General features: G+C 46.3%; 1 protein-coding gene and 3 pseudogenes across 1 annotated transcript; 2 read left to right on the top strand and 2 right to left on the bottom strand.

Moving 5' to 3' along the window:
• Nucleotides 1-3,597: 3,597 nt before the first annotated feature.
• Nucleotides 3,598-6,601, top strand: LOC125533637 (annotated as a pseudogene).
• Nucleotides 6,602-8,024: 1,423 nt separating this feature from the next.
• Nucleotides 8,025-42,328, bottom strand: LOC125540784 (vacuolar protein sorting-associated protein 60.1-like). The gene is made up of 7 exons (XM_048704347.1): nt 42,268-42,328; nt 23,849-23,940; nt 23,675-23,746; nt 15,218-15,288; nt 13,931-13,941; nt 8,528-8,697; nt 8,025-8,075 (listed from the first exon to the last, which is right to left on the bottom strand). Exons 1-7 carry the CDS (start codon nt 42,293-42,295, stop codon nt 8,025-8,027), a joined length of 495 nt encoding a protein of 164 aa, XP_048560304.1. The 5' UTR covers nt 42,296-42,328.
• Nucleotides 10,121-13,674, top strand: LOC125532480 (annotated as a pseudogene).
• Nucleotides 42,329-47,277: 4,949 nt separating the features above from the next.
• On the bottom strand, nt 47,278-59,381 carry LOC125540772 (annotated as a pseudogene).
• Between the last annotated feature and the right edge of the window lie 3,385 nt (nt 59,382-62,766).

Below are 62,766 nucleotides of genomic sequence, written 5' to 3'. Positions count from 1 at the left end.
GAATTCAAGGGCAGATATGAGAAGATCAGAGATCACTGGCCCGCATTTGTGGCCCACAAGACATCAGAAAAGAGTAAGAAGATGTCGGCGACAAACAAGCAAAATGCTGCGAAGAAGAAGCTTCACCATCGCACGGGGTCAGGTGGCTACCTCGTAGCCCGGCCTAAGTGGTCCAAGAGTGAGAATGATCTGGTTCATAAAGGGATCGAACCAGAGACAAATAACTGGCCAGACCGTTGCCGGACTTGGTTCTTCGGGGCTGGCGGAACCCTGGACCCTGAAACAGGGAAGTGCATTTGGACGAACGATCAAATGGACATACCAGTCAGTAAGCTTAAGCAGTATATCGAAGCAGCACAGGAAGGGACGTTCTTTCCAGACAGAGAGAACGACGAGCTCACAATGGCCCTCGGGAATCCTGAGCACCCTGGACGGACACGAGGCACGCCAGGCTCCGTTCCGTGGAAGGTTGGGTTTCCGGACGCAGGCGGTTACAAATCGCGTGAGAGGAGGAAAAAAGTGCAGCAGACCCAAATGCAGGCGCTGCAAGCAAGGGTGGACGCGATAGAGGAACGAGAAGCAAATCGCAGCAAACGTACTGCCGAAGCCTCCCCCGAAGCTACCCCGCAATCTCAGCGCAGAAGCAGCGTGGCTTCCACCGAGCTGCTTCAGCCGGAGCATGCCTTGATGGCTCCTGCCAGCTATCCCGTGGATGCTATCACGGAGTCTCAAAATTGCCACCTTATGACGCAATGGATGAATTTGAAGGTCAAGGCGGCTGTTGGCTCTGTTTATCCTACTGAACCCGGTGCAACTTTTCACTGCCGGCCGATTCTAGAAGGATATGCTAGGGTGATGGTGGATGAAATAACGGAGGGATTTGAGGACCTCCAGCTTGACCACCCTACCGGTGAAGGGGAGACTCGGCTGGGGTCTGCTCTGAAGACTCCATGCCTATGGCGGAAGGACCTCATCAACCTTCTGAACTGGACGCCACCGCCTCCTCCTCCTCCTCCGGCGAGTCAGGGCACTCCGCCTCCACCGCCTCCTCCTCCTCCGGCGAGTGACGATCAGGGCCCTCGGCCGGCTCCTTCTCCGGCGCGCGGCGGCACTCCGCCTCCTTCTCCGCCTGCGCCGACGCGCCCGAGCAGCCCGCCTCCTCCTTCTCCTCTTCAGCAAGGGCGGAAGAGACCTGCCGCCACTCCAGCTGCTCCGGCGCGTCGTAGTCCTTCTCCTCCGCCGCTTAAGCAAGTAAAGAAGACAACCACTACGTCTGCTCGGTCGGCGTCTAGCAGTACAACCAGAGGCGGGAGGACATACAGATTCGGTCCTTCTCTGAAGACTCCAGAGAAGTTACCATACGAGAGGACCCAGGAGGAGAACGCCGAGATCGCGCGAGAAGAAGTGAAGAAATTCTTTGAAGGGGTGAAAGCAAAGAAACATCCACCTCCGGAGGAGAAGGTAGATCGGGTGAAAGTGAAGCGCACTCTGGCTGCCCTGACAAAAACACCGAAGTCTGATTCGCCGAAAGGAAACTATGACCGCATTACTGGAAAGGAATTTGCCGAAGCGGAGCGGTCGGGAAGTACTGTCAGTGATCAAAGGCTGAAACAACGACGAGCTGGGAAACAAATTGCCCAGCTCGGCGAACAAGCGAAGCAATCGTGCCCCCCGCTCAAGGTGCCTAGCCACAACGTCGATAATGATCCGAGGATGGTGCCCGGTTATAGCAATCCTGCAGATATGGACGTGCAGATACAAAGATACGAGTACGGGAAGCCTCTCGTCAAAGATGAAAGATCTCTATCAACGATGATGCGAAGATTGCATGATTGGTACTTGAAAATCTGCAGAGACTCTGGGGGGAGGAGTACTTTGTATGCGAGAGTTAAACCGGAGCATGACCTCGTTGGAATTGATATGTTGCCTGTTCCATTTGAGGAGTTCTATCAGTTCTTCAATCAATTGGCCCTCGATAAAGCAACTGTCACCTGCTACTGTCTGTAAGTAGTACTACTTCTGTCATTAAGTTTCTCTATATAGCTTAGCTCTTTCATTGCATGTTTTTATAATCATCCTCACTATATTATGCAGATTGAAGATCATCGAATTGAAGAAAAGACAAGTCGGTGATATTGGGTTCATTAACACAAATCTCATAGATGCAACTCAGGTTAAATTTCATGCCGCAGAAACCGAGGCCAGCATGCTAGAATCGTTGATAATAAATCAAAACAAAAATATAATACTCTTTCCTTACAACTTCAAGTGAGTGTTACTGTCTTGTGCGTATTCGGTTTCCCTTATATATTAGTCAAGGTTATAGTAATGTAATTGATGAGTTATGCATGCGTGTGCAGTTTCCACTATATTCTCCTACATATTAAGCTTGAGCAGGGACTAGTAACCGTCTTAGACTCAAGACGAAAAGATCCCAAGGACTATGCAGACATGACTCAAATACTCGAGAAGTAAGTTAAATCGATCATTATCCATCATATCAGCAACTTTGTTCATTTCCTGATATATCAAGTAATTGTTTTCTTTGTCCGGCAGGGTTTGGAGAAAATTCACCAGAAAAGCTCCGGGACTGCCGAAGGAGCTGCAATTTAGACACCCGAAAGTAAGTACTAGCTATAGTAGCATTTTAAGCGCATCTACTAGTCATTCAAGCGCTAGTTTCATCAATACCATTTGGCATTCTTGCTTATCAGTTTGATTAACCTCTATTTCTTGTAAAGTGGTTGTGGCAGCAACAAGGGAATGATTTCTGTGGTTACTATGTTTGCGAGTCCATCCGCCACACGACCTGTGAGCGGGGCTACACTGACGAACAATATGAAGTACGTAAATAACAACATTCACAATTTTATTTTATTACCATCATTTGTCTTGAGTTTCATTCATTCATATATATATGTATTGACCCCCTTCTTTAAATTAGATGTTTCGGAAGCGGGATGAACTCCTAGCACCAGCTCGCATGCGAGGAATTCAAGAGGAATTGGCGGCATTCTTTCTTGACCACGTGATCCCTGAAGACGGAGAATTCTATGTTAACCCTGAGTCCGTATGATTATATTTGTAAGAGATAATTACTGTATATATGTAGCCGGTAGTGTCAGATAGATATACGAGAACTTGTTGTTCGACCAATCTCTCGGAGAAGGAGAGGTGGTCGATATCACTTCTCTCTATATATATGCATATATGTTCATGACGATCTTCTGTTTCCTTCGTTTGCTTACTAGCTAGCTAGCGTGTCTAGTCCTCTCTATATACGTATGTATAGTACGTAGCGTCGACCAAGCACAGACATAACAGAGGACACTTCTCTCTATTAATTATAACTAGCTAACACAATATATGAAACACCTAAATTAACCCCCTAAAACCCCCAACCCCCCCCCCCCTTTCAAAAAAAAAACAAAAACCCCAGCCACAGAAGTGCTGACGCGTGGATGCCTATTGGTCCCGGTTGGTGCCACCAACCGGGACCAAAGGGTGGAGGTATTAGTACCGACACTTTAGTCCCGGTTCCTGAACCGGGACTAAAGGCCCTTACGAACCGGGACTATAGGCCCTTTTCTACCAGTGATGGTATCAGGTCCCATTCCTGAGGAGATTGGAAGACTTGTTAACCTACAAAATTTACAGCTAAGAAACAGCAACTTAAGCGGCACGATACCAAAAACCCTTGGAAACCTGAGCCAACTAAATAATTTGTACCTGTTTGGTAATCAACTTTTCGGACCTATACCCCAAGAACTAGGCAGGCTAGTGCATTTGCAAAGTCTTGATCTTAGTTTAAATGATTTTTCAGGCCCAATTCCAATCTCCATAACCAATCTCAAAAAGTTGAACACACTTTATCTCTATGGAAATCAAATCACAGGTTCAATACCCTTACAATTGGGCATCTTGTTGAATCTCAAAGATTTAGACTTGTCCACTAACAGAATATCTGGCTTTATTCCCCAAGATATTGGCAATCTGATGAATTTGCAGTTTTTAGACTTGGCCGACAACCAAATATCTGGCTCTATTCCTCGTAGCTTAGGAAATATAACCAAGGTAGTAAAAATAACCCTCTCTGAAAATCAGATAACAGGTTCCATTCCCCACGAGATTGGCAATCTCATGAACCTCGAAGCTTTAGGCTTGTATCAGAACCAAATTTCGGGATCAATACCAAAAACTTTTGGGAAGTTGCAAAGCATCCAACAACTGCAAATCTATGATAACAAATTATCAGGTTCTCTTCCTCGAGAATTTGGAGAGCTCATCAGCCTTGTTACACTTGAGTTGTCTAACAACTCACTTTCAGGACCTTTACCCGCAAATGTATGTTCAGGTGGCAAACTTCAATATATCGATGTCTCTTCTAATATGTTCAATGGCCCCATTCCAAGCAGTTTAAAGACATGTACGAGTTTGATTCGACTTCGCCTTGAGTCGAACCAACTAACAGGAGATATATCTCAGCATTTTGGTGTGTATCCACAACTCACAAAGATGCGCTTGACATCAAATAGACTCTATGGGAAGATCTCACCCAATCTAGGTGCATGTACCCAACTAACAGTACTACATCTAGCACAAAATATGATCACGGGTTCCATACCTCCTATCCTTTCTAGATTGTCCAACCTAGTAGAACTAACACTCAATTCTAATCATCTCAGTGGTGAGGTTCCACCAGAAATCGGTACTTTAACCAATCTATATAGCCTGAACTTATCATCAAACCAGTTATCTGGATCGATACCTACACAGATAGGAAAGCTTAGCAATCTAGCATACCTTGATATTTCTAGGAACATACTGAGCGGATTAATACCTGAGGAACTAGGGGCATGCACGAAACTACAGTCCTTGAAGATCAACAACAACCGCTTTAGTGGGAGTTTGCCAGGTGCGATTGGAAATTTAGCAGACCTGCAGATCATGTTAGATGTGAGCAACAATAACCTCAGTGGTGTGTTGCCACAGCAACTTGGGAAGTTGGAGATGCTAGAATCTCTGAATTTATCACGTAATCAGTTCGGTGGCAGCATTCCATCCTCCTTTGCGAGCATGGTGAGCCTTTCAACACTTGATGTGTCCTACAACGACTTGGAAGGACCAGTCCCAACAACACGGCTACTCCAAAATGCTTCAGCAAGTTGGTTTCTTCCCAATAAAGGTCTGTGTGGTAACTTCTCTGGCCTGCCACCATGTTATTCAACCCCAGCAACTGCTCATAAAAAGGGAAAGATACTTGGTTTTCTTTTGCCAATTGTTCTTGTGATGGTTTTCAGCATTGTTGCTGCAATTGTTGTCATAATAATACTTACTCATAAGAAGAGAAAACCACAAGGAAGTGCTAGCGCTGAAGCAAGGGACCTATTCTCTGTTTGGAATTTTGATGGAAGATTATCATTTGACGATATTGTAAGGGCAACAGAAGACTTTGATGATAAGTCATCATTGGAACAGGAGGATACGGCAAAGTCTACAAGGTACAACTCCAAGACGGGCAGATGGTTGCTGTGAAAAAGCTTCATCAGACCGAAGAAGAGTTGGATGATGAAAGAAGATTTCGTAATGAAATGGAAATTTTAACACAGATCCGACAACGAAGCATTGTCAAAATGTATGGATTCTGCTCCCATCCAACGTATAAATTTCTCGTCTACGACTATATTCAGCAGGGAAGCCTTCACAGGACATTGGAAAATGAGGAGCTAGCAAAGGAATTGGATTGGCACAAGAGAATTGCTCTTGCAAATGATGTGGCTCAAGCAATATCTTATTTGCATCACGAATGCAGTCCACCTATAATCCATCGAGATATCACAAGCAACAACATCTTACTTGATACATCCTTCAAGGGTTTTGTCTCGGATTTCGGCGCGGCAAGGATTCTTAAGCCCGATTCATCAAACTGGAGTGCACTAGCAGGAACGTATGGCTACATCGCTCCTGGTATGTACTAGCATAGCCTTCCTTCTCACGTTAGAAGCATTCGTCTCTATCCATTTATTCCTAATTCTAATATTCTTGATGCTTTTGTGCAGAACTGTCATACACATCTGTTGCGACAGAGAAATGTGATGTTTATAGCTTTGGGGTGGTTGTGTTAGAGCTAGTGATGGGCAAGCATCCAAGGGATTTATTATATGGTACTCTTTTTAACGGCGAACAATCAATGATGGTGAAAGATATTCTGGACCAACGGCCAACAACACCAATATCAACTGAAGAGAATAGCTTAGCTCTGCTCATCAAGCTGGCCTTATCTTGTCTGGAATCTTCTCCCCAAGCAAGGCCAACCATGCAGGAGGCATACCAAACACTCATCCAGCCATCTTCTAGTTCAACTACCATGCCTTTCAGTGCACTTACATTACAGCAAGGGATGCATGTTGACATAAGGTCTGAATCCTAGTGAGAAACCAGGGTCTACCGAAGCAGAGGCCGATTCAGATTTCTGATTTTTTACACAAGTCACTCATACACCACCTATATATACCCCTTGTATGCCATGCCATGCCACACAGGATGAGTTGACGACTCATTGCAAGTTTATGTATTTGTATATTCTCCTGATACAGCAAAAGATCACTGTTGTGTGCCCGTGGTTTTTCCCGCAAGGGTTTTCCACGTAAAAATGTGTGTCCAGTCCTGTGTTCTTGATATTTCTCTGTTTGCTTGCTGATTTCTAACAAATGCATTAATATAATATGGTTTGCAGTTTGCTTATATTTGTTAAAGACCATAGTGTAGACATAGTATCCACATGTGACAATTTCTTTCGGCTGTTGTCTGTAGGGTACTTAAAATGTGTCCTAATATTTGTCTCTTTTTATCTACTATTATTGCTCGTATAACCTAATAAAGATTGAAAAAAATGAAATCCAAAACTGGCACAGTACCATGTTGTCCTGCTTTATTTATTCCATATGGGAATCAAGATCAAATATCTTGGACCAAGCAGGAACAATCACAATGCATAAACGGAACGAAATGAATGTAAGCGCATTGGAGATAGGTTCATAAAAAAAAGAGCAAGTACCACAAGGGTCAAGGAACGACTTCGTGAAGAGGGAATGCTCTGGGCAAAGGCCGGCATGTTCAAAAATGAAAACAGAGGGTTCGAGGAGATAGGTAGCAGGTGAACGGGTCGCAAGTAATCCAATTGTAACGGTGGAGTGGGGTGTGTATATATTGTAAACCAAGTGGATGTTTTGGGAGTCCCCCCCCCCCCCCTTCTATTAATGAATGATACGCACTCTCTCGTGCGTATTCGAGAAAAAGCAATATACTAAGTAAAAGCACTTACAGAGGGTTGTAGGGCAGGAGTATGTAGTCCTTTTTCCTTATTATTGCTCCCATGAACCTGACGGTGAAAAACTGGAATCCAAAACTGACATGTTATCATTTCATCCCACTTTATTGTTCTCTGGGTATCAAAGTAAAATACCTTGGACCAAGCAGGAACGATCACAATGATCAAGTGTTCGAAAGGACCAAATGAATGTGAACACACGGATATAGGTGCATAAAACAACAAAAGTACACCAGTACTAAGTAAAATGGCTTACGGAGGGTTGTACGGCACGCATACGTAGTCCTTGTCCTCGTGATGGAGCATATGTGGTCCTTGTTCTTAGGATGGAGCAATAGATAATTTACTATTGCACTTAATTTCAAGCACTGGCAATGAGAATTTCATGGAACAAAGATACAACCTTCTTTTTCTTGATGCCTAATACAAACTTGACAAAGGATGAGATGGGATGATAGGAAAAGCGTTGACATTCTACTAGCAGAGACATACTAACAACGGGATGTACAACCGTATAGAGAACACTCCTTTTATCACACAATATTATTCCAACACAAAGGGAAAGAGACATTCCATCGTTCAGCGAATTGCAGTGGTATATGAGGCAAGATACAATGAATTTGTCCGTGCATAAACGAAGTGTCGACTATTTATAACGAGATCAAACCTATAACGTATTTTTTGGGGTTACTTTTCAGATACGAATTGATGCGTGCGGCACTGTAGACAATCCCAGTTCATCCTCCTGTGCTAACAGACAAAAGTAATTAGAGCAAATTAGTCTATGGCTGACAAGTGTAGACAATCAGGGGATTAAAGTATGTGCCGTTTGAGATGTTCAACAGAGATTTCAAAGTTCAAGGTCAAATCCATTATACGGCAGATCGTTGGCATGAAAATGATTTTTATATTCCCCCTTCTGCATGTTTCTTTTGCTAGTAAGATCAAAGATAGGATAAGCTCAATTGTTCACACCAACAATACAGGTATTTACCATGAAATTAAGACTGGACTTCATGATTTATGAGTTAAGAAATACCTTTCAATTAGATCACGTGACACGATAAAAGACACGTGTTTATAGCTTCAAGCACTTTGATTGCATGGGGAAATGACACGAGTCATGGATTTCTTCCTTGGGATATCAGCACCATAATCAATGTGAATAGAAACTAGTCAGTCTCGCAATTGACATACCTGCTGCTGGTTTGCCAGGACTGCTGCATGACCACTTGGTGCAGCAGGATAGTTAAGCTCAGAAAAAAGATCAGTCTCCTTGTCTGGTTGGAGGTACCATGGGACTGAGTTTGATTCCAAGTCCATATCAGCTTCCAAAGCATCAAGGAGAGCCTCTTTCGAGAGATTCCCTGGTTTGTGCTTCGTCTGTAAAGCCGAGGGAGAGCCTGTTTCGAGAGATTGGATAATTTGTACGTACACTGAATTTTGGCATGGAGGTACCTAAGTGAAATAGTTCGGTTCTACTGATTATTATTCTCTAAAGTATGCAAGAAATAGTAACAATTTCCACCCTTTTGATTACTCATAAATTACAAAGGGCATACCTGAGAATATTGGTGTGTCGGATGTTACACGGCAACCTACACGTACGTGGGCCGGCAGACCTGCAGAAAGCGCCAGTGACCGACTTGAGCATGGATTTTTGCTTCAGACTGTGTGGTCATGATACTGCTCGGTTGTACCGCCTTTCAATTCAACACCAGTTGCAGCCACAATTCAACAAGACTTGGGGTCCAGGATTTGTGTGAACCACAATTTAACACTGAAACTTTTATTTGACCACCACAGGTGAATAGAATTCCACACCTAATTTGTCGTTGGGCTGCGCAACCAGTCACGAGTCCTTGAGCTAAATATTCTCTTCTTTTTTCGTTGCAATCAGCATACATGGGCCGACAGACGTAGAGAAAGCGCTGGTAACGCACTTGAGCTTAGATTTTTTACTTCAGCTTGTGTGGTGAAGATGCTGCTTGGTTGCACAGGCTTTAAGAACCTACAAGTTACAACCACTAACTCATTTCCCCTCGACACATGACTTCCATCGAGACTTGTGGTCCAGGATTTGTTTTAAACAAAATTCAGCACAGAAGCCTTTATTTTTACCATATCGACAGAATTCCAGCACGGAATTTCCCCTGATGTAATCGTTGTGTTGCGCCACCGGTCACAAGCCCTTGAGCTAAATCTTTTGTTCTATGTACCATCTGAACAACGAAAAGGGAAACATTTTAGAAATTATAACACAGGTTGCTTCAATTTCTTCATAATTAAAGCAGTTACCAAAGAAATACTACCAAACAAATCACAGGAGAAACCACCAAATAAACAAAGAAATACTATCAAAAACACCACAGGAGATACCATCAAATGAAAAAACTACTGCATTACTGTTGTTAACTCAACTCCATTCAGTGCATACGTTGTCGATGGAGGAGAATTGGGAAAGATATGCGTAGGCGTACGCCATAAGTATTGCTTTCTAGGAATAATTCCTGCATGTGTTATACACGGGAATGAGGAAAGAAATTAGAGGAAGAGATGGTGACACTGAAGAAGGAAAATCACAGGAGCTAAGCTGCCAAAGGGGTGTGCTAATTTCCAAACAAGAGCTTGGAACTTCCAGCAGGGAGAGATAGCAACACTGAAGAATAGTCATCAATTGTGTGTGTGTTCACTGAGGACCTTATAACACTATTTAAAAATCAGTAGAGTTGCAATTTTTATTGAATCGCATCACCCAGCCAAACACACCATGCAAACACTAGGCAGCAAGCCATGTTGCTCAACACCTTTGTTCTACCTCTACTGCCTACTGCTAGTGTCATGCCTTCATCTCTTGGAAGAGGCACATGCGGCACGCCATGGAGGGATCTCGCTGAGGTCTCAATGCATGGCCCTCCTCCACTGGAAAGCTACACTAGTGAGTCCACCGCTGCAGATGAGCTCCTGGCAGGAAAACACCAGCCCGTGCAACTGGACGGGCATCATGTGCACGGCCATTCGCCATGGCCACCGCATGCCTTGGGTGGTGACCAACATCTCCCTGCCGGATGCTGACATCGGTGGCCAGCTCGGTGAGCTCAACTTCTCGGCACTTCCATTCCTTACATATATTGGCCTTCGGAACAACAGTCTCCATGGTGTACTACCAGCTAGTATCAGCTCCCTGTCAGCACTTTCAGAACTTTATCTTCAAATCAACCAGCTCACAGGGAAAATTCCTTATGAGATTGGTACCCTGCAAAGTCTCAGGGTGCTTGGTCTCACATATAACAATCTCACAGGGAAAATTCCTTATGAGATTGGTGCCCTGCAAAGTCTCAGATTGCTTGGTCTCGCATATAACAGACTCACGGGACATATTCCTGCATCTCTGGGTAACCTAACAATGTTAACTGCACTTGACATTAGCCAAAACATGGTATCAGGTCCTATTCCACAGGAGATTGGAAGGCTTGTCAACCTACAACTTCTACAGCTAAGCACCAACAAATTAAGAGGCACAATACCAAAAATCCTTGGAAATCTGACCCAACTAAGTATTTTGTTTCTCTATAGTAATCAACTTTCAGGACCTATACGCCAAGAACTAGGCAGGTTAGTCCATTTGCAAAAGCTTGCGCTTTATTTAAATGATTTTTCAGGTCCAATTCCAATCTCCATAAACAATCTCACTAAGATGAACACACTTATTCTATCCGAAAATCAAATCACAGGCCCAATACCCCCAGAACTAGGCAACCTCCATATGTTAAACCAACTTTTGTTGTACCGAAATCAAATCACAGGCTCAATACCCCCAGAACTAGGCAACCTCACTATGCTCAATAACCTTAGTCTCTACGACAATCAAATCACAGGCCCAATACCTTCAGAATTGGGCAACATGCTAAATCTCCAAGTAATAGAATTTTCAGGCAACCAAATATCTGGCTCTATTCCTGCCAGCTTAGGAAATATCACCAAGCTAGTAGCACTATCCCTCTACGCAAATCAGATAACTGGTTCCATCCCCAAAGAGATTGGCAATCTAATGAACCTTGAAACTTTAAGGTTGCATCTGAACCAAATTTCAGGACCAATACCAAAAACTTTTGGGAAGCTGCAAAGCATCCATGATCTGCGAATCTTCAGTAACAAATTATCAGGTTCTCTTCCTCAAGAGTTTGGGAACCTCACAAACCTTGTTAATCTCGTGATAACAAACAACTCACTTCCCAAACAAACCTTGTTTGGGAACCTCACAAACCTTGTTAATCTCGTGATACCTACAAATATTTGTTCAGGTGGAAAACTTCAAGATCTCGGTGTCGCATCAAATATGTTCAATGGCCCCATTCCAAGGAGTTTAAAGACATGCACAAGTTTGGTTATAATTGACATGCAGTCGAACCAACTAACAGGTGATATATCTCAGCATTTTGGTGCATATCCACATCTCACATTGATGAACTTGGTATCCAATAGAATCTCTGGTCACATCTCACCAAATCTAGGTGCATCTACCCAGCTAAAAGCACTAACACTAGCACATAATATGATCACGGGTTCCATACCCCGTACCCTTTCTAAATTGTCAAACCTAGCAGTGCTAAGACTAGATTCTAATCATCTCAGTGGTGAGATTCCACCTGAAATCTTTAGTTTAGCAAATCTATATTACCTAGACTTATCATCGAATCAGTTATCTGGATCCATACCTACACAAATAGGGAAGCTAAGCAATCTAGAAAACCTTGATATATCTGGGAACAGACTGGATGGATTAATACCTGAGAAACTAGGGACATGCACAAAACTACTGTCCTTGAAGATCAACAACAACAAGTTCAGTGGGAGTTTGCCTGGTGCGGTTGGAAATTTAGCGGCCCTACAGATCATGTTAGATGTGAGCAACAATAACCTAAGTGGTGTGTTGCCGCAGCAATTTGGGAAGTTGGAGAAGCTACAATTTCCGAATCTATCACATAATCAGTTCAGTGGCAGCATTCCATACTCCTTGATGTGTCCTACAACAACTTGGAAGGACCAATCCCAACAGCACGGCTACTCCAAAATGCTTCGGCAAGTTGGTTTCTTCCCAATAAAGGTCTGTGTGGTAACCACTCTGGCCTGACACCTTGTTATTCGACTCTACTAGTTGTTCACCCTAAACGGAATACACTTGGTTTGCTTTTGCCAATTGTACTTGTGGTGGGTTTCGCCATTGTTGCTGCAATTGTTGTCTTAATAATTCTTAGTCGTAACAAGAGAAAACCACAAGAAGGTGTCACAGCTGAAGCAAGGGACCTATTTTCTGTTTGGAATTTTGATGGAAGATTGGCATTTGACGATATTGTAAGGGCAACAGAAGACTTCAATGATAAGTACATCATTGGAACAGGAGGATACGGCAAAGTATACAAGGCACAACTTCAAGACGGGCAGCTAGTTGCTGTGAAGAAGCTTCATCAGAACGGAGAAGAGTTGGATGATGAAAGAAGATTTCACAGAGAAATGGAAATCTTATCACAAATCCGACAACGAAGCATTGTCAAAATGTATGGATTCTGCTCCCATCCAGCATATAAATTTCTTGTCTACGACTACATTGAGCAGGGCAGCCTCCACGGGACATTGGAAAATGAGGAGCTAGCAAAGGAATTAGATTGGAAGAAGAGAATTGCTCTTGCAACTGATGTTGCTCAAGCAATATCTTATTTGCACCACGAATGTAGTCCACCTATAATCCATCGAGACATCACAAGCAACAACATCTTACTTGATACAACCTTCAAGGCTTTTGTCTCGGATTTCGGCACAGCAAGGATTCTTAAGCCAGATTCATCAAACTGGAGTGCACTTGCAGGAACATATGGCTACATAGCTCCTGGTATGTACTTGTATAACCTTCCTTCCTACATCATAAGTATTAATCTCTTATCTACTTGTTCCGGATTCTAATGTTTTAATTTGTGCAAAACTCTCATACACATCTGTTGTGATGGAAAAATGTGATGTCTATAGCTTTGGTATGGTTGTACTAGAGCTAGTGATGGGGAAGCATCCAAGGGATCTATTAGACGGTAGTTTGTCGAGTGGGGAACAAGCTATGTTGGTAAAAGATATTCTAGACCAATGGCCGACAACACCAACAGCAACAGAAGAGAATAGCTTAGCTCTGCTCATCAAGCTGGCCTTTTCTTGCTTGGAATCTTCTCCACAAGCAAGGCCAACGATGCGGGAAGCATACCAAACACTCATCCAGCGACCCTCTTCTAGTTCATGCCCCGTGCCTTTTGGCGAACTTACATTACAGGAAGTAAGGGATGCATGTTGATATATGATCCAACTTCTAGTGAGAAGCCAGGGTCTATCATAGCGGGAGCTGATTTAGGTTCCCGTTTTGCCTCGAATCATGTTGAAGTCTGTAATCCAGTCATGTCGTCTCGAAGGTTTTATTTTTAGCAAAAAAACGGTCCATGCAGCGCGAGCCTGTACACGACATGGCCGTATCGGTAGTTGCATGCTGGTACAATCACCTCATGGAATGGCAGGAGTACCGGCCGTAGCGGCTTAGAACTTGAGGCATGGTCAAGGGACGTGGGATGGCACTTCCATGAAGCTTGGTCATAGCGCAAGATTAGGATCTCCCTATTAGCACAGTTGAGTTAATGAGCTGTTTAAATAAAGAGGAGAACAAAGCAGAAAATCTGCAACAATTTACGCAGCAAAATATCCAGATACTAGAGTGTTCACTGATTCTTCTCCCTCCCGTTTCTGCTCCAACAATATATACTTCAGGATGAGTTCATGACAATGTGTCTGTATGGTTGCTTGAAATGTGTGCAAATCTCTATGTTTACATTTGTTTAGATGTTATACCCACATTTGACACTTTCTTTATGTTGTTGTCTGCAAGGGTACTTGGAATGGTGTACTAACAATTCTATATTTATTTACTATTGCTCCCATGAACCTGAGGATGAAAGAATCAGAATCTAAAACTGACATGATATCAGCGGTCACGCTATATTGTGTAAACAGGAACAAAGGAACGTAAGCACATGGAGCTAGGTGCACAAAAAGGAAAATTTATCACAATACAATGTAAAAGGACTAACAGATCGTTGTAGGACAATCAGAGGGAATCAATCAAGAAAATTAAAGTATGTGCCGTTTGAGATGTTCAACAGAGACTTCAAAGTTCAAGATCAAATCCATCATATAACAAATGTTTGGCACGAAAAGTTTTGCATGTTCCCCCTCTGTGTGTTTCTTTTACTACTAAGATCAAGCTAAGATAAGCGAAAATTGTTCACACCAATAACATAGGTATGTATCATGAAATTAAGCTCGAAATACAGGACATGAGTTAAGAAATGCGTTCATAATCATATCAAGTATCTAGCCTGTTAATTAGATCATGTGACAAGATAAAAGAAACCCATTTGCAGGTTCACGCACAGTGATTGGATGGGAAATGACATGAGTCATCAATTTTCATAGAGATATCAACATCATAATCAATGTGAACAGAAACAACCAAGTCTCACAATTGACATACCTGTTGCCGGTTTGCCGGGACGTGCCCACTTGGTCCGGCAGGTAAGTTAAGCTCGGAATGAAGATCTGTCTCCTTGTCTGGTTGGAGGTATGATAGGACTGAATTCGATTCAAAGTCCATATCGGCTCCCAAAGCATCAAGCTCTGCATTATTCAATATACAAAATGAGAACAGAAAACAGAGAACAGCGTTGGAGTATGATACAATGCACGACGCAAAATCAGTTCAGGGATGACAACCGAAGTGCCAAAGAAACGTTTCAGATAAAATCCCAGACGTAAGACTGATATAAGTATGAAGCTGGTAACCACTGCAAGGAAAACTAGCTTATACCAAGAGTTTCCTGTATTTCATTGCTCACATCCATAAGATCCATCATCTCGTCTAGCATGCTCTACGGATTATAAAAAAAGGTATGGATTCAGATGTAGTTCAAACTGTTACATGTGTATAGTCCCTTTTCTGTATATCCCCAGTGTATAAGGGATTTCCTGCACTTTACCACACATGTATATGTATTGGCCTTTGGTCCTCAGTGAAGATCTGTTGCTCATTATCCAATATGGTATCAGATGCTAGGTTAGCCTCTCTCCCGCACGATGCAACTCCGTGCGTGGTCCGTCCTAGCCGCCGCCGTTGCTAGGCTCCGTTTCTAGTCTTCCTCTTCACCGGCTGCTCGTCCTAGTCTTCTTCTTCATCACCGGCTGCTTCCAGCCCAGCTGTGCTCGGCCCCGTCCAGCTCCCGCCGCCTGCCGTGCTTGGCCCCACCCAGATCTGCAGCCCCTGCTGCCGAACTCCGGCTCGTCATCCCGTCCGGCCGCCGCTCCCTCCCCGATGGGCTACCACTGCCCCGTTCCTGCCCAGGTGCTGGCCCCTTCTCCGCCGGTTCCCGTCTGGCTGCGGGCGCCCTGTTCCCGCCCAGCTGTCGGCCCTCCTACCCACCGGCCATGTCGGCCCCGTTCCCGGGCGCCCCTCTCCGCCCAGCCGTCGTTCTGCCCGTGGCTGGTCCAACCCGTGGCTGGCTGGTCCGCCAGTGGTCGATCTGTCTGCTTCTCGCTCGATCTAAATCAAGTTATGTGTCCGTTGACCAAAAAAACAGAAGAGAGCTCCTTATGTCTTCTTCGGGCTATGTTGTTGTTCCTCGGTGCTCTGTGATCTTTGATGGCACCAACTATGCTAAGTTTGTGGGTTTCATGTGTATCCATATGCGTAGTCTTCTTCTGTGGGGTGTTTTCTCTGGCCCGCCATGCGCTGTTGCTCCCGTAGCTCCTACCCCGCCAGTACCGCCGGTCCTTGCTGCTGATGTTTCCCAGGCTGATCGGGATGCAGTCAAGGCTCTCAATGACGCCGCGGTTGATGCTTATGATCAGTAGATGTCAGCTTATTCAGATGCTCTTTCTTCCTACCGAGATGCTCTGTCTGCTTAAACTCAGTGGTGCAATGATGATGCTCGTGCTGCTGATGTTCTTACTGCGAGTGTCCTCCCTCAGTTTGCTTCAGAGTTTATGGGTCTCAGCACCGTTGCAGCAATGTGGTCTTATGTCAGTCAGCGCTATCAGCCCTCTGGTGATGCTCTCTACTTATCTATGGTGCGTCAGGAGCATGCTCTTCAGCAGGGTGACTCTTCTGTTGATGAGTTCTACACACAGACGTCTGCCATCTGGCGCCAGCTTGACTCTCTTCGGTCAGTTGTTTGTGGAGCTTGCCGCTGCTACCAGACTATGCGGTTCGATCGACTTGGAGTTTCAGCGTGTCCATGAGTTCTTATCTTGCCTTCGCTTTGAGTTTGAGCCTCGACGTGCTTACTTGCTTGCTCGTGGTCGTGTTCCTATCTCGGAGGTTCTTGCTGAACTTCGTGCCGAGGAGACCCGCCTTTGTTCTGCTGGGTTGCTCGTGGTTCCTTCAGTGTTGGCTGCCCGCGCTCCTGGGCCGTCTGCTTGTCTCACTGCTCCACCGCTCCTGCCCACACCTTCGGGGGGGGGGGGTCGCCCTCCTTATGTTGAGAAGGGGTGGTCATGCCGTGACACCTTCTATGACTACTACTCCAAGCCAGGTCACCTAGAGTCTGATTGTCGCCAGAAGCAGCGAAATCAGAGGCGCTTCTTTTCCAGTGGGACTCCTGTGTCGTCATCGACTCCATCACTCACTAACCAGGACATTGTGTGGCTCAAGCGCCTTCTAGGTTCCTCCGGTTCTTCATCGACAGGTTCTGCTGCTGCTGTGACTGCTTTCACCACTTCATCACCGCTGGCATCTACACCGTCAGGTACATCTTCGTGGGTTCTGGACTCTAAAGCTTCCTTTCATATGTCCTCTGATTCTTTAGTGTTGTCTTCTCTTCGCCCTCTTGAATCTCCTATTAATGTTCTTACTGCCGATGGCACATCTCTTCTTGTTGCTAGTCATGGTATTCTTTCCACTCCATCCTTTTATGTTCCTAGTGTTTCACATGTTCCTCGCCTTACTATGAATCTTTTTTCCGCTGCCCAACTTACCTATTCTAGTTGTCGTGTCATTCTTGATACCGACTCTTGCTCCATTCAGGATCGTCGCACCAAGGCTTTGGTTGGTGCTGGCCCCCAACGCCGTAAGTCAGAGGGCCTTTGGGAGGTTGAATGGGTTTGTGTTCCTTCCGCTGCCACCACTTCTACTAGCTCTCATGCTCTTGCTGCCTCTTCGTCTGCGTCCTTCCAGCAGTGGCATCATCACCTTGGTCATATCTATGGCTCTCGCTTGCCATCTTTAGTGCGTCAGGGCCTCTTACGGTCTGTATCTGGAGATGTTTGTTTACATAGGAATGGTTGTAGAGTTGGCAAACAGACCCAATTACCTTATCCTACCAATGAGTCACTACTAGGGAAAACCTTATACACAGAATCTTAGCAGTAGCGCGGCACAAAAAGAGGTTGTACTGCTAAGTAGTAGTAGCGCGGGTTGTGAACCCACGCTACTACTAAGTTGATAGTAGTAGCGCGGGTTTTCAACCCACGCTACTACTAAGTGTTCTCCACCGCGCCCGCCCGGACAAGCAGTAGTAGTAGTGCGGGATATAAACCCACGTTACTACTAACTTTGATAACGGTAGCGCGGTTTGTAAACCACGCGCTACTACTATGTGGTCTTCATCGTGCCTCCCGTGACATGCCGTAGTAGCAGCGTGGGGTATAAACCCAGCGCTACTACTATAGAACCACCAACGCATGACGCCAAATTCCCCTCCTGACCACTCCGCCCGCTCTTCCTCTCCTTTTTCCCAGGTCCCTGGCGCCGCCGCCCAACGTCCCCACCAAGCACCACCCGTCCGCCACCGCCACCGCTTCCCTCTCCCTCTCCACCCGCGCGCGCCGCCTCCCCCAGCGCCCCGTCCCCCTCGCCGTCTCCTCCGGCAGACGGGGTCGGCCCCGCGGCGGCGACGCGGGGCGACGTGTACCTGGGGCGGCAGCTCACGGCCGCGGCCGCGACGGGCGCCCACACGCGCACGCCGGAGGAGGACGTCGAGAGGCGCCGCCGCCGCAAGGAGAAGCGGAGGGCCCTGGCCAAGAAGATGACCCCAACACACACTCCCGCTCCCATCCTCTTCTCCCGGGATGCAAGCAGCTGCAAGGAAGGGCGCGGCGGCGGCGGCGGCAGCGTCGGCGTCCTTCCACTCCACTGCCGCGGCGCTCTCAAAATCCACGGTGCGCCCACCCTGACTTTCCCCATCCATCTCTTTCTCCCGCTTTCTTGTTGCCTGATGACGAACCAATTCGATCCACGCATCCAGTTCAGTTCTCGCTCTCCAAATCCCATTAGGATTGCTATACTAGATAGGCTGTAAAAGAGGAATATTTACTGCCCGGGATCATCATCACAGTCAGCTTAGCAGGGTGATTAGTTTGCACGCTTCAGCAATGGAAGCTCTATCGTGCTGTGCATTTTTCAGGTCCACTGCACATTTGAGGTCTACCTCAATTTCATAATGAAATTCAAATTGGGGGTTCCATTAATTTCACCCACAAAAAATTGAGTGCCCGAGGGCTTGCCAAATGCCAAGTACAGTAGCATATGCGTGTATTCAATAAAACTATTTGGGATGTGAGCTTGACCATGGTTCTGTAATTATTTTTGCGCAGCCTCGTATCCAGTTCAACGTCCGTGAAAAGCGCACAGACGCGAAGAATGCCCTTAAGAACATTCTGCTTATCAGAGCATGGACTAACATGACACAGTGTGTTTCCTTTCGCCTGTCGTCGCTGTCGGCAGTGAAAATTCGATGCCAAATCACACCTGATGGCTGATGTAGTGTCTGCACTAGGAAATGAAATTCTAAAGTGACAATTTGTTTATCTTGACTGTATGATTGCTGGACGTGACAACATTGTCTTGTTTGTATCCTGTGTGAGCAGAAGAAGAGGCACAACCAACTGAAGACCGTGCTATGCGGGCGGTGCAAGCTGCTGTCGCACGGAAGGTGTTTGACGAAATGACCAAGGTAAGAGTGGCTTTCATAGTTCTAGTACTACTTGGTGTTTTTGTTTCTCTCTGTAATGTACTAATGTGAGTCTAATGATTAAATGGGAGGCGAGACGACATCGTCGCTTGGACTCAAACGAACCGTTGGCTCGGCCGCTGCCTGCTGCGACGATCAACCTCCGTAGGTCATTTTCTAGGATTTGATAGGGTTAATGTGACACACTCCCCGTAGGTCATTTTCTAGGATTTGATAGGGTTAATGTGCTACTCTTATCAGGCATGTACTTTATTCTAATCAAATTTGATAGGGTTAATGTGACACAATACCCGTAGGTCATTTTCTAGGATTTGAAAATAACTGCTAGTACTTGTGTGCAGGCTGCTAATAGTAGCATACTTTGTTCTAATCAAAATTTCTATTCAATTCAATCCGGAAAGCCACTCTGTTAGTAATACAGAACTAGCATTTATTTAGACTGAAAATATGCACTGTAATTTAATGTGGATTTTTGCCCAGTAATGTGTATTCCTTCTCTTTTTGGTTGCCGGAATTTAAAGTGGTTTTGGACTGTAATTTTCAGAAATGTGTCACCTCTAGTTTACCTGAATATTCTTGTATTCTTATCAGTTTTTGTGCCCCATTCTAAAGAAGTTCAGTAAATGTGTACGTCCCATTCTGTAAATACTCCCTCCGTTCCTAAATATAGGGTGTATAGTTTTTGGCATGGAAATTAAAGAACGCACATGGAGGGAAAATTTCACAAGTTTTGGGCGAGATTGCACCTAAATAATTGACATGAGAAAATAAAGGAGCTTGACCTATATAAGGAAATGTAATCAAATCCCTTAAGAAATTATTCAAACGAGTGGTGAAACGCAATACACCTTATATTTTGGACTTTTTCTCAAAAATCTATACACCTTATATCAAGGAACGGAGGGAGTACAATATTTTACAAACCATTTAGATACAAAAACCTGATCTTTGTTTTCTTTTTCACAAGAAGCTATTTTTGGCTTACATGAAGGGATGCATGCTCTTCATCTTGCAGGTATGACTCATCCTCGCATTCTTACTCCGCCTTTGTTTCCTTCGTCTTCTTGATTCTGAAATTTTAAGATAAATTGTAAGTACTCAGTATCATGTTCTTAAGCAAAGCTACTGTTTTTTTCTTGAATTACAGTGTTTTGTCTGACCTATGTATAGTGTCAATAAAATCTAAATTTCAAGATGGAGATACATTTTTTGGTGGCATCTTACATCACAGTCGTTGGTTGTAGGATTTTAGAAAAAACACTGTATCAGGAATACAAGTGTTTATGAAACTACTGTTGATGGTTTAGCCAAACACCTCACAGTTTCCAAAACTATAGTTTTGTAGAAACCATAGTATTCTGATTGAGCTAACCTGTGGGAGTCAAGGTGCGTACGCTCCTTGTCTTTTTCACTTTTTAGATTAGATTGAATAACAAGAATTGCCAATCAACTGTAAAAAAATTAATTACCAATCTGCATGCACAAGACATATATCTTTCTCATCATTTTAAACAGTAACCATTGATACTCCAAGCATACATTTTCTGAGAATTACTCCATATATGTAGGCTGGCAGCGGTGTTCGCAAATCACCATGGAGAAAGTAAAGACCTCTGGCTATTACTATTGATTCGTGTGCATGTGCTAAAAAGTAAGAAAATACCCTACTAGATTTGGACGCTGACGAGCACTAACAAGTTTTCACTTTCCCGACGTGGCCACAGGGGTGATCGACGCGGACTACCGCTGCCTGGTGGGCGTCGTGCTCTTCAACCACTCGGAGGTGGACTTCGCCGTGAAGCCCGGTGACCGCGTCGCACAGATGATCGTCCAGGTGATCGTGACGCCGTAGGTCGCCGAGGTGGAGGACCTCGATACCATCGTTTGGGGGGAGGGAGGATTGGGGTCCACCAGCATCTGAACTCCGAGCCTTGGTAGATACATCTAGAGAAGTGGTATCTTTAGGCTGCTGGTGGAACACTAGGAAAGGTACCCACCTTTGGTTGTGTGCGTTTACTGTTAAATGGAATCACGTGATCTCTTGCAGTTGAGATGTTCAATGTTGCATCCATGAATGGTGCGAGTGTTAAGATGGTCCTGTGACCTTAATTTATTTTGCACTGGACGTGTCATTGATCTTCATCCATGAATGTTGCATCTAATTTTTTTTAATTCTTAATTTGTTAGTAGTAGCGTGGGGGGAAAATGTGTGCTTCTAGTATTTAAGATACTAGTAGCGTGTGGTGTAATAGATGCGCTACTACTATTCTGTTATTAGTAGCGCGGGCTTCAAATAGTAGTAGCGTGGGTGGCATCCGCGCTACTATTAACTTTTTAGTAGTAGCGCGGGTCGCCGCCCTCGTACTGAGGATGCTTCCCCTGATGTGCCTTCCTCCTCTGGTGCGCCTCCCTTCACGCCCCCCCCCCCCCCCCCCCCCCCCCCCCCCCCCCCCCCCCCCCCCCCCCCCCCCCCCCCCCCGGTTCATAACCTCCATGCTCGGCTTCGCCCCCCGCCTGATCGCTGTTCTCCTTATCGGTACGGTCTCTCTGTTATTGCTGAGCCCACTTCCTATCGGACTGCCATGAGTCAGCCTGAATGGCAGCTTGCGATGGCCGAAGAGCTTGCTGCCCTTGAGCGCTCTGGCACATGGGGTCTGGTTTCCCTTCCTTCCGGTGTTCGTCCCATCACCTGCAAGTGGGTCTACAATATTAAGACTCGCTCCGATGGTTCTCTTAAGCGCTACAAAGCTCGGCTTGTGGCTCATGGCTTTCAGCAGGAGAAGGGACAAGATTATGATGAGACATTCGCTCATGTGGCCCACATGACCACTGTCCACACTCTTCTTAGTGTGGCTTCTGTTCGTCATTGGTCTATCTCTCAACTTGATGTCCAGAACGCTTTTCTCAATGGTGAGTTGAGTGAGGAGGTTTATATGCGGCCACCACCGGGGTACTATGCTCCTGATGGCATGGTTTGTCGACTTCGCCGCTCTCTCTATGGTCTTAAACAGGCCCCTCGCGCCTGGTTTGAGCGTTTTGCCTACGTGGTGACTACCGCTGGCTTCTTGCCCAGTGATCATGATCCTGCGTTGTTTATTCACACGTTTCCTCGTGGTCGGACTCTTCACCTTCTCTATGTTGATGACATGATCATCACTGATGACGACTCTGACTACATTGCCTTTGTTAAGGCTCACCTTCGCGACCAGTTCTCATGTATGATCTTGGTCCACTTCGCTATTTTCTTGGGATTGAGGTTTCCTCGACCTCTGATGGCTTCTACATGTCCTAGGAAAAATATATTCAGGATCTTCTTGCTCGAGCTGCGCTCGGTGATGAGCGCATTGTTGTGACTCCTATGGAGCTCAATGTTCAGCTTCGTGCCTCTGACGGTGACCCTCTTCCTAATCCCACTCGCTATCGTCACCTCGTTGGCAGCCTTGTCTATCTTGGTGTTACGTGTCCTGACATCTCCTATCCCGTCCACATCCTGAGTCAGTTTGTTTCAGCCCCCACCTCTGTCCACTATAGCCATATCCTCCGTGTTCTACGATATCTTCGTGGCACGATCTCTCATCGCCTTTTCTTTCCCCGCTCCAGCTCTCTCGAGCTCCAGGCCTACTCTGATGCTACCTGGGCTAGTGATCCCTTTGATAGACACTCGCTGTCTACTTACTGTGTCTTTCTTGGTGGCTCTCTTATTGCCTGGAAGACCAAGAAACAGACTGCGGTTTCTCGCTCGAGTACAGAGGCTGAGTTACGAGCGATGACTATGTTGACAGTTGAGGTGATTTGGTTATGGTGGTTGCTTGAGGATTTTGGTGTGTCTGCTCCTACCTCGACTCCCTTACTGTCTGACAGTACCGGTGCTATCAGTATTGCTCGTGACCAGGTGAAGCATGAGCTCACCAAGCACATCGGTGTGGATGCCCACTTTGTGCGTGCTGCTGTGCAAGATCAGACTCTTGCTCTTCACTATGTGCCTTCTGAGTTACAGTTGGCGGACTTCTTCATGAAGGCACAAACTCGAGCGCAACATGTCTTTTTTCTCTCCAAACTCAGTGTTGTTGATCCACCATGAGTTTGAGGGGGGGGGGTGTTAGATGTGTATAGTCCATTTTCTGTATATCTCCAATGTATAAGGGGTTTCCTGCACTTTACCACACATGTATATGTATTGGCCTTTGGTCCTCATTGCAGATCTGTTGCTCATTATCCAACACAAACAAAATTAGGCAGGAAAAATAAGCACGCAAATAAAGAATCGGGTACACTGAAGGATGTTGCATACATCTATATCTTCAATCCTGACAGTTGTCATCATCCGTTTCAACTCTTTATTGGCAGCCTTCATTACATTTATCTGCAAAATGAAAGACACTTCAACACTAGTCTGGGAACTAGAATCATAATCTACCAACCAAGAACTTGGTGGGAAACTTAAATGAAAGACGCTTAATCATACAATTTGTTGAGCATCTTTATTTCCTTCCGATGCGCAAGCAACTTGGTCAAGATTATAGGTTTTGTTGTAAAGCATGTCACATTCACCTTCGTGTGCGATGGCGGAAAGTCGTACCTCAACTCGAGGGGATGCCGTACGTGTTTATAGGCAGGGGCGCACCTCCCTGATAGCGCATACAGTTTAGATTACATCTTGGAGAGGAAGCTAGGTAGAGATAAGATTACAAAGGGAAGATAAAGATAGATCCTGGCTAACCAACTCTACCAACTACCTAAGATGATCTGGTGCGGCTGCCTCCTTGTCACGCACGTAACAATGTTGTTTGACACCCTCCCTTAATCACAACTTCATTAAGTTGAGATTATATCTGAAAGTCTCAAAGCTTCGTATAGGCAAGGCTTTTGTAAACGCATCTGCAGTCTGGTCCTGAGAATGTATGAACCGAATGTCTAGGAGTTTATTAGAAACTCTCTCTCTCTGACAAAGTGAAAATCTATCTCAATATGCTTTGTTCTTGCATGAAAAACGGGATTTGCTGAAAGATAGGTTGCACCCAAGTTATCACACCACAGACATGGAGCCTGAGCAGTTTTCACACCGAGCTCCTTAAGAATGGATTGAACCCATATAATTTCTGCTGTAGCATTGGCCAGTGCCTTGTACTCTGCCTCTGTACTGGACCTGGAAACAGTGGCTTGCTTTCTGGCACACCAAGAAATCAGGTTAGGTCCAAGAAATACTGCAAAGCCACCAGTAGACCGTCTATCATCCAAACATCCTGCCCAATCTGAGTCAGAGAATGCACTAACAAGAGTGGAGGATGACTTGCTAAAATTAAGACCAATGCTCATAGTATCTTTCACATATCTGACTATACGTTTTGCAGCAGTCAAATGAACTGTGGTTGGTGCATGAAGGAATTGACACACTTTGTTGACAGCAAAAGAAATGTTAGGTCGTGTGAGTGTTAAGTATTGAAGTGCACCCACAAGACTTCTATACCTGGTGCTGTCTTCTGAACTCAAAGGTGTTCCTTCTGTGAGAGACAATTTTTCTGTACTAGACAAAGGAGTAGTAGTAGATTTACAACCTTGCAGCCCAGCTTTTCTTATCAAATCATTTGCATATTTTTCCCGGGAGAGATGAAGTCCATCCTTGTGCTATTTTACTTCAATCCCTAGGAAGTAGTGCAAATCACCAAGGTCCTTTAGAGCAAACTCAGTAATTAAGTCCTTCAATAATCCTGTTATTGCCTCATCAGATGAACTTGTGACAATAATTTCATCAACATATATAAGAACAAATATTGATGTATTGGACTTATTGTAAATGAACAGTGAAGTGTCAGACTTTGAAGGAAGAAAACCAAGCATTTGCATCTTTTTACTGAGACGAGAATACCATGCCCTAGGAGCCTGTTTCAATCCATACAGTGCTTTATCAAGCTTGCATATATGAGAGGGTGCATGTTTGCTTTCAAACCCAGGAGGTTGTTTCATATAAACCTCCTCTTCTAGAACACCATGAAGAAACACGTTCTGTACGTCTAATTGTCGAAGACTCCATCCCCTGGAAACAGCAATAGACAAAACAAGACGGATGGTGGCAGCTTTTACAACTGGACTAAAGGTGTCCTCATAATCTATGCCATACCGTTGTTTAAAGCCTTTAGCAACTAGCCTTGCCTTGTAACGATGTAACGCCCTCGATGCGGCTATATCTCCCACGTGTCGAAGCACGACTTAGAGGCATAACCGCATTGAAAGCGATGTCGCAAGTGAGGTAATCTTCATACAACCCATGTAATACATAAGGGAAAGAGATACATAGTTGGCTTACAATCGCCACTTCACACAATTACATGAATAAAGCATTACATCATCCAGATACAATCAAGGTCCGACTACAGAACCAAAATAAAAGAAGACTACCCCAAATGCGACAAGGTCCCCGATCGACCCCAACTGGGCTCCACTACTGATCAACTAGAACGAAACAACACAAAGGACAAGATCTTCAACAAGCTCCTCCTGAGCTGGGTTGCGTCATCTGCGCGGACTCATCGGCACCTGCAAACTGGTTTTGGAAGAATCTGTGAGCCACGGGGACTCAGCAATCTCGCACCCTCACGATCAAGACTATTTAAGCTTATGGGTAAGGTAAAAGTATGAGGTGGAGTTGTAGCAAGCGACTAGCATATATGGTGGCTAACATACGCAAAAGAGAGCGAGAAGAGAAGGCAAAGCACGGTCGATAAAAGTATGATCAAGAAGTGATCCTAGACAACCTACGTCAAGCATAACTCCAACACCGTGTTCACTTCCCGGACTCCGCCGAGAAGAGACCATCACGGTTACACACGCGGTTGATGCATTTTAATTAAGGTCAAGTTCAGGTTTTCTACAACCAGACATTAACAAATTCCCATCTGCCCATAACCGCGGGCACAACTTTCGAAAGTTCAAATCCCTGCAGGGGGTGTCCCAACTTAGCCCATCACAAGCTCTCACGGTCAACGAAGGAATATACCTCCTCCCAAGACATTCTGATCAGACTCGGTATCTCGGTACAACAAGACATCCTCGACAATGGTAAAACAAGTCCAGCAAGACCACCCGATGCGCCGACATCTCGATAGGAGCTACACATATCTCGTTCTCAGGGCAACACCGGATAAGCAATCCGTACAACTAAAACCAGCCCTCGAGTTTCCCCGAGGTGGCGCTGCAAGGGGCTCTAGTTTGGACCAACACTTAGACAAGCACTGGCCCGGGGGGGTTTAAAATAAGATGACCCTTGGGATGCGCGACTCCCAAGGGAAAAAGGCTAGGTGGCGAATGGTAAAACCAAGGTTGGGCCTTGCTGGAGGAGTTTTATTCAAAGCGAACTGTCAAGGGGTTCCCATTATAACCCAACCGCGCAAAATCCGGGAACATAACACCGATATGACGGAAACTAGGGCGGCAAGAGTGGAACAAAACACCAGGCATACGGCCGAGCCTTCCACCCTTTACCAAGTATATAGATGCATTAATTAAATAAGATATATTGTGATATCCCAACAAGTAAACATGTTCCAACAAGGAACAACATCTCCATGTTCCAACAAGGAACAAAACTTCAAACTTCACCTGCAACTAACAACGCTATAAGAGGGGCTGAGCAAAGCGGTAACATAGCCAAACAACGGTTTGCTGGGAAAAGGTGGGTAGGGGCTTGGTTCAACAATATGGGTGGCATGATAAGCAAGTGGTAGGTATCGCAGCATAGGCATAGCAAAAGAGCGAGCATCTAGCAAGCAAAGATAGAAGTGATTTCAAGGGTATGGTCATCTTGCCTGAAATCCCGCAAGGAAGAAGACCGAGTCCATGAAGAAGACAAACGGACGTAGTCGAACGGTTCCTCACAAACACGACGTTATCGGAACCAACCCGATGAAGCAACACCGAAAAGAAGCAAACAACATAGTAAACAACCATCACATAATCATGACACGATGCGCAAACAAGTATGATGCATGTCCGGTTTAATGAAGCATGGCATGGCAAAATGCACAAGCAACCCTACAAATTAAGTGGAGCACAATATGCAACTCCGTTGCATATTGACGAAACACCACGTGACTTATTTAGTTCGATCTCGTTTATGTACCCAACAAGATTAAATGTTGTTAGCATGGCAAGAGATGAAGCAAATGAAAACTACCTATCTAGTCAAGGTTAAATGAGGCCGAAAACAACGAACAACAATTTCCGGAAACTCCACATATGCATATTTTAAAGTTTGGTACTGTTCTGCCCTAAACAACATTTTAGAGTTTTTAAGCATGCAAAGTGAAGCCACCATATTAAACTAGGCATTTTTCCACCCCACTTACATATAAAGTTTATTAAAATCCGAGTTACGGTTATTTAGTTATGAAATAAATCATTTTAGCATGGCATAGGAGCAAATTTAAACATACAGCAAATTAAACATTTTAAACATGGGTGAAAATGACATATTATGAAACTAGATGCAATTCTAAGCATTTTTAATATTAAGTTTATTTTAATATGATGCATCGTTTGTGAGTTACAATATGCATGATCATGAAGGGGTTTTCTGCAAAACTGCTGTCTCTGGAAAAATAGATAAATTTGCCGAACTAAAAAAAAACAAGAGCTGGACCGCAACAGGGGCGGCTGGGCGCAGGGGTTGGCCTCACCTAGTGGGCTGAGGCCCGCTCGGTGCAGAGGCTGGTGCGCTGGGCCAGCTGCGCAGTGGGCTGGTGAGGCGCTGGGCTGTGGTTGGGCCAACGAGGCCGGCTGGCCCAGGCGAGCGAGGCGTGCTCGTCGTCCTCGTGCTCCCGCACGAGCAGGGAGGTTGACGGTGGCGCTGACGAAGGCAGGGAGGAGCGGAGGCGGCGTGATACGAATGGGGCTCGCCGGATCCGCGAGCGGAGGCGTCGGGGCGGCCAGATCCGAGCACGGGAGGTCACCGGGGTTCCGTTCTTGGTCGCGAGGAGGCTCGGCAGTGACCTAGTCGCGGGTCCGGCGGACTTCGATGGTGCGGGCGGCAACAAGATGGCGAGGTGCGGGCGCTGAGCGGGAGGCATGCAAACACCGAGGTTGTGGAGTGGATCCGGGTGGCGAGGATGGCCAGCTGGTTGCTGCTGCTCGCCAGCAGCGGCTGGGTCGACGACGGGGTTGAGGTGCACCTCGGGCACCATGGGTGATACGGGAGATGGACAAACCCAGCGATTGGGGCTCTGCTGCTGCTGCGGGAGCAAGGGGCTCGGGCACGAGGTGGGAGGCGGCAAGGAGCTCCTCTCCCCTGATTCGGGCGCGCGGTGGGGAAGATCGAGCGGGCAGAGGAAGGAGGAGATGGATTGGATTGGATCGGGGGAAAACGAGGAGGGCGGCTGGTTGGTTCGACGCTGATAACAAGGAGAGTGGCGGCGGCGTGGGGATGGGATGGATGGGACAAGGTCCCTAGATTTTAGGGTTTGTCCAAAATAGTCTAGGAGTGGACTATATATATGGAAAAGAGGGAAGTTTAGGGGCTAATCCGTCCCTCCAATTAAAATCGAGCGGTTGAGAATAAAACACTAGGAAGTCCACAACGGTGACGACTGCTCGGGTCGGGTCCGGGACAGCTTTTCGGACGCGCGCGCGAGGGGGGGTTTGATGCACTGAGCAGAGAGGGTTTCGGGCCGTGCGATCGCATCGGACAACTCCGGAAGCGAAGAGGGGAAAGAGGATGGACTAGGTGGGCCGTGGCGAGACTGCGAGGGGGAGAAGAGAGAGAGAGAGCCCGGCATCTGTTTCCGAAGACCGAAAACGTCCGACGAAAAGACCGGCTATAATGCCGCTATAGTTTAACGGTTGGGTTAACAAACGAACTCCGAATGCGGTGAAACTTGATAGGCGGTCTATCTACACTATAATAAGACCACACGCCAACTTTCAACCCATTCCGAGAACATTTTTCGGCCACTTATAAAATAATATTTCGGACGTGCCGCAGGCGCGTGCAAGTGTGTCTGGGCTCAGAACGGACAACGGAGAGAACGAGGAGGCCGGGACGCATGCAAGTTTTGAAAACATGATGATGCAATGCACATGATGACCTGACGAGAAGCAACACGCAAGCGAATGACATGGCAACGACGGCGAATAACTGGACGACAACCGGCACATCGGTCTCGGGGCGTCACAACACTCCACCACTACGAGAGGATCTCGTCCCGAGATCTAGAATGGCGACAACGGAAGCGATAAGAGAAGAGGTAAACCAAATTGCTTCTTTGACAAACGAGTGAAACCAAAGAACCTTGAAAGGTTGAATAACTTGAAAGAAAGAAAACAACAGAGATGAACAAAGTTGAAAGCACTCTGTTAAGAAAGAGGAACAAGGAAGAACAAATTCGGACAGCACTCCGGTAGAAAAGAGAAGCAAAATTTGATAAGATGAGAGAACTTGAAAAGACGGCACGATACTCCGGTTAAATGGACAATCATAAGAAGAACATGATCTTTGATGAAACAAGATGATGGTTGAAGAAAGCAACATCACAATGCCTCCGGAACGAAAGAATATAGTATAGATAATTGGAAAAGAATGGAGAAGAAAATGCCATCTTATGCCACAAAAGAGCTTGAGAAGCCATCCTTAGGGAACGGGTCGAGCGGATTTGTTGGAAAACCAACAACGAAAGGAATAAGCTTGATATGGTCTTATGGAATACATCTCAAATTATGAGGTGACAACCTGCCACTCACGGGAAGCAGAATTGGATTGATATGAACAAGGAGACGAGAAACTTACATCACTGGGAGGATAAATGAAGAACTTGGGTCCTTTATAAGCACCATAATAGCAACAATCCTTAGGGAAAACTTTAGGTGAAATATAACCCAAGATAGCTCCAACGAAGAGGTTGATGGATTTAAAATACCTCATTCTTAACAATATGTGAATCATGAACCATGAGGTCAAATTATCAAGAATGACATAATACCACCTCCAATGATGTAACGCCCCGGACACACCCGCCGGTGGTCGTTACTCCTGGTAGGATCTAGACTGGCCCCAAAGATCAATACTAGTCTTTTCTGCGCACATTGTCCTCACTCATGCGCACCCGGGAGCAACTTCCCGGTCGGTCACCCATCCTGACACTACTCCAAGCTGAGCACGCTTAACTTTGAAGTTCTGTCCGAATGGGCTCCCGGAAAAGAAGGAATTCCTTATTGATATGAGTAGTCTATCATCCCTAATAAGCCAGGCCATCACATACACCCCCACTTAGAGGAACCGACGTCCTCGTCGGGCCAAAGGAACGTTCCCTCTTGGCTCATACGTCTGTGCATCCAGTCCGGTACATGTACCATGCCGTGTGCCACGACGGGTCACAAACGTCATGAACAACATGACCACGCACCTGTCCGCAACCATCCGTGTAACCGCGAGGGTCGGCTCTGATACCAACTTGTAACGCCCCGGACACACCCGCCGGTGGTCGTTACTCCTGGCAGGATCTAGACTGGCCCCAAAGATCAATACTAGTCTTTTCTGCGCACATTGTCCTCACTCGTGCGCACCCGGGAGCAACTTCCCGGTCGATCACCCATCCTGACACTACTCCAAGCTGAGCACGCTTAACTTTGAAGTTCTGTCTGAATGGGCTCCCGGAAAAGAAGGAATTCCTTATTGATATGAGTAGTCTATCATCCCTAATAAGCCAGGCCATCACAAATGATAAAGTAGAAAAAAATTGCGCTCCGGATTACAATATGAAGAATATTTGAGCTCTTCGGAAAAGAATCTCGATGAAAACTTCGAGAAGGGATAAAATCCTTGATGAACCATCATGTAAAACCTTCATGAAGAACTTCGCTAAAACAAAAGAATGATCAAACGGAAAGAAAGGGTAGTTGAAAACACAAGGTGAAGCCTTGCAATGATATAGATGGAGCTTCGCGACGAGATAATGCGGAAAAGCTTGGAACTCCAGAAAAGAAAAGATGAAACAAGTTCGACCGAGAATTTTGATGAGGCTTTGGAATAAGGAATTGAATTTACTCGATGAAACAAGAATAAGAATTACATTATGCTTATCCTTCACCAATTAAATTGATGACAATCAACGGATTTGACATATTACTTATTCTCGTAGAAAGGATTAAGATAGATACAGCGCAAACTTGAGAAAGTCTTCCAGGAACCACCGGAAGGATTGAAACAACGAATAAATTGATATGATAATGAAGGAAAAGAAATCTTTGGAGAACCACCATAAGAATTGAAAAAGAACGAATAAAACCTAAAGAAACACCGGGAAGAATTAAGCAAATGAACGAAGACGCTTGAGAGAATTTAGATACATGAGAGAGAAGAGATCACGAGCTGATTAGAGATCACTTGATGCACCGGTAAAATTTGAGAATGATAGCTGAAAGCTGAGAATGAATAAACTCTGAGATGATGGACTCCGGAGAAGCACACTGAAAAGAATCTTGAAATGCTCCGGATAGGTGAAAAGAATTCTCACAATCGAAAAACAATTATGAAAGGATGGCAACAAGCTAGAATCACGAATCTTGAAGAGAATGGAGCAAGATTGAGAGAAGAAACTTCTTCGGTCTTCAAATGCAGAGAATGATGATGAGGAACACCACCATGAATTGTTTAGATACTCTGGAAGAATAAAAAAACGAAGAGGTTGAGCCAAGGATGAAAAGAATTTAACCGATCTTGGGGAAAGGCATTTGACTGAAGATAAATCATTCTTATGTCAAACTTCGAAAAGAAATTTGAGGATAGCTTCGGGAAAATAAATAGAAGAGTCAGGTAAGATCCTGGAAAAAGACCTGTGGGTTAGGGCCCACTCAAAAGAAACACCGTAGAACAATTCAAAAGAGAGAAAGCACCGGTTGAATTAAATGGCTTGAATGAGATAACATCCTCAAAAGATCTTGAACGACTGCAGAGTGGAAACACGAATCTTCGAGATATCTTCGGCACTCCGGAACAATTGAATAGCGAGAGGTGAATGATTAAGAATTGCACCGGCATGAGAAAACATTGAAAACGAGGAAAGGGATATGATCAACAACAAGACTTGAATGGAATCCACCGGAGAAGAAAACGAGTGAAGAGTGACGAACTAGTAGAACATCTTCATGGAAACCACCGGGTAAGAATATTGATGGAAAAGAATGGAGAGACTTCACATGAATAAAAGGATACTTGATTAAGAAATCCGAGTCCTTGAGGAAAAAGGGGGGGGGGGGGGGAAAAAACAAAGGCAACTTGGAGACGGATGAAACAAACACCATTGAGAAGAACTAATACTTGATCTTGCGAATGTTGAAGTGATCGGATCCACTTGAAGAGAAACACACCAGTGAAAAAGGATTGACATGACAATCTCGATTATCAAGAAGGATTAGTATTCACATCAGAGTATGAGAACACCATTTGGGAAAGGTATGGAATCAACACTTGACTTCGAAGCAACCCGAATACCACAACTCAAAACAAAACAAAAGGATTGGCTTGCAGAATAAGCTGGAACAAACATATGATAGAGATTTCGTCCGAAGTTTTCGTGGTGGGGCCTACACGGGCTCGATCGTACAGCACCGTCATGTACAAGGCAGTGCACATGACATACGAAGCGTCCCCGAGTCGGCATAGCCAAGGACTCTTTTAGACACAAAGAGACCACTGTAAAATCGACCGTGAATAGGCGGACCACTAGACGTCGAACCCCAATTTCATATCATACATCTGTTGGAAAGATATCCTAAGAGCTACTAGAATTCCCACTTATAAAACTCACGAACCTTTCCGGTTATGCAATCAGGTGTTGGGGATACAGGGGAAGCATAATATCTCACCCAAATCTAGCAAATCCTACATCCAACTGTATCCATCCTTCAACACATAACCGAGAAACCTTCGGAAATCGTCTACCTCAACCTTTGAAAAGCATCCGTTATACAAGTTATGGCAATACTCCCGAACTCCCGCCCCAGTACTGGGTGGCGTCGAGGTTATCTCACCAACGAACTGCATAAAAGAGATTTTTGATGTCGGCGTACTAAACTCAGGTATTCCAGAACTGCAACGATAAAATTATGACGACAACACCTCGGAGCTCAACTCCCCGGGACACTTCCACAAAACCCCTGACAGGAGGCACGAAGACAATGTTCTCGTCATAAAACCATCGGAACGATTCCAAGATACCCGCGTGATCCTAAATTTTTTTTAGTGAAATTTGAGAATAGAAGAGTCAAAACTCTACGTCAGGATGCCTTACCAGAGCGATGAGGAGACTGGGAAGTAAAAAAAATCCCTAAACTCTCCGATATATAATTCCTAAATGACACAAATAATTTTTCTAGACTCAACAACGGCTGCTAAAAACGATCAAGCAGTGGGGGCTCCTAAGGTCGGGGAAGGCTCTGATTACCAACTTGTAACGCCCTCGATGCGGCTATATCTCCCACGTGTCGAAGCACGACTTAGAGGCATAACTGCATTGAAAGCGATGTTGCAAGTGAGGTAATCTTCACACAACCCATGTAATACATAAGGGAAAGAGATACATAGTTGGCTTACAATTACATGAATAAAGCATTACATCATCCAGATACAATCAAGGTCCGACTACGGAACCAAAATAAAAGAAGACTACCCCAAATGCGACAAGGTCCCCGATCGACCCCAACTGGGCTCCACTACTGATCAACTAGAACGAAACAACACAAAGGACAAGATCTTCAACAAGCTCCTCCTGAGCTGGGTTGCGTCATCTGCGCGGACTCATCGGCACCTGCAAACTGGTTTTGGAAGAATCTGTGAGCCACGGGGACTCAGCAATCTCGCACCCTCGCGATCAAGACTATTTAAGCTTATGGGTAAGGTAAAAGTATGAGGTGGAGCTGTAGCAAGCGACTAGCATATATGGTGGCTAACATATGCAAAAGAGAGCGAGAAGAGAAGGCAAAGCACGGTCGATAAAAGTATGATCAAGAAGTGATCCTAGACAACCTACGTCAAGCATAACTCCAACACCGTGTTCACTTCCCGTACTCCGCCGAGAAGAGACCATCATGGTTACACACGCGGTTGATGCATTTTAATTAAGGTCAAGTTCAGGTTTTCTACAACCAGACATTAACAAATTCCCATCTGCCCATAACCGCGGGCACAACTTTCGAAAGTTCAAATCCCTGCAGGGGGTGTCCCAACTTAGCCCATCACAAGCTCTCACGGTCAACGAAGGAATATACCTCCTCCCAAGACATTCTGATCAGACTCGGTATCTCGGTACAACAAGACATCCTCGACAATGGTAAAACAAGTCCAGCAAGACCACCCGATGCGCCGACATCTCGATAGGAGCTGCACATATCTCGTTCTCAGGGCAACACCGGATAAGCAATCCGTACAACTAAAACCAGCCCTCGAGTTTCCCCGAGGTGGCGCTGCAAGGGGCTCTAGTTTGGACCAACACTTAGACAAGCACTGGCCCGGGGGGGTTTAAAATAAGATGACCCTTGGGATGCGCGACTCCCAAGGGAAAAAGGCTAGGTGGCGAATGGTAAAACCAAGGTTGGGCCTTGCTGGAGGAGTTTTATTCAAAGCGAACTGTCAAGGGGTTCCCATTATAACCCAACCGCGCAAAATCCGGGAACATAACACCGATATGACGGAAACTAGGGCGGCAAGAGTGGAACAAAACACCAGGCATACGGCCGAGCCTTCCACCCTTTACCAAGTATATAGATGCATTAATTAAATAAGATATATTGTGATATCCCAACAAGTAAACATGTTCCAACAAGGAACAACATCTCCATGTTCCAACAAGGAACAAAACTTCAAACTTCACCTGCAACTAACAACGCTATAAGAGGGGCTGAGCAAAGCGGTAACATAGCCAAACAACGGTTTGCTGGGAAAAGGTGGGTTAGGGGCTTGGTTCAACAATATGGGTGGCATGATAAGCAAGTGGTAGGTATCGCAGCATAGGCATAGCAAAAGAGCGAGCATCTAGCAAGCAAAGATAGAAGTGATTTCAAGGGTATGGTCATCTTGCCTGAAATCCCGCAAGGAAGAAGACCGAGTCCATGAAGAAGACAAACGGACGTAGTCGAACGGTTCCTCACAAACACGACGTTATCGGAACCAACCCGTAGAAGCAACACCGGAAAGAAGCAAACAACATAGTAAACAACCATCACATAATCATGGCACGATGCGCAAACAAGTATGATGCATGTCCGGTTTAATGAAGCATGGCATGGCAAAATGCACAAGCAACCCTACAAATTAAGTGGAGCACAATATGCAACTCCGTTGCATATTGACGAAACACCACGTGACTTATTTAGTTCGATCTCGTTTATGTACCCAACAAGATTAAATGTTGTTAGCATGGCAAGAGATGAAGCAAATGAAAACTACCTATCTAGTCAAGGTTAAATGAGGCCGGAAACAACGAACAACAATTTCTCGAAACTCCTCATATGCATATTTTAAAGTTTGGTACTGTTCTGCCCTAAACAATATTTTAGAGTTGTTAAGCATGCAAAGTGAAGCCACCATATTAAACTAGGCATTTTCCACCCCACTTACATATAAAGTTTATTAAAATCCGAGTTATGGTTACTTAGTTATGAAATAAATCATTTTAGCATGGCATAGGAGCAAATTTAAACATACAGCAAATTAAACATTTTAAACATGGGTGAAAATGACATATTATGAAACTAGATGCAATTCTAAGCAATTTTCATATTAAGTTTATTTTAATATGATGCATCGTTTGTGAGTTACAATATGCATGATCATGAAGGGGTTTTCTGCAAAACTGCTGTCTCTGAAAAAATAGATAAATTCGCCGAACTGAAAAAAAACAAGAGCTGGACCGCAACAGGGGCGGCTGGGCGCAGGGGTTGGCCTCACCTAGTGGGCTGAGGCCCGCTCGGTGCAGAGGCTGGTGCGCTGGGCCAGCTGCGCAGTGGGCTGGGGAGGCGCTGGGCTGTGGTTGGGCCAACGAGGCCGGCTGGCCCAGGCGAGCGAGGCGTGCTCGTTGTCCTCGAGCTCCCACACGAGCAGGGAGGTTGACGGTGGCGCTGACGAAGGCAGGGAGGAGCGGAGGCGGCGTGATACGAATGGGGCTCGCCGGATCCGCGAGCGGAGGCGTCGGGGCGGCCAGATCCGAGCATGGGAGGTCACCGGGGTTCCGTTCTTGGTCGCGAGGAGGCTCGGCAGTGACCTAGTCGCGGGTCCGGCGGACCTTCGATGGTGCGGGCAGCAGCAAGATGGCGAGGTGCGGGCGCTGAGCGGGAGGCGTGCAAACACCGAGGTGGTGGAGTGGATCCGGGTGGCGAGGATGGCCTGCTGGTTGCTGCTGCTCGCCGGCAGCGGCTGGGTCGACGACGGGGTCGAGGTGCACCTCGGGCGCCATGGGTGATACGGGAGATGGACAAACCCAGCGATTGGGGCTCTGCTGCTGCTGCGGGAGCAAGGGGCTCGGGCACGAGGTGGGAGGCGGCAAGGAGCTCCTCTCCCCTGATTCGGGCGCGGGGTGGGGAAGATCGAGCGGGCAGAGGAAGGAGGAGATGGATTGGATTGGATCGGGGGAAAACGAGGAGGGCGGCTGGTTGGTTCAACGCTGATAACAAGGAGAGTGGCGGCGGCGTGGGGATGGGATGGATGGGACAAGGTCCCTAGATTTTAGGGTTTGTCCAAAATAGTCTAGGAGTGGACTATATATATGGAAAAGAGGGAAGTTTAGGGGCTAATCGTCCCTCCAATTAAAATCGAGCGGTTGAGAATAAAACACTAGGAAGTCCAAATAAGAAAACGGTGATGTTTTGTAGACGTTTGGGGATGATCCGGACACAACGGTGACGACTGCTCGGGTCGGGTCCGGGACAGCTTTTTGGACGCGCGCGCGAGGGGGGGTTTGATGCACTGAGCAGAGAGGGTTTCGGGCCGTGCGATCGCATCAGACAACTCCGGAAGCGAAGAGGGGAAAGAGGATGGATTAGGTGGGCCGTGGCAAGACTGCGAGGGGGAGAAGAGAGAGAGAGCCCGGCATCTGTTTCCGAAGACCGAAAACGTCCGACGAAAAGACCGGCTATAATGCCGCTATAGTTTAACGGTTGGGCTAACAAACGAACTCCGAATGCGGTGAAATCTACACTATAATAAGACCACACGCCAACTTTCAACCCATTCCAAGAACATTTTTAGGCCACTTATAAAATAATATTTCAGACGTGCCGTGGGCGCGTGCAAGTGTGTCTGGGCTTAGAACGGACAACGGAGAGAACGAGGAGGCCGGGACGCATGCAAGTTTTGAAAACATGATGATGCAATGCACATGATGACATGACAAGAAGCAACACGCAAGCGAATGACATGGCAACGACGGCGAATAACTGGACGACAACTGGCACATCGGTCTCGGGGCGTCACAAACGATCAACTGTTCCATCAGACTTCCTTTTGATCCTAAAGACCCACTTGCAGTCAATAAGATTTTTACCTTGTTTTGGTGGAACCAAATGCCACGTTTTATTTTTCTGTAGTGCCACATACTCCTCATGCATTGCTTTTCTCCACTTCTCATCACCAAGAGCCTCCTCAAGTGTGGTAGGCTCACCTGGTTCACCTGTAGAACAGATCATACCATATTTGGTTATGTGCTTGTAATTAATTGGCTTAATTACCCCTGATTGTAGTCGTGTACGGTGCTGCTGTGTGGCTGCATTGTTTTGCGCCACAGAGGATCCCATGGCAGAATCAGGGGGTGAAATCTGCGCCTGATCCGAGGCAGATCCGCCTGCGCCACCAGTTTCCACATGGTCCGCTCCTAGCTGATCTTCTGTGGCGGCTGGCTGTTGTGGAAAAGGCGGATCCGGCGCAGAAGATCCCCCCCGACCGGAGCCAGTGCCTGCTACGTCCGGTCCCGCGCCAGCCAATCGAACCGCGTCGCGCCGCTTGTAGACAGCCGGCTGGCTCCCGAAGCGCGAGCCGATCGGGCCAGCAGTAGCCTGGCACGTGGCAGCTGCTGATTCGCGTGGGCTAGTGGAGCCGCTGCTGCCAACCGCAGCTGGCCGCGTGGTCAACGCGGAGAAGGGCGCGGGCGCTGCTGTCGCAGCACCGCGCGCTATCACGCCTGTCGCTCCGGATCCCGGGGCAGATATTCCTGCCGCTGCTGACGCGCCGAATCCCGAGGCTGATCCACCTGCTGCTGCTTGCACGCCAGATCCCGAGGCGGATTTGCTCCCTTCGCCGCGACACATACGATATGGATGGACTGTTGGGCTGTTTTCTTCGCTGTTTGCACCGTTTTCTTCGCTGTTTTCGCCACTATGATCTCATGTGTCATCACAAGGCTCATGCATATGGTTAAGAGGATTAGTCAACAAATGATCATCACAGTTATCGTGTCCCCCTTGATCATGACCGGAGAGATGAGGTGGTAGGAGAAGGATCTCCTTGCGATGTAAGGCGCCGGCATTAGGGTGGAGATCAACAAAAGGAAATTTTGTCTCGTCAAAAACAACATCTCTAGATATGTAGACACGACCAGTGGAGATATCAAGACATTTAACTCCTTTATGCTGAGCACTATACCCAAGAAACGCACACTGTTTGGAACGAAACATAAGCTTGCGAGTGTTGTAGGGGCGAAGATTTGGCCAACAAGCGCATCCAAAAACACGAAGAGATTTATAGTCCGGTTTTGTGTGGAAAAGCCTTTCTAAGGGAGTTTCATTGTTGATAACCCGACTAGGAAGCATGTTTATGATGTGTACAGCAGTGAGGAATGCTTCGTCCCAAAATTTTAAGGGCATAGAGGCTCCGGCCAAGAGAGCAAGGCCAACCTCAACAATGTGCCTGTGCTTACGTTCCGCAGACCCATTTTGTTGGTGAGCGTGAGGGCATGACACTTGTTGGGAAATCCCTAGTGTTTGGAAGAAGGTGTTGAGTTTTTCGTACTCCCACCCCAGTCGGATTGGACAGCAAGAATCTTTCGATCAAACTGTCGTTCTACAAGAGCTTGAAAGTTTTTAAAGACTTGGAAAACTTCTGACCTCTTTTTAAGAAAGTGAAGCCAAGAGAACTTGCTGTAATCATCAATGAAACTGACATAGTACGTGTGTCTACCAACAGAGCTTGGGGCAGGACCCCATACATCGGAAAAAATTAATTGCAATGGTTGAGTAGAAACACTAGTGGAAACAGGATAAGAAAGTTGATGACTTTTTGCTCTCTGACAAGAATCACAAATGGTTTCAACATTGCGCTCACCAACAAGCGGGAGCTTATTCTTTTTAAGTAAACGATCAACTAAGGAAAATGAAGCATGCCCTAAACGGTCGTGCCATCGTGTGGCCGAAAGCTTGATAGCACCACAAGCTTGTTTATTGTATCTTCGAAGCTCCGGAATCAACGGGTAAAGGCCTCGAACACATCTACCTCGATAGAGAGTTTTCCTCGTGACCTGATCCTTGATCAAAAAGAAGAAGGGATGAAATTCAATGTAAACATGATTATCAAGGGTGATTCGATGGACAGATAGAAGGTTCTTGTCAGTGCTAGGGACATGCAAAATTTTCCTAAGATGAAATTTTCAACGTGGGGTACGAAAAACTGAATGACCAATGTGACATATCCTCATACCTGCACCACTTGCGGTGTGGATCTGGTCCTTGCCGTGATACTTCTCCTTGAGTGTCACCTTTTCCAGTTCGCCGGTAAGATGGTTCGTTGCGCCGCTGTCAAGATACCAATTGGTATTGACGCCATATGAACCGTCAGCAGCAGCAGCAACTTTTTCTTCATCTTCAAAGGAGGCCTCATCCTCATCAAACCGGTACCAGCAGTCCCTCGCCGTATGGCCCGGTTTGCCGCAGATTTGGCAGCGCACCGCGTAGGGGCGCGACCTGGAAGAACCGCCACGTCGGCCCCTGGTGTTGGTGTAGTTTGGCCATCCGTTGCGGGAGTTGGACCCGCCGTTGTTGCCGCCGCTCCCTTGCTTGCCCTTGGAGCGAGGGGGACCATGGTGACGAGCATTGCCGTCGCGCCCACGCGTCGCGACGTTAGCCGACGACTTGAAGCCGCCCGATCCCTGGTACTGCGCCACCCTCTGATCAAAGTTGCTAAGCATGGAAAAAAGCTCATCGAGGGATACCGGGGTGATGCGGGCGTCGAGGACGGAGACGAGTGGCTGGCAGTCCATGTCGAGGCTGTGCAGGATGTAGGAGATGAGTTCATCATCCTGGAAAGGTATCCCGGCGGCGGCCAGCTCATCTGCGAAGCCACGCATCTCGGCGAAGTAGGTGGCGACGGTCTTGTTGCCCTTCAGGGTGTTCACCAGAGAGGTTCTGATGTTGTTTACGCGACTGAGCGACTGCGAGGAAAACATCCCCGACAACGCCACCCAGAGCTCGCGCGCCGTGGTGATCGCGGTCACCTGCACGAGCACCTCCTTGGTGAGGTTGTTCAGCAGGTACCCGAGCACCTGCTGGTCCTCTCGCACCCAGATAGAGTGGAGGGGATTCAGCTCAGAGGATTCCTTCCCATCTTTGTTCTTGGTGTGGAGGATCTTGGCCGGCTCCGGTATCGTGCCGTCGACGTAACCGAAGACACCCGCGCCCCTCAGCTACGGCATGATCTGCGCGCGCCAGAGGACGTAGTTGGTGCGGGAGAGCCTCTCCGTGACTTGGCCATTGGGACCAGCCTGGGAGGCACCGGAGGAAGAGGAAGACGACATAGTTGCACTGGATGGAGTTCTAGGGTTTAGACGTGGAAGAGAAGGGCTCTGATTACCATGTGCGATGGTGGAAAGCGTCGTACCTCAACTCGAGGGGACGCCGTACGTGTTTATAGGCAGGGGCGTACCTCCCTGATAGCGCATACAGTTTAGATTACATCTTGGAGAGGAAGCTAGAGATAAGATTACAAAGGGAAGATAAAGATAGATCCTAGCTAATCAACTCTACGAACTACCTAAGATGATCTGGTGCGGCTGCCTCCTTGTCACGCACGTAAGAATGTTGTTTGACACTTCGTACCTGCAGGGAAAGCATGTCAAGGATAAAGACTAGTAGAGCACTATAATAAAGCCTGGTGCATAGATAAACAATTGCATTCCACTTCTGTCTTGCCTACATTAAATTCCATGTTAAGAACTTGCTAGCCTTCCAAATAAGCAAATCCTAGTTTCTATATCAAGTAAACTAATAAGCAGATAAGAACATAACCTTTACTGATAAGAAAATCTCCAAACATTACAAAAGTTCTAGATATGTAAGAAAGCACACCAACAAGATTTGGACAACCAGAAAGGAGTAAGTCTGTCTGGCCAACCATGTATTTTAGTTGACAAGCATTGGCGCTGTTGTTCCATTGTAAAATGCAATATTCCCTTTTAGTTGCCCCTAAGCCAAGAAAGCAATCATAACAAATGCGGATATCCCACAACTACCCATGCAATTCCATTAACAGAGCATATTTGGAGATCCCCTTTAAAATCAGCGCTGTTTAGCAGCAGATGATGATTTGTTACGGAGCCCCTCGATGCGGAGTAGAAGAAGCTATGGACTAGTAAGATAACAGAATGTGAAACATACTAAAACTGTTTAATAAAACTAGTTCAGTATATTTTTCAGGTGTGTCCTATTAGGTAAGAAAACATCCTCAAATTGTTTTTTTTAATACACATCTTGTCATCTAGACCTCTACCCCAGAAATTTACATGCCCTCATTAGTTCAGTAGCAGCTAGTACTCAGCAATTGTCTGGTTTGTGAGACTAGTCGGACAGAGATAAATAAATAAATTAGGAGGGGGGTTGGGTTGGGTTAGTAGCGGCAGGTTATGGAAGAACGGATTACTACATACATCTTGCGCTGCTTGAGGATCCTCATGGCGCGCACCTTGACAGCCTCCTGCGTGGGGCCTGGTCTTCTTGATCTGCTCCTTGTAAATCTATATCTTCAATCCTCGCAGCCTTCATCAACCCTTTCAGCTCTTTATTGGCAGCCTTCATTGCAGTCATCTGCAAAATGAAGGACACTTCAACTTAATCTTGGGAGCCAGAACCGGGATCAACGATGAACTTGATATATAGGAAATTAAGGCAGCATACATTCTGTTGAGCATCTTAATTCCCTCCTGTGCGAGAGCAACTTGGTCAAGATTATAAGTTTGGTTGTACAGCATGCCACATTGTCCTTCATACCAGTAGGGAGAGCATGGGGAGTATAAAGATTAGAGCACTAGACTACAATGATTAAATGATACAGGATAATGAGCAGCTCAAGTTAAGAACAACAATAGCATTCCAACTTCTGTGTTGTGCAAGCTAAGAGCTTGCTAACAGGTAATCTATGCAGATAAGTGCACAACCTTTACCTACAAGGAGCGCCCACAAAGAGAGGAGAAGAAGACGTGGCTGCGGCATGCTGTGGGCATTTCATCGAACAGGCGGTGCGCGGGAGCTGATCTTTATGGCCCCGGTCGCCTACCTCCTCCAAATTCCCTTCCTGTCCCTGAAATCGATGCTCAGCGACCAAAATTAGCAGCAAGACACAAACAATTAACATTTTCCTTCATCCGTGGCATAAATCACCAGAAGTTGTAGATCAAGAGAGCACGAGGCGGCGACCACGCAGCACCTACTGAGAATGAGACTGGGAGAAGAGCACCCAGCTTGTCATAGCAGAGCTCGCCGATGTGGTCGGTACCATTGCCGACGAGCGGACACCGCCGGGGCCGCAACTTGCCGGCGGTGGCCAGCGGGCCGGAGCATGGAAAGACAGTATTTCTTTTTGGGCTGTGTCCGCCCCTTGCCGGCCCACAGCCGGGAACTACAGGCGAGTGCTACTTGTTGCTCGCTAAAAGCGATAATGGTAAAACACTAGATTTTTCTCCATTTTCTCAAAAAAATAAACTAGATTCATTCAATTTATTGTGAAATCAAAATTTTCTTATTGATTGAAAGGGAATTTAATTACAGTATCTACTTTGTGAATAGTCCTAAATCAGAATGTCAGTCTTCCCAAGCTATGTCTCACCTCTGAAGTTCTAGATTTCCAATATCGGCTTGTTTGGATTTCTCATGTTCGCATCCTTGGTAAGAAAAAATATTTATTCTGGTTCAGATAATAAATTTGATTGACCAGTATTCATCTAGAAAAAAAAATCAAAATCATTGATCCAAGTTTGTGGTAAAAGAGAAAGAAAGTTCGACAACTAAACAGGTAACTTATTGAAATTGATTGCTGACAGTGCTAGAATTTTTTTCATCTCGTAACTTCAACTCCCTCTATAAAGAAATATACGAGCCTCTAGATCACTACTTTAGTGATCTTAGCGCTCTTATAATTTTTTTAGAGGGAGTACTTTACATTTCGATCTTGGCGGGCCAAGTCGATGTCAGAGGGCCTTTAGTCCCGGTTCTGGAACCGGGACAAAACAAACGGGACTAATGCCCATTATCTTTAGACCCGGTTGGCTTATGAACCGGGACTAAAGGAGTTCCACGTGGCTGCTGTCCAGGACTAAAGGAATTTTTTTTGAAAAAATGATTTTTTTCGAATTTCCAATTTCTCAATTATTTGACAATTTAATCTCTAATCACCCTCATCACTGCTCAACTCATTCCAAATCGTCTAACTTCCCGGCTGGTCACCCATCCTCTCACTACTACAGCTTAAGCACGCTTAACTTCCGAATTCTATTCCCCCTAGTTTCCAAGTCTGCACTTGTTGTTTTCCTAACAATAGTAAGCTATCAATCCTATTAACCCTTAGGAGTTGAACTTGAGCATAAAGTCACACGTTTCACCGTTTGAGTTTGAAACTATTATTCTAAAAAATGATGATTATTTTGTAACACTAATATTTCTTGAATAAGTAGTTTGACAAAAAATTCAAAAAAACTTAAATTTGAGGATAACTTATTTTCCTTTCAGAATTTAAGGATTCTAAAAATTTCCAAAACGACATACGGCAGTCGAAATCGGAACCGGATTTTCGTTCTGAACATTTTGATATATTATACGTTTTTTTCGACATCGTATGCAAAATCTATAGCTGTTTACATTTTCATAACACTTTTTTTGCAAAACATGTCGAAATTTATGTATAACTTTTGTGTTCCGTACATTAATGTATTGATGGGAATTCCTACCAATCCATTGTAAAAATAGGCGGGCGCGGCAACGCTCACCTTCGATGGTCTAGTACCATATGTTGCCGTGTCCAGGACATCCGTTCTCTAATTCCTGTGTCATTTTTCCACAGGCACGAGGAAAGAAAAAAGAGGTAGAGATGACGATAATGAAGAATAAAAACAGGCAGCCGAGCAGTAGCTGCCTAAGGAAAGAAAAGAGGCAGACACGGAAGAATAGTCATCCAGAAGTATCTTCCACTCAACTGTTGCGTGTTGACTGACTAAGACCTCATAACACTGGACGACACATTCTTAAATATTCACCAACAGTATCCACGGAATCACATCCCCCAACCAATACACAACATGCAAACACTAGGCAGCAAAATGGGATCTTCCTCAACACCATCTTGGAAACTTATTGTGCTTTATCTTCATCGCATTCATGCAAGTGTTTACTGCCGTTTCTGTTATGTTGTATTGTACATCTCTATGCACTACTAGGATCTACCAAAGTATGGAGACGACAGTAATAATTCGCACACATTTGATTACTTATAAATTACGAACGACATACCTAGGAGTATTGCCGTGTTGGCTGTTACACAGCAATCAACACGTACATCGATAGAATTCCACCATGGAATTTTCCCACAATTAATCTTTTGTTCTACAATGTAGCAACTGAAAAGCGAAAAGGGAAACATTAGTACTATAGAATAGCTTAACACAAACTGCTTCAATATATGTACGGAGTTGCCATAACATAAGCAGTTACAAGTTACATGATGAAATAAACAATAAATACTAGTATGAAACCAATTACAGGAGATACCATAAAATAAAAACTCTAATATTATGTCCACTCAAGTCCACTCAGTGCATAAGTTTTAGACGGAGGAGAATTAATTGGGAAAGATATGAGTAGATGTGCACCCTGAGCGCCCTTCCATCCCTACCTTCAATTGCTTTCTAGGAATAGTTCCTGTGTAATTTTTTCCACAAGCATGAGGAAAAAGTAAAAACAGGAAAACATGGCGACATTGAAGAAGAGAAACACGGAGCCCAGCAGCAGCTGCCAAAGGAAAGAAAAAAGGGGCAGAGATGGCGATAAATAGCGAAGAATAGTCAACCAAGCAGCAGCTTGCACTCTGTTGTGTGTTCTCGGAATGTATTGTGTGTTGACTGAATGAGGACCTCATGACAATATGGAGGACACACTACTTAGAAATCAATAGTTGCCCTCGATGGAAACGTCGACTCCCACTAAAAGAGCATCACCAAAAAGCCTAGAATAAATTCAAAAAATACAAGCACTCATACCAAGTCTAGGGCTTGAATTCGGGTGGGCACGAAAAACCCAACCAAGCTATGCTCATTTCGTGCTCCTTGAACTCTCAATCTAGTGTGAGAAGGGCATGCGGGTAGTCTAGGGCAAAGACTTGAGCATGGTCCACGGTTTGGCCTTGGCATGCCTTGACAAAATGATGCAGTATATCACGTCTTGGTCCCTTGGTGGTGTGACCGGGAAGGAGTGCCTGCTTTGTTTGGCTTTCACGCCGAGCGCCATCCTTCTGCATGGTTACAGCCGGTGGAGTGACCGACGGAGCCGGCTTCGACGGGATGTTCGGTGGTGGTTCCCTTGATTTGGCTGTCAGGCTTCGCGTTCCAGGCTCCCCCATGCCTCCCGTCCACATGAGGGGCCGTTTGATGGATATCCTTGTGTTCCGGTGATGGTCGGAGTGTGTCCCACATCGGTGCATCTGTTAGGATGCTCGTTGTCTACTTGGATAGATATGGCATTGCAACTGCTCGATGTGTGGACTTCACTTTTACCCGTGTTTTGGGTAGTGATCAACACATTGCAGCAAGACTTATTCTCTGGAAAGTTGGTGAATTCTTCTCATCGAGTACCAGATCTCGAGTTCCACGGCAAAAACCCGAGGTTCGACCTTCTCTGGTTGTACATGGCAGCGGTGGGCTGCTCCCTTGTTGAAGGCACTGCCTGGATCATACTTGATCTTTCTCTTCTGGGTGAAAACACTACTCGTCTATGTGGTTGGATCCTGTGACGACGGCGTTCATGCACCGTCTCCTTGCTAAAGGGGTCGTTGTTGAGGGAACTCGTCATACCGGTGTTGCCGATAGAGGTGGTAGTAGCTGATATTTTGTTGCAGTGAGTTGTTCGCCTCGCCCAGACCCTATGGGTTGTTTCCTTCTTTCCATTGGTTTTTTTGTTTGGTGGTTGTGTACATCTTAATTATGCAGAGGCCGGATATGTGCTCGTTATATTTTATATGGAAAACGCTATCCTTCAGCCGGCTGATGCACGCGCAGCGTCCGTCGCCTGCGTAGCCGTCGGATTGATCTTGATCGAGCGCTCATGCTGGCCACAAGTACCGTGCAATCAATTTTTTTAGAATTTTTTTTTGCAACAAGCATATTGTTCAGAAAGTTTCTGCAACAAAGGTCTTGTTTTTTTTTTTTGAAAAGAGGGGACTCCCCGGCCTCTGCATCGAGTGATGCATACGGCCATCTTATTAACCAAATAAAGCAGTGCCACCATGGTTACAAGGTCTCCAAAAGTAATAAAAAACAAAGAAAGCTCACACAGAGCCAAAAAGGGCTAAAAACACAAACTAGCCACAAAAAGACGCCACAACCGGCTGGCTAAAAAAAGATAGGTAAACTAATTGCCTATCCTATTACATGACCGCCATCCAAACCGGTTGAAGATATCCCGAGCTACCATCTCCCAGCGGAAAGATCCAGTAACCAAATGCTCCCTTGCCTCCATCGGAGTGAGTAGCGACCACGAACGGATCACTGCCGTGGCTCGGAATATAACCTGCAAAAAAATGGATACGTGATATTCTATTAAAAACCAAATCATTTCTGCAAGTCCAGATAGTCCACAACAAAGCGCAAACTCCAACCCGAATGTGTCTCGCTAAGTCAGGCTCAATCCCATTAAGCCATGTCCCAAATAACGCGTTGACAGAATTTGGTGGATTGATATTAAAAGCAATGTGGACCGTCCACCAAAGGACTTTGGCCAACGGGCAATCAAAAAAGAGGTGTTTGATTGTCTCATCCCGATCACAGAAACTACACCTAATAGGTCCTGTCCAATTACGCTTTATCAAGTTGTCCTTGGTTAAAATAACTTGTTTATGGACAAACCACATAAACACTTTTATTTTCAAAGGAACTTTGACATCCCAAACATGCTTGGGGGTAGGAATGGAGTTTGAATTAATAACATCAATATACATTGATTTAACTGTGAATACTCCAGACTTAGTCAGTTTCCAGCGTAATTCCACTAGTAGAAAAGGGTCAAATGTGAAGCACATTAGTGCCGGTTTGAATTTGAGCCGGCAGTAATGTGACCATTAGTGCCGGTTCCAACGGCTAGGCGGGCGGGCATCATTAGTACCGGTTCGTGGGTAACCTTTAGTACCGGTTCATGCCACGAACCGGTACTAATGAGGTTGTGTCAGGCTATGGTCAGTCTGGGGCCCCCACGAAGACCTTTAGTACCGGTTCATGCCATGAACCTGTACTAGAGTTTCTTTGTAAGCTGATTTTTAGTCCCACCTCGCCAAGAGAGAGGCAGCATGAGCGGTTTATAAGCCGTGAGTGCACAGACAATGACGAAGAGTTGCAATGCTCACCTACATGTTGATTAGCTTCAAGCCTTGCAGAATAGCATAGATTGCACTGAGCTATGTGTAGTGCAGTCTACACTATTCCGAATGGCTTGAAGCAAATTAACCCGCATTGCACCTCTTTTTTATTTTTAATAACTTATTTGAACTCCGGACTTCTTTTGTGTTTAGTATGCAGCATTCAAAGCGACGTCATCAATTTCCAACATGTTCTGACATCATTTGTTGTTTCTCGGTCATTTACCTAATTGTTTAGAGAGCTAAATAACCGTGAAATTGAAAATCACTACAAAATGAATCCTGAAAATGTTGAAACTTGGCATGGTATCATCATATAACCCGCATAGCATGCGCGAAAGAGTAGAGAGGGTCACGGCAAAAACTGGACGCACTTCGTGTACAAACTGGACAAACTCTTTCAGAGTATCAGGGTTTCGGACGAGAACTCATCTGTTACATGGCCACTTCAATGTTTTTTAAACTTATTTGAACTCCGGACTTCTTTTGTGTTTAGTATGCAGCATTCAAAGCGACGTTATCAATTTCCAACATGTTCTGACATCATTTGTTGTTTTCAGTCATTTACCTAATTGTTTAGAGAGCTAAATGACCGTGAAATTGAAAATCGCTACAAAATGAATCATGAAAATGTTGAAACTTGGCACGGTATCATCATATCACCCGCATAGCATGCGCGAAAGAGTAGAGAGGGTCACGGCAAAAACTGGATGCACTTCGTGTACAAACTGGACATACTCTTTCGGAGTATCAGGGTTTCGGACGAGAACTCATCTGTTACACGGCCACTTCAATGTTTTTTAAACTTATTTGAACTCCGGACTTCTTTTGTGTTTAGTATGCAGCATTCAAAGCGACGTCATCAATTTCTAACATGTTCTGACATCATTTGTTGTTTTTCGGTCATTTACCTAATTGTTTAGAGAGCTAAATGACCGTGAAATTGAAAATCGCTACAAAATGAATCCTGAAAATGTTGAAACTTGGCACGGTATCATCATATCACCCGCATAGCATGCGCGAAAGAGTAGAGAGGGTCACGGCAAAAACTGGACGCACTTCATGGACAAACTAGACATACTCTTTCGAAGTATCAGGGTTTCAGACGAGAACTCATCTGTTACACGGCCACTTCAATGTTTTTTAAACTTATTTGAACTCCGGACTTCTTTTGTGTTTAGTATGCAGCATTCAAAGCGACGTCATCAATTTCCAACATGTTCTGACATCATTTGTTATTTTTCGGCCATTTACCTAATTGTTTAGAGAGCTAAATGACCGTGAAATTGAAAATCACTACAAAATGAATCCTGAAAATGTTGAAACTTGGCATGCTATCATCATATCACCCACATAGCATGCGCGAAAGAGTAGAGAGGGTCACGGCAAAAACTGGACGCACTTCGTGTACAAACTGGACAAACTCTTTGAGAGTATCAGGGTTTCGGACGAGAACTCATCTGTTACACGGCCACTTCAATGTTTTTTAAACTTATTTGAACTCCGGACTTCGTTTGTGTTTAGTATGCAGCATTCAAAGCGACGTCATCAATTTCCAACATGTTCTGACATTATTTGTTGTTTTTCGGTCATTTACCTAATTGTTTTAGAGAGCTAAATGACCGTGAAATTGAAAATCACTACAAAATGAATCCTGAAAATGTTGAAACTTGGCATGGTATCATCATATCACCCGCATAGCATGCGCGAAAGAGTAGAGAGGGTCACAGCAAAAACTGGACGCACTTCGTGTACAAATTGGACAAACTCTTTCGGAGTATCAGGGTTTCGGACGAGAACTCATCTGTTACATGGCCACTTCAATATTTTTTAAACTTATTTGAACTCCGGACATCTTTTGTGTTTAGTATGCAGCATTCAAAGTGACATCATCAATTTCCAACATGTTCTGACATCATTTGTTGTTTTTCGGCCATTTACCTAATTGTTTAGAGAGCTAAATGACCGTGAAATTGAAAATCACTACAAAATGAATCCTAAAAATGTTGAAACTTGGCATGGTATCATCATATTACCCGCATAGCATGCGCTAAAGAGTAGAGAGGGTCACGGCAAAAACTGGACGCACTTCGTGTACAAACTGGACAAACTCTTTCAGAGTATCAGGGTTTCGTACGAGAACTCATCTGTTACATGGCCAACTTCAATGTTTTTTAAACTTATTTGAACTCCGGACTTCTTTTGTGTTCAGTATGCAGCATTCAAAGCGACGTCATCAATTTCCAACATGTTCTGACATCATTTGTTGTTTTTCGGTCATTTACCTAATTGTTCAGTATGCAGCATTCAATTTCCAGAAGAAAATAAATAGAAGAAAAGAAATAATGCAGAAAATAAAAAAATATACAAAAAAATTACTCAAAAATAAATAGAAGAAAATAAATAATGCAGAAAAGAAAAAACTATATAAAAACTACTCAAAAATAAATAGAAGAAAATAAATAATGCAGAAAAGAAAAAACTATATAAAAAATTTGTTGGCGCGCTGCCCAATGGGCCTGCCAGACCTAGGGTGTGCAAATGCAGGCCCAAAAGGCCCAGCAGGCTCACAGGGCAGCTCGCCTAATTAATTAGGCCCAGAAGCCTGCTATATAGAGGAGTTCGAAGAGGTAGCCGCGGCTGGGTTTATAAACCAGTGCGCCTGCCCTTCGCCCGGCGAGGTGGGACTAAACTTTGGGGTGGCAACGCGAGGCCCTTAGTACCGGTTGGTGGCTCCAACCGGTACTATAGACCACCCTTTAGTACCGGTTGGAACCACCAACCGGTACTAAAGGCCTGCTCTTCCGGCCTCTCGGCCTAGCTAAAGTTGGACTTTAGTACCGGTTGGTGGCTCCAACCGGTACTAAAGGCCTCTCCTATATATATAACACTTACGAAAATTCAGTTAGATCTCCCCACTTCTTTCGTCCAATCTCTCGCGCGCCGCTCGAACCCGTCCTCGCCGCCCGTCGCCCGTCGTCCGTCGTCGTCGTCGCTGTCCCCGCCGCCGCCCGTCGTCGTTGCCGTCTCGCGCCGCCGCCCCGAACGCCGCGCGCCGCCGTCCGTCGTCGTCCCGCCGCGGTCCCGTACGTCTCTCGCTCTCGCGTATACCCGCCGCGCCGCCGTCCGTCGTCGTCGCACCCGGCCCGTATGGCGGCGCCCCCGCCTGTACGTACGCCGCCGCTCCCGCCCCGTACGCCGGCGCCCCCGCTCGTACGTACGGGGCGGCGGCGTACGGGGCCACACACATACACACACATGCATATATACATACACACACACATACACACACATACACACACACATTTTTTTACTTATTTTCTATTTTTTAGAAAAGTTAATTAGATGATCGAATGTTTGATTAATGTCGAATGTTAGATGAATTAGCTAGATAGAAAATTGTCGAACTAGAGATTTGAACTAGTTGAATAATTAATATAACTACTTTATTTTTAGTAAGAAAATTATCGAACTAGTTTATTTAGGTATATGAGATTTGAACTAGTTCAATAATTAATATAACTAGTTTATTTTTAGTAAGAAAATTGTCGAACTAGTTTATTTAGTTATATGAGATTTGAACTAGTTCAATAATTAATATAACTAGTTTATTTAGGTATATGAGATTTTAACTAGTTCAATAATTAATATAACTAGTTTATTTTTAGTAAGAAAATTTAGGTATCTGAGATTTGATGATCTAATTAAAATATTATTTGTTAATGAGTTTTTCTGTTTATTTAATTTTTTATATATTTTGAGTTTATATAAATATTAGATTAATGTCGAATGTTAGATGAATTAGATAGAAAAGTTAAATATATAATAATGTCAATTGTTAGAGATAAATATAGTTAGATATATTAATGTCAAATGTTAGATGAATATATATTTGGCTAGATATTAATTAATGTTAGATAGTAATAGGTGTTTAATGTTTCACCTATATGAACATAGGAAATGTCATCTGACGACGAAAAAAATTTCATTATGTGCGAACACTGTGAAGACCAGCGCGGCCTGTGCGACAGAAATTTCCTTGTTGATGGTAGGCGCATCAGCATCAAGCTGGATGAGACATTCGAAGTTGATACAGTAAGTCACTTTGGCAATTATTATTTGAATGCAAAACTTATGCTTCATTTGCTTCAACTTATAAATTTAAATTTTCACTATTCTGCTAGCGCATCCCCTGCCATGCAAGAATTTTTGTCTTGGATAAGATAGGTTTTAGTGCTATAGATGATATGGAGGTAAAGAGAGTTTACTTGAAGACGGAGCATGGGTATACTTTCAACGTCAAATTATATAATGGAGACACAGACACCCATTTTGAATACAAAGCTTGGCAAGCACTATGGAAGGCTTATGCATTTGAGCCTGGTATGGTTGTCACCTTTGATATTCGTCCGGAAGATGATATTGAAGGTAATATAGACATCTGGTCGATGTGCAAACACCTCCAGTTCTACCATTATGTGAGTTTTTCTCAACCATGCGTGCATATGTTTATGTCTTTGATAAAGTTTATTCAAAAATAGGTGACAACTAATTTGTATTGTCAGCTTATTTCGGTTCAAGCAAACATGTCCGGCACTTGGTAGACAGGACCTACTACTGCCCCGGGGATCAACTAAACTGCGAGGAGATAAGTCATTATGTTTCATGGCTTGAGGATCTTAATACTGTCAAGACAAAAAAAAATTCTGAACTTAGAAATGTTAGTACTCAAAACGTGCGACCAATGGTGATCGTATTGAACTACGGTCACATCTATAATCGAAAGATGGTAAGATTTTAACTATTTGTCCTTAATTAGTGCATCTTTTACATACATTATTTTTGAAGCTAAACTTTCATTGCTTAGTATATTAATTACTATACGATGTTCTTCAACAGGGACTTCCGATGACAGTTGTGTCTTAGTGGATCGAGACTAAAGGTGACATGTCAATGGTTAGCTTACGGCCAAGATATCCTACATTGCACATGAGTGCATTCAGGATTTCTGAAAGCGAAGAATGCTTAATAGTGAAAGATTGGAGCAAAATTGTTAACGATCGCAGAGAAGTACTAGGGGGCAGCAAGGAGAAGCGCAACCCAAGATTAGGAGACAGATTCATCTGCATGCTCCAGTATGATGAATCAGGAGAGCTATACATGTTCTATGCTATTCTACCTAAGAGGGAGTAGCACTAGTTCATGCTCTTAATTAGTGTCTCATGTCCGTGTCCTGAACTTCGATGTTGGTGATGATTATGTTGAACTCGATGATATCTTTGCTTCTGTTAGAAAGTGAATGTTTCCTCTTTAAGCTAGCCAATGTTGGTGATGATTAGATAGCTAGAGTTAATGACTATGATGATTAAATAGTGGTAATTAGACGACTACGATGATTTTTAGCTGGCTAGAGTTTATTTATTTATTAATATGCGATGATGATGATGATGATGATGATGATGACGACGACTACAACTCATTATAACGTAAAACAATCCTAAATTAAATTGATAACACAAATTTAATTGAAAAATACAAAATAAAACAAAAACCCACAAACATTTAGTACCGGTTGGCTCCAACCGGTACTAAAGGGCTCCAACCGGTACTAAAGGGCTCCCGGCCCCCGGAGCTGGCTCGTGCCACGTGGTTTCCCTTTAGCACCGGGTCGTGCTGAACCGGTACTAAAGGGGGGGCCCTTTAGTGACCACACTTTAGTGCCGGTTATGGAACCGGCACTAAAGGGCCTTACGAACCGGTGCTATTGCCCAGTTCTGCACTAGTGTTCATCGGGTTGTTGAGAAAGCTGAACCTCCATCAGTCTCCTAACTAGATGGAGCCATTCTTCCCAATGATTGCCCGCTAGCGACCATCGAAACTGAATATTAAGGGGGATAGATTGAAATACCGATGCGACGAACACCTCACGTCGTTGAAAAATACGGTATAAAGACGGATATTGAATGGCCAAGGGTGTCTCGCCGAGCCAAGTATCCTCGCAGAAACATGTACTAGCGCCGTTTCCAATAACAAACTTCATCCTATTAAACAAAGATTGTTTGACTTTCATCAGTCCTTTCCAGAAAGGCGAGTCAGTCGGCCTGACTGTGACCTGGGACAAAGTTTTTGTCTGGAGGTACTTGCTGCGAAGGATTTGAGCCCACATGGCATCAGTCTCCGATGAGAGCTTCCACAACCACTTGCTAAGAAGGCATCTGTTCTTAACTTCTAGATACTCAATACCAAGACCCCTTGGTCTTTCGGTCTACAGATGATATCCCATTTAGCAAGCCGATATTTTCTTTTAAGCTCATCACCCTGCCAAAAGAAACGCGATCGATAAAAGTCCAGTCTTTTCCTAACACCAACTGGGACCTCAAAGAACGATAAGTGAAACATAGGCATACTCGTGAGCACCGAATTTATCAGGATTAATCGGCCTCCGTATCACATGAGCTTACCCTTCCAGCGACTCAGTTTCTTCTCAAATCGGTCCTTGATGCACTTCCATTCTCTGTTTGTCAGCCTACGATGGTGGATTGGAATACCGAGGTAAGAGAAGGGTAGATCTCCCAACTCGCACCCAAACAATTGCCTATAAGCCTCCTGTTCGTCTTTGGCTCTACCAAAACAGAACAGCTCGCTCTTATGAAAGTTAATCTTTAACCCGGTCAATTGTTCAAATAGGCATAACACAAGCTTCATATTTCTCGCTTTGCCAAGTCATGCTCCATAAAGATAATTGTATGATCAGCGTACTGAAGGATGGATACACCTCCATCAACCAGATGAGGTACCAATCCACCTACTTGACCATTTTCCTTAGCCCTTCCTATCAAAATTGCTAACATATCCACCACAATGTTAAATAGGATAGGGGACATCGGATCTCCTTGTCTTAGGCCTTTATGTGTCTGGAAGTAATGACCTATATCGTCATTTACTTTAATTCCCACACTACCTTTTTGCGTAAATGATTCAACCTGTCGGCGCCAGGCTTCATGGAAACCTTTCATACGCAATGCCTGTTGGAGGAATGACCATTTGACCTTATCGTACGCTTTCTCGAAATCCACCTTAAAAATCACTCCATCTAATTTTTTGGAATGGATTTCATGGAGCGTTTCATGCAGGACGACCACCCCTTCAAGGATATTTCTGTCCGACATGAAAGCAGTTTGGGACTGTTGCACCACAGAATGCACAATCCGTGTGAGCCTATTAGTCCAGACCTTGGTGAAGATTTTGAAACTAACATTGAGGAGGCAGATCGGTCTGAACTGCTCAATTCTCACAGCATCCGTTTTCTTAGGAAGCAGTGTGATAGTTCCAAAATTCAAGTGAAATAAGTGGAGCTGTCCAGAGAACAGATCATGGAACATAGGTAGCAAATCCCCCTTAATAATGTGCCAGCACTTTTTATAGAACTCGACCGGGAATCCATCCGGTCTGGGAGCCTTATTGTTCTTCATCTGTGCAATAGTATCAAACACCTCCTTCTCTGAGAACGGGGCAACCAGAATATCATTGTCGGCAGCCGATAGTTGAGGCACATCCTCAATTCTGGACTCGTCGAGGGACACAAAATTATCCTCTGGAGGTCCAAATAACTGCCTATAATACTCGGTAATATATGTTTTTAGGTTATCCTGTCCTAAAATAGTGCCCTCATCTTGTTCAAGTTGAAAGATTCGCTTCTTTCTGTGCTTACCATTAGCAATCAAATGAAAGAGTTGAGTATTCGCGTCCCCTTGGACCACTTTGCGGATCTTAGCTTGCAAAGCCCACTTCAATTCTTCTTCGCGGAGCAGTTCTTTCAACCTCTTCTCCGCCTCAGTTTTAACCTAGAAGCTCAGCTGGCAGCAAAATCGTGGATTCGGCCTTTATGTCTAGGGCCTGTTAAGAGAAAGGAGTCTATCCTTTTCAATCTTATACACACCACTGAGGTGCTTATCCCAACCCCGTAAGAAACTTCTCAAATGCCTAATCTTATTCTGCCAACGCTCGACCGCAGTCGTACCTCCTGCACCCCTAGCCCATTCCCTGGCAATCAGGTCCAAGAACCCCTCGCGTTCGAACCATGACATCTCGAAAGAAAAGGTGTTTTTGTTACCCACGTGGTTCAGCTCCCCTGAGTCCACGAACAAGGGTGTGTGATCGGATATTCCCCGCGAGAGAGCTTGCACCGTAACCAGAGGGAACTTTTGTTCCCACTCCACGCTCGCGAGAACTCGATCAAGTTTTTCGTAAGTTGGGTTTGGCAGAGCATTAGCCTAGGTAAACTTTCGACCAGAAAGCTCTATCTCCCTCAGATCCAAGCTTTCAATAATGGTATTGAACATAAACGACCACCTGCCATCAAAGTTATCATTATTCTTCTCCTCTCTCCTCCTAATGATATTGAAATCACCCCCAACTAAAACTCGAAGTTGTTCTGACCCAAAGATTCGAAAAAGGTCCGCCAGAAACTCCGGTTTAAGCTCGGGCTGTGCGGCACCATAAACCGCCACCAAAGCTCAGTTGAAACCATCTACTTTAGACCTTACTCGAAACTTTACCGCGAAGTTGCCCATCACTACACTTCGGACTTCAAGCGAATCGCATCTCACACCTAGCAAGATACCACCCGATCTTCCTCGCGGAGGGAGGCAATGCCAATAGAAATCAATACCACCCGCAAGACAGGAAAGAAACTAGGGAGCAAAGTTTTCTCTACCAGTCTCCGATAGAGCAATGAAATCTAAACGCTGCTCTAAAGATGCCTCAGCAAGAAACCTTTTTTTAGCCAAGTCCTTTAGACCTCTGCTATTCCAAATGATTCCTTTCATATTTCGTCATGGAATTTTTTAGTAGTCCGAATCCTAGCACTCCTACGAACTGCAGAATCGGGATAGATCTTCCGTTTCCACTTGCGCTTTGGTTTACTAGGCTCTGACGCCCGGTCCTCATAACCGGGTGCAACGATACTACCAGCGGCATTCTCTAGGGGCACATCATCGTCCTCAGACTCATGATTGGGGGGTGCTAGATCCTCACATAGATTATCGAGCACTCTAACCCCTAACGCATCAATCTCATCATCATTCATTGGTTTAATCGCTGCAAGATTACGAATAGTCTCTAAGGCACGCTCCGCCTCCAAATCTAATAGATCATTCACCGAATTGGAAATCTCACTATCAGTATCACCTAGTGAAACTCCTAATTGGTTTGCATTATTTATAATCTTCTCATTAGAAAAATGCAATAAAGAATTAGAAATGTTGACGGTCATACCAGAAGAGATCGCAGCATCCTGAAGCTTGGCCGCCCTCATAGCGCACCGCTGCTGCATATCATCAACCTCCGGAAGCTCGTGAATGCGAGCACTCATCCGCCTCCCCGTCGAGACTGGGTCCGGGATCCCGCCAAAAGCAACGACCTCCTCCCTAGTAAAGCCTCGCGCTGAGTCCCTCAAAGGATCAACCAAGGTTACCGGAGGAGGCGGCTGCGGGCTCCCAAGCCCCTCAGACAAATGCCCCACGCCGGGGTCCACAGCCACGGGTACGACAGGAGAGGGAATGGCGGGGGCCGCCTGCCCGCGCCCTCCTGCCGCCCCACCCGCTGGCGCAGAGCGGAGCGCCGTCGTCGTAGGAGACGCGGTCCTCCTGACCGCCGAAGAGGAAGGAGAAGCCAGGGCCACCTGCCCCAGCCCCCCCCCCCCCAAGTGCTGCTGCTGGCGCGGGTGTCGCCGCCACAACCGGAGTAGCAGGAGCCGAGGCCGCCTGCCTCAGGCTCCCTCCCCCAGCGCTGGCCGATCCCAACGTGACCGACGTCACCGGCATCGGGATATGGAGAGGAGAAGTCAAGGCCTGCCCCCACCCCCTCCCCCCAACACCAACTCACAGGCAGCAATCCGTACCGGATCCTCGACCACAAGAGGAGGAAGGGAAAGAGAAGCAACCTCCGGCTCCCCCACCCCAACTCCATCCACAGTCCTCGCCGATGAGGCCCTCACCAAGCGTCCAGGCAAAGAGCTGCCAGCCCCCTCAAAATCCAACAAAGGAAGCGTGCGCTCGAACATATCATCAGAGTCTACCCGGTCACTCCAAAGTCTGGGAGGCGCTGATGCTGGCTCAAAGGATCCAAACCTCAACGAAGTCATACGCACCGATGGCGATTCTGCCGGCTCAACCCCGGTCCCATCCCCGGGCAACTGAGCATCTGGGCGAGAGCCGTTAGACCCCTCTCGTGTCGACTCATCAGTCGGTGCCCCATTGGCTCCCGCACCGCCGTCACCCTCGTGCATATCAACATAATTCCCATTAACCGCATCAGCAAACAGATCAGTGTCCTCAAACTCAATCTCGAGCGGGAACACCTCTCCCCTATAAGTCCAGTTGACCACATCAGGCACGAACTCAATATCCAGAATACTCACTAAAATCCGGGCCACCCCATGAGCCCGGGTAAAAGCCATATCAACTCTCTCCGTCTTCCCAACCATAATACCCAAACTAGCCACAACTCGAACATCCTGCAAAGGCTTAGATGGAGCCCCTACAAACCGCAACTAGACCTGCGTAAGCGGCTTTTCCTTAGGCTCCACCTTCTTCCACTCGTGAAACTCCAGAATGCACGTAGTGCCAGGGACTCTACACAAACCAAAGCTCAACAACCGCTGCAAGTCATCCACCGTGGGGAAATCGACCTTAAAAACATTATCCTCGAGAACAACCAGCTCCCAACAAAAGTCCCCCGGAGCCAGCTCCTGAAGCCTGCGCACGATCTGAGCCTCAATCACCTCGCCCTGGGTAGCTTTCACAACCCCGGTGGTCAAGCTCGGGGTCTCCTCCGGAATCTCTCGCGTAGCCAGTGACTCAAAGAACATAAGCTCAGCACAATAGACTCCATACATAGTCAGCGACGGAGCTTGGTCACGCAAGAACGGGCACTCCCCCGAGGCATGTGATGGCTTGCCACATGACTCACACAGCTCGGCCACGCACTCAGCAATGAAGTGGCCTTTCTCCCCACAACGGTAGCAAAGCATCTTTTCCTTCTTGCGCGCATACTTGGACACCCTCTCAGCATCTGACCTGTCGGTAACCTCAGCCACAGTCGCAGCCTCAGGAACCTCAACACTGGCCAAGGCAGTCACCACCTCCATCGCCTGGGAAGGAAGATCAGTAGACACATGGTCGGCCTCCAGTGCTAACGCCGCATGGTCAACAACTACTGGAGGCGGAGGCGGTCGGCGAAACCTCCCACGGTCCCCACCCCGACCACCACGATGGCCCCGATAGCCTCCTCTCTGGCGGTAGTCCGGGCCTGAGGCTCCCTCAACAAATCTGCCTGGAGGGCCGAGAAACGGTCTCTCAGCAGACCCATCACTCTGCCAGGCATAGCCATGACCTCCTCCCGTGGACGAGGAACCACGATGCCGTCCATCACCATACGAATCATACCCATCATCCCCCCACTGGCCTCAGGGCGCATCACTGGGCTCTCTATTGGTAGAATTCTATCTCGTCTGAGTCGGACCCGACTGTTACTGCGCCGGCCTCGCGACGTAGTGGGGCGGAGGTGCGGCACGAGGCTGACTGCCCGACGGTGTCGGCACACCCCCAAGGGTAGTACCACCGCGGCCAGCAGGAACCACACCGGTCACGCCCGGCGCAATAGGCCGAGGCCCTCCACGACCCGCAGGCGGCTGAGCGGCGGGTACCGCGCCCGGCGCCGGAGGCCTCAGCCCGCCCCGACCAGCAGCCGGCTGTAAGGGCACATGCCCCGGAGGCCGCACGCCCAAGGGGCCAACTCCTCTGCCCGGGTGACCCTGCACAACGCCCCCTTCCGTCGGCGGCCTCTGGCCAGGCGGCGCCAGGACTCCACGTCCGGCACCCGTCGCCGGCGGCGGAGCCGCCCCACCCCATCCCGTTGGACCGGATGAGGCCTTCTTGGCTGGCGGCGGCGCAGCCCCGCTGCCGGCCATGTCCAGCAGTGGCCGGATCCTCCTAGCCCGACGAACTCCACAGACCGGGAAACCCCTCATCCTGTGCTTGCGAACCCTAGGACCAGGAGGCGACGGCGCACGAGCGAGAGAAACATGATCGCCCTCGTACGTGCATGGGACCTCGATATAGGTAGGAGTATGGCCCGGTACAGCCTGGGCCTCATACCCATCTGTCCCCGGCCCAACACCTCGCGGACCTGGTTCGCTCCGAACCGGCCCAACACCACCCAGCAGCTGATTCAAATGCTGCGATCTCGCGAGCGAGATCCCGGTCACCAATGCGGCCGTCACGGGCGCCGCCATTGCCTGACTAAGGGCGCGCCGCCTCGCGTTCTTTCTCTTCTTGATAGTGATCCAAGACTCCGGCCTAATCAAATCGAATAACGTAAGATTCGGAAGACTCACCTTAGGTAGGGGACCCTTCCATGGTCTGAGCGCCGACGCCGCCGTCTTCTGATGAACTACACGTCGGATCATCTCATTCCTCTCGCCCGCGTGAAGACCGATACGCGCCGGATCGTCCAGTGGCAGAACCCGATCGATCGTCGTGGCCACTTCATCTTCGCTATAACCTGAATGGAAAAATTCGCAAATGAGATCTGAGGGCGTAGGAGAGGGCGGCGACTCCACCGGGGATGCATCCCCATCGTCGTCCGCGTCTTCCTCGTCGGACTCAGCGAGAGCCCAGAAGCGCCCGCCGACGCGCCGACGGTCACCGGCGGCGGACGGCGCCGTCGCGGTCGGGGGCCCGGACGCCCGCCCAGTCGCCCTCATGTCTCTCATATGTTGACTCCAGAAAGAAAAATAACAATTCAACTATGAAGATTTTTTTCTTCTGCAACATGCAACATGAGTCGTGTTTCAGAAACATAGTCCCGATTGCAGACCTGGAGGAGCGCCCGGCGTTAGAGCGTACGAGGCCAAGCATCGCAATACGACACATGTTTTAGAAACATAGCTTCGGTTGGGCGTGAGAGCTCGTCACAGTCGTATCAGAGTAGAGACAGCTGCTCGGAGTGTTGGGTTGGAGAAGGCACGGCAACTCCGGCGGCCGCCGACGCTCCATGGCTGTCGAGGATATACCCCGTGGCGTAAACCGGCCGGAAGTATAACCCAGCCGGACTGGACGACTCACTGGTAACCTGCGCGGAGCTTGGCGGTTCACGGGCTACCCGCCCGGTCTTGGCGGTTCATTAGTAACCCGGCGGGCGGGTCAGATGGATGACGAGGCCCATGGCCCAGAAGGCCGGTTCACGTTTAATGGTGGGCCGGTTTATGAGGAAAGCACAAGGAATATTCCCTTACAAAGGAAGCAAGACTAGGACTCCACTTGTAATAGAGTAATCCTAATCCAACTAGGACTAGTCATGTAAACCGCCCCTTCAACATATATAAGGAGGGGCAGGGCTCCCCAAAGAGGGACAAGCTACAAGCAAGAAACAATCTCTAGGGCTAGACACAAAAGCCGGTTTACGGCGTCTCCCTCGTGATGATAATGAGACCTAGCCACAAACAGCATGTAGGGCTATTCCGGATGATGTTTCCCGGGGCCCGAAGCTGTCTAAATCCTTGTCTTGTGTGTTGATCCACCCTGCGTCTCTCGTCCCACTCAACCCCTCTCAAGCTACCACATCGATAAGTTGGCCTTGCGACTAAGTCCTAACACTAAGGACATCTGCCGTGACAAATCCACGACAATTGGCGCCCACCGTGGGGCTTGCGCACGGTGGTGTTGAGTCCTTGAAGGGATATTTTTAAGGATCGAGAGGCCACGACCCGCCGGATGAGCAATAGCCGGCGAGGAAGAGTTTACATCAACAATAATCAGTTGGACTGACGAGGACAAGAATTAAGTTCATAAGAAATTAGGGTTACGGCTTATGCGCCGCCACAGGTGTCTCTGACGATCTGTCAATCTGAGGACACGTCAAATTTTTCTGCGACAGCGCACGACGCGTTACATCGATATAGGCAGGAGTTTGTCCGTATGTGTCCGGATCACCCAGAAACTACCACCATGTTTTTTTAAAACCAAGACGACTGCGTTACAGAGTCGATGCTACTCCCTGTTTCAAGTTTCGAGAAGGGATTGACGTGCTAGATGGCTCACTAGTAGAAAACAGGGCTATGGTCCAGGCCGGCTCAGCCCATTAGTTCCGAGCGCCATCCTTCTGCATGGTTACAACCGGTGGAGTGACCGACGGAGCCGGCTTCGACGGGATGTTCGGTGGTGGTTCCCTTGATTTGGCTGTCAGGCTTCGCGTTCCAGGCTCCCCCATGCCTCCCGTCCACATGAGGGGCCGTTTGATGGATATCCTAGTGTTCCGGTGATGGTCGGAGTGTGTCCCACATCGGTGCATCTGTTAGGATGCTCGTTGTCTACTTGGATAGATATGGCATTGCAACTGCTCGATGTGTGGACTTCACTTTTACCCGTTTTTTGGGTAGTGATCAACACATTGCAGCAAGACTTATTCTCTGGAAAGTTGGTGAATTCTTCTCATCGAGTACCAGATCTCGAGTTCCATGGCAAAAACCCGAG

Source organism: Triticum urartu, chromosome 1 (genome assembly GCF_003073215.2).
Source record: "Triticum urartu cultivar G1812 chromosome 1, Tu2.1, whole genome shotgun sequence".
NCBI classification, from domain to species: Eukaryota; Viridiplantae; Streptophyta; class Magnoliopsida; order Poales; family Poaceae; genus Triticum; species Triticum urartu.
This window is presented reverse-complemented; position numbering and strand designations above follow the sequence as displayed.

What these genes read in the sequence shown, in the direction of transcription:
- LOC125540784 (XM_048704347.1), bottom strand. Translation starts at nt 42,295, where the DNA reads ATGAGGATCCTCAAGCAGCGCAAGATGT. An exon ending in CCTCAAGCAGCGCAAGATGT is followed by an intron (nt 23,941 to 42,267) that starts ATGTAGTAATCC and finishes CCGCCATCGCAC; the next exon opens with ACGAAGGTGAATGTGACATG. An exon ending in ATAAAGATGCTCAACAAATT is followed by an intron (nt 23,747 to 23,848) that starts GTATGATTAAGC and finishes TTCATTTTGCAG; the next exon opens with ATAAATGTAATGAAGGCTGC.